The 72,089-nt window shown below is 38.6% G+C and overlaps 1 pseudogene; it reads right to left on the minus strand.

Annotated features, from left to right (window-relative positions):
• Window positions 1–18,540: 18,540 nt before the first annotated feature.
• On the minus strand, window positions 18,541–43,246 carry LOC147998340 (small ribosomal subunit protein eS26 pseudogene; annotated as a pseudogene).
• Between the last annotated feature and the right edge of the window lie 28,843 nt (window positions 43,247–72,089).

The following is a 72,089-nucleotide window of genomic DNA, read 5'->3' on the forward strand; positions in this document are numbered from 1 at the left end:
AAGCCAGCGCCATCTTGTAATGGCAAATGCTATCCCGGCTTTCCACGTGGGGCGCAGTGGAAGCCAGCGCCATCTTGTGGTGGCGAATGTTATTGCGGCTCTCCACATCTCCCCCTTATTGTTTTCCTAGTATGAGGCTGGTCTAGGTCCCTGCAGTTAAGTCCATCTGCTGTGGCTCCTGTCTTAGGTCGTTCCTCTATGTCACAGCCTTATCCGTCGTAGGGTAACCCTATCGCCACTGGGCCCCGTGTCTTAGATTGGTCTGTGCATGAGGAAAGTTGCCCGTCTCTGGATACTGCAGTGCTGTGTGACAGTAACTGCTAAACGACCTAGGGCGAACTCTAAAAAAGAGGCCAGCCAGAAAATGGGTTAGTGGGGAAATCATGATCACCCTATCGCGTGCAATGAGGAAACCTCAGCGATGTAGAAGGGCTGATCAAAGAATCATTGAGTCTCTCTCATCCCAGTGTAATGGCTCCACAAATCCATGGGGTGCAAGAGCAGAGAACTCAGATGCTGACTAATTAACCAAATTCCAGGGGAGGCCCCTTGTTCAATGGCCACAAGTGCCTGAGTGACAACAACCTTGTCACGTTTCTGTTGAGATCTGAGTTTGCAAACCAACCATAGCATGAACACTAATCCACAGCATAGGGCTGCACCAAACAGAGCCACTCTCGATAAGTAGTGGGCACCTCATCTGGTTCTAGCAACTACTCCAGAAAGTTCACCCACTGTGCTTGTCTAACAATAGAATGGGGGGAGGGTAACTCCAGACACTGCAGACACAATGGCTACAGTGGGAATGGCTGCTACAATAGCAGCAAAAATAACGGGGTCTTTCCCAGGACAGTTCAGGATCAGCCATTCTTCTCTGGAACAACCAGGAGGCAAGTGAACCATGTCTGAGATCTGCACAACCAGGGCAGAGTTCCCCAATCCACAGCAGCTTCACGCAGGTGGCATTCCTGTGAAGCTATAGACTTCAAAATGACAACACCAGTTAAGGCAGCCAGAGTCACCAGGGGAATGAGGGGGGCAGCAACGGCTGGATTCCAGTCTTCTCTAGCAAGCAGCAGTGCACAGAGGGTCAGAGAGCAGGCCACAGTGGGACGCAACACACGCAGCAGTAACACTGACTGTAGCAACACCAAAATCTCTGTGATGACAAAAGGTGAGGGGGAATCTTCCATCTTCCTCTCAAGGCAGAGGAATGACTCCAGGGACCCGAACCACGAGAGCTGAATCTTTATGTAACCAGGATCAGCAAGTCTCACCAACCACCTCTGGCAGCTGGCATACTCTTGTAGCATCCTGTAGAAAAAACACAAAGATTCCCTCTTCCCCATATAAAATATCTGAACAGAATCATGCCAATACATGCATCTTTCTATTTCACCTAGGCAGAAGTATGCCTAGTTTAGGGTGCCATAAACACTCAGAGTGTTCCTTGGCACCCAAATTTTAAAATTGGAAATAAAAGGAGTATTATTAAATAATTGTATAGCATACAGGGATAACTCCCCCTTTTATTTATTAAGATATAAACTGTCTAGTATCATTGTCCTCCCTCGTTAAGGGGTCCAGGCAATCCAGTTTGAGTTCTTAATGTCCATAAAGTAACAGTATTTAGTGTTCTTAACCACTAATCCATCTGTCTAGCACCTCACAAACTTTATTTACCTAAACATAAGCATTAATTAGAAATGTCAAATCCTGTAAATATTGTCTAAATTTAGTCGTACTAGAAATCCCTGAGCTGGGAATTGAAAGTAAGCAAATGGAGTCTTCCTCTTTTCATATCAACTCCATTACCATTTTCAAAGAGCTGGGTCTATGGTTTTGTTTAGTTGTCTGAGTCAGAGCACTGAAAGGACAGTGAGTTGTCAGACAATTCACACTGAAATCATCACTCACTGATTTCATGTAGAAAACTTGTCTCTAGTAAAGCATTAAGTAATTGAAATCAATTGTAAACCACAAGCCACACATAGGCTATCAGTATGTGAATTGAAAGCTTGATTTAAAAACAGTGGCAAAAGCACGGAATTTAATAATCTGTGTTGAAGCAGCAGAAACTCAAGAGAATAAACAAGTGATCCAATCATACATGTAGACTTTTCATTATATGAACCACCTATAAATACAGTAAGCGCATTTCCTATGGGTTGTATGTACAAATATATAGTTTCCTTTTAAAATACTTCCATGCCGCTAGCCTACAATTCTGTATTAACACAACTGAAGCTTTATCTCCAATGTGGATAACAAAGACCTAAGTCCTCTGGTAAGGTGAGGTACTTAGCCAATTAACATATCCTTAGTGGCTTAAAATTAGTTTCAAATATTCTTTTCTGGAGTAGTGTAACAGCTACTCCCCAGATATTAAAGCTCATTTTGAAAGCAAAGGTTTGTAGTAAAAATTTCCATATACACTGAAAGATTTAAAGTTCTAACTTCTTATATTGAAGAAGCGACAAAATTACATAATATAAGGCTATTAGCCATTCTTTTGTAAAAATTTTAATGATATCACTTTATGGGCTCTCTAAAATTATAAGCAAGCTCACGAAATGAAAACTCACAATCGCCAGGACATAAATAAATTGCATAAAAACAATCCTCTAAATCTATCTTGAAATGGCAGTTGGAGCAAGCAAACTGGCTGTAGTGTTCTCACAAGTTCTAAAACCTCATCAATCCTTTGTAAATCCTGTAACAATCTCTACCTGTTTGATTTTTTCTCAATTACAAATAAGTTTGAGTTAGTCAATGTAACACTGGCAATCCTTAATCACAATCCTTAAGTTCTCCTTGTAACACCTGAGCACAGCCACAACTTTGGAAAGTCACCTGAGTTCTGAGTGTGTGACTAGGCAGCTGTCCTTGGGGCAGTGAAATTAGCATCAAAATACAGGTAACTTCAGGGCAAACCACAACTTTGGAAAGCAAAACTCAACCTCCAACAATCTAGTCTCCAAAATCCAGTCTCCAAAACACCAAGTCTATCTTTCATGCTACAAAGTTTGACTGCTAATTCCTACATATGAACGCACGATGGTGTAGTCTCCAGTACCTCAACAAAGAGACATTGTCCTAAATTCTTTTAGAAGCCTAGTTTCTAAGAGTTCCATAAAAATATTGGCTCAATTTAGACCTGTTTCCCTAGGTTGGCTCATGCCACATGTTGTCTAGAATGACTTTATCTAAATTACCAGTTTTATGTCAACTTTCTGTTACCAATGTTATACCTTTTTAACCATATCCAATAACTTAGAAGCCAATAGTCCATAACCAAGGCATGTAGAGCATATTTATACATTTAAAACCAGTGAGAAACAAAATTGAAGTGGCTACACATATCTTTAGTATTTAGACCAAGCACCATTTTTACCTTTTTAGCTATGATTTTAAGAGAAGCACCTTGTTACCTGTTGAGTCTAATAATCACAGTCAAAGATTTTCTAAGAGAAACAGCCATCAGTTTTATTACTATAGAAGCTGTGAAGCTGTTGGTGCCTTTAAGATCAGCTCGTGCAGACGCTCAGCCCCCCGGGCAGCTTCTCCAGCTGGCCTAGACTCCTGGCTATAGGTACAGGGCTCTAAAGGCCTGATTGAAACTGCTTTTTATTCATTTGTTCCTTTTTTGAAACGAGTTAAAACCAAATCAAGGTGTGAACGACCAGCAGATAAAGTTTTTACCATTTTCTCTTTTGAACATGAAACATAAAACATTTAAGCAACAAGAAACAAAAACCACAGACATAAACTGACAGACATGGACAGCTTGGTGCACCAAGGACAGACAATAGACAAAGGGGAAAAACTAGATGGTGTCCCAGCAAAGGAACCCAGGTTCCAATAGGAGTCAGCAGAGAGGTAGGATTTCCCCATTCCCACCACTTCCACGGTGACCATCCACTCGAGTGGAGTTGATATGGATGATGGATTGTCTCAATTCCTGGACTAGTCCATCAATGTGTTGAAACCAAATTCCTGCAAGATACTGAGATATATTACGGGATATCTGAGCAGCACAACTGACATTCACAAATGGTATGGAAGTGAATCTTTTTGTTTGATTCTCCTGAATAAGTTTTTCAGGCGGTCTACCTCTATCAAATCTGATCAGTATGACTCTGTGAAGTTTAAACAAAATTACCAGCCTTGCCCACAAAGGATCCATAACTTTTGGTTTCTTCACAGTGGCTCTCCACCTAGGCCCATATCTTTCTTCTTCATAGCGAGCTGCCTCATCTTCAGGATCCTCTTCCTCAGAGGAGCTAAGCTCATCTGTTTCTGAACCATCAAGCCCTAAAGCCAGAGGCTCCTTTACCGGATAAAGGCTTTCTCTTTTCAAAGCTTTCTTCTCCTTTCTCTGTTTCTCCCCCGGGGCGTTCTTTCCCCAATCTCTCGCTCCCTCAGATCTAAAGTCTTTGGGAGGGTCTGTTTTCTTACTTGTACCTTTTCTCTTTGAGCTCTTTAATCTTTTATCCCACTCTGTTTCTGACATGCTGTCTTGTAACTCCCCTAGCACTCCCTGTCCTGCTATCACAGTTGGGTGGCATTTCCCATCTTCTAGGCACGACCTCTGACGGTGCCTAGCAGGAGCCACAAAATCAAAAACCAAAAGAGAAAGAATGAAGGCTGCTAAAACGATAACAAAAGCTTCTGCCGCATCTTCTAGTGGGGGAGAGAAGTGAAAGAGGTCAAGACCAAACATATCTCTCAGAGCTTACCCGCGTCCTGCAGCTTTGGATTCTCTCCGCAGACAGAGGGCCCCCCCCTCAGCGCCTGGCGATGGTGTGGTGTTTCTCCTGGGTTTTGGCACCAGATGTCCCGTGCTATCGTCTCACCAACAAGAACGCACGCGGACACACGAATTCTTCTGCAGCAAAGCGTTTATTGTATCTTAAAAAGTGGACGTGGGGCACCAGCATGGCGCGGCTTATATACACCCTAGCGCAGCGCATCCACACCTGATTGGTCGCTTACCCATGATCTCATAGGCACGCCCCAGAGTGGGCAAAGACCTGGCATGAATACACTCTTGCACATGCGCACACAGCTAACTTCCTGAAAGGAAGTCGGGCTGGCACGGCAGAAGCCAGCGCCATCTTGTTATGGCAAATGCTATCCCGGCTTTCCACGTGGGGCGCAGTGGAAGCCAACGCCATCTTGTGGTGGCAAATGTTATTGCAGCTCTCCACAGAAAATCATTTATTTCATTTAGATTTTCCAATTTTGTGGACTAGAGGCTTTTGAAGTAAGACCAAATAAATCTTTGAATTTCCTCAGTGTCTATTCTTTCTTTTCATTTCTGGTTTTATTAATTTGGATACAATTGTCTCTGCCCCTTTTTGTTAGTTTGGTTGAGGGCTTGTCTATCTTGTTGATTTTCCTCAAGGAACAGTTCTGAGTTCATTGATTTTGTGTGTGTGTGTGTGTGTGTGTGTGTGTGTGTGTGTGTGTGTGTGTATTGTTCTCTTTGTTTCTAACTGATTGATTTCAACCTTGAGTTTATTTCTTGCCATTTACTCCTACTCCTCCTGGGTATCTTTACTTCTTTTTTTCCCAGAGCCTTCAAATGTACTTTTAATTCATTAGTATGAAAACTTTCAAATTTCTTTATGAGATCACTTAGTCCTATGAACTTTCCTCTTAGTACTACATTCGTTGTGTCACATAAGTTTGGATATGTTGTGCCTTCATTTTCAATGAATTGTAGGAAGTTTTTAATTTATTTCTTTCCTGATCCTGTCATCACTGAGTAGAGAGTTGTTCAGTTTCCATGAATATGTAGACTTTCTGTTGTTTCTGTTGTGGTTGAAGTCAAGCACCAATCCATGGTGATCTAATAAGATACAGGGGGTTACCTCAATCTTATTCTATCTGTTGAGGCTTGCATTATGACCAATTATATAGTCAATTTTAAAGATGGTTCCATGAGGTGCAAAGAAGGTATATTTTTTGTGCTGTGGTGAAATGTTCTGTAGATACCTTTGGTCCACTTGAATCATAACCTCTGTTAGTTTCATTATTTCTCTATTTATTTTCTGTCTCGATGACCTGTCCTTTGACGAGAGAAAGGTGTTGTAGTCTCCCATTATTAATGTGTGAGTTTTGATGTGTGACTTAAACTTTAATAATGTTTCTTTTACAAATGTAGGTGTCCTTTCATTTAGGGCATAGATGTTAAGAATTGAGATGTCCTCTTGGTAGAGTTTTACTTTGATGAGTATGGAGTATTCTCTGTCTCTTTCATTGCTTTCAAATCTTTCAAATTGCTTTTCAAAACTTTCAATCACATAGATGGAGAAACCTAGGTATTCCATGATGAAACAAAATGTAAATAATACTTTTCCACTGACCTAGCCCTACAGAGGATACTGGAATGAAAACTCCAAGCAAATAAGGATAACTATACTGAAGAAAACACAAGAAACAATTTCATACCATTAAAATCCATAGAAAACACACACACACACCTCCATAAACATCAACAGGCTGTGCTTCTCAAACTCCTGTGCATCCACATGCTGCTGGAAACCTAGAGGAGTTGGAAACTGGGACTTCCATCTTCCTGTGTACCCAGATGCCTCTGAGGATCATGAGGAGTTGGGAACATGCATGTGGGCTTGGGATGAGCCAAGGATTGTGCAATCCAGCTTTGCTCCATGTGAGTGCAGGAGTGTGGAGCGTCTTTTGATGAGAGACTTAGGTGTAGCTCTGTATGAGGAAGGTCTCCCCTGTGGCTATCCTTGATGAAGAACGGAGTCTTTGCTTGTACAACTGCTTTATTCATGGCAGATGAGGATACATATGACTTACTCAGGGTGAACCAGAAATTAAATATCTTTTGCAGGAAGGGATGCCCAGGAAGGGATGCTCATTGGCTAAACATTCAGGGCCCCTAGCTACCACTTTAACATGGACAACTCTAGGCTCTATGCTAAGTTACTGGCTGTCATGGTGCTCTTAGTGGGGGTATTGTGGTCATGTACTCCAGGACAAGAATCTGCTTGGGAAATAGTCTGAACTCCTACCATTCTCAATTATGACTTTTATCAGGGTTCTGAACTTTGCTACTACCTTACCAGTTCTTCTGTCTGATGACACTGTCAACTGCCTTACAGACAAGCATGGCCTGACACTAAGGGCAATAGTGGCACATATATCTTGTCAGGAACTAACAACTCCATAATTAAGACACAGTTAACAAGAAGGAAATCATATTTGGTACTAGAAAACATATATCTAACTACTCAAGTCTGGTTTTGTCATAGATCTTGGAGGGGAACCTACAACCATATTTGCAACTTTACTAAACTAGTAGAATTCCAAACTGCATTGTAAATATTTATCCTTATACCCACAGATAATTGTAGCTCTCACCCCTCATCAGCCACTTCTGATATAGACTGAGGCCAATACTGAAAATCACTATAAGTCAAATTGCAGCTAGTAATCGTGTGGTATCTATCTCTAACTTATACACCTACAACACAATTCTTTTGCCTAAGGCACAGGGAACACCATGGATAAGGGAGTAAGAAATATGGTAAGAGCTTGATGGACAGGATGTCTACAGTGAGGCTGTGCTTCCTAGAAAAGTCAGGGAAGCTTCTCTCATGATTACAGGACAATATGGTTGCCTAAACAAGATCTGCATAAATATAACAGTACATATTAATGTGGAAAGGGGAAATCTCATGCAGTGACATGCCTAGAAAAAGAACTACAGGCAATGAAGGAAAGATGGAGTGTGGGAGAAGCAGTCTTCCACAGGGAAAAAGCCCTAGCCAAATTGGTCATAACAAGTGGTCACCTCTAAAATGATATACATTCAAGTAACATTATATGGACTGATCAGGTTATGTTTATTATCTAGGAATATATTATATCAAATCATTGTTAAATTATTATATTAAATTATTATGTAGTATATATATTAAAGAAAAAGAGGTCTTGAGTTTGAGAGAGAGCAAGGGGATGCATGTGGGGTTGGAAGAAGAAAAGGAATTTGGAGAAATAATGCAATTATATTTTAACTTCAAAAACTTTTAAAAAATGTGTTTTTTAAAAGAAGGGAAACTGAGGAAGCATCTTTTAAAACATGAGACATAAAATGAGTTTCACTTCTGTTGCATGACGACAGCAACCTTTATTGTGCTTCAAATCCATTCCAACTTGAAGAAATCCAATCTTCAGAAAAAATATTTTTAGAGGTAGTTACTTTCTAATCCTTGAGCCTGATCAGAAAATAGTGCTGCACTGCTACAATTCAATCTGGTGCAAGGAGTGACTGTTAAGAAGTATCCACACTTACAGAATTAAAGCATAAGTGGAGCCACAGGATCCCACTTATACCTTCAAAAAACTACTTAAGTGCTGTTTTCCTCAATACACATTTGCCAACCAGAAAGTCTAGAAAAGCAGTCATCCACATTTTACCCTGAACTGTCACATTTAATCCTCCTAGAAATCCTATCACAAAAGCATTCCATTAAATCTATTTTAGAGGTCAGGAGACAGAAGCTTGCAAATGTTAAGTAACTTGAAAAGCTATGTATCTAATATAATGCAGGGTTAAGATAGGAGTGTATGTGGTCTGGTCAAAAAGCTTCATGTTATTTTCATTTTGTAAATGTTTCTATACAAATAAAAGATCTTCTGGGTCTGCAGGAAGTGATTGCTGTGTAAGCAAGAGGGTGTGATTTCCACCTCCAGAGCGTACATAGAAATGTGTGTGGCAGAGTGACATACACTGACAATTTAAAGACAGAGGAGGTAGAGACTCATGGATCCCTGGAGTTCACTGGCCAACCATAGACTAAGCAATAAACGCCAAGTCCTAGTCAGAGGTCCTTTCTCAGTACACTTGCACACAAAGATCTCCCAAGTTTTAGTCCCCATATACAGATTAGCCTAACATGTGGCATTTCTGTTAAAGTATCTATTAAAGTATTTAAATTACTTAAAGCTATAGTTGCTGGTTTTTTCTTGTTTCATTTGTTTCTGCAGCAGGAATTTAGTATTGTATTCCAGGATAGTGGCTGTAATAGCACAATCCATGCAAGTTCTCAGAACTCCAGACAGAATCACTGAATCAGAATCATTGGTGGGTAAAATAGGCCTATTGATTTGTATTTTAACAGAACTTAAGCTATTTGTTTTGTATTATTTTATATATCTTATTTTATGTATATGTGTGGTTCGCCTACATGTATGGATGTGCACCACATGAATACAGTCCCTCACAGGCTTGAAGATGGCATCAGAAACCCTGGAGCTGGAGTTACAGATAGTTGTAGAGCTGCCATGTGAGTGCTGGGAATTCTGGGAAAAGAAGTAAAGTAGAAGACTAAGGTCCCAGGGAAGAGAAGTAATCACTCTCAACTGCTGAGCCATCTCTCCAATGCCTTGTGGGATTTCTGATACATGTTCAGATTTAAGAACCACTGTTCTCTGGACAACCTCCAATTTAAGCTCAGCTGTAACGTAATCATCCTGTGAAGAACAATGGCTCAGATTGAGCTGATTCAATTGTTTCTCTTGATTAAAATCCAATAATGGAATACAATTAGAGATTTATTTTCTCAAAAATAAGATGAGGCTTTGGGAAAGGCTCAATTCAAGGACCAGCAATTTGTCTCATAAAATCTTAACAGAATTATCTGACACCAATCTACTCCTTTAAAAAAAGCCTGCAAAGGGTCTTGTATTGATTTCCTTTGCATTTAAGTGCATAGGAGAATTAATGCTTCAGTCATTTCTCTTTCTAAGTAAAGATTTCTTGTTTTTTTTCACAGAGCCCCAGCTCACTTCTCATACTAACCTATGTTCCACCATAGCATTAAATTTTTACAACAGATTTGTATTTTTCAAGTGCAGTTTACAGCATTTAATTTATTCCTATACCTAAACTTGATTTTCATCTCATCTCATGAATAACCAGGAAACTCATTTTCTTTAAAAAATATTTTAAAGTTTTATCCCTACATACAATATATCTTGATCATACTCACCCATTATTACTTTTTCTTTCCATAATTCTACTTTCACTGAACCCTTCTCTTTGAACCCAAAAGCCTGCCCCCCCTCTCAATTTGGACTTCTATACTTTGTGAGTATTAGTGTTTTACCTGCAGGTGTATATATGCGGTGTACTACATGTGTACTTGGTGCCTACAGAGGTCCAAATGCTCTATTAGCTGCTGAGTTTTATCTCCAAACCCTGCTGCCCACCCCCATCCCCAACCTGCTTTTAAAACAATTTGCTGTATTTCATTAGGGTTGCTTACATGAACATGGATGATGGGTCATTTACAGAGCCTAGGAAATTTCACGGTGTCTATATCATAAAAAAATGATATACCCTCTCTTCACCCAGCAACCATTACCTGCTAGGAGGTTTCCAGAGAAAGGTGAGGCCTCAAGAGCTACTCGTCACACTTCCATGATGGAATGTTAAGAGACCCAATCATCTATACATAACCATAGCTGCTTTGAGTTCCTAACGGCAAAGGGCACATTTTGTTCAGAAGACTGTGGTTATAAAGACTCCTCCTGGTCACCTGGCTTTTACAGTCTCTTTTGTGATGTCCTCAACCCAGGAAAGGATGATACTGATATCCCATTTAGGAATGAATATCCAGCCATCTCATTCTCACTTCAGTCAGTGATAAGTCTCTGCAGAGACTGCCACCCACCGAAAGTTATTTTTATTCTTGTCTCTGCACCCTTACTTACTTTGCTTTCTTTATTGAGAATTCCACCCCTACCTGCCCCCTTACTCCACTTCCTCTTGTGACTGAAGTCTTACTATGACTTTTTAATGTCCATCTCAAATACTACTTCTACTCTCAAGAAAAGTGCCCCCTGTAGTCAAAACTATGCTTTGGCTCTGAGGGTAAACTCTTTACTATGTTCATGATCACTGACAGTTTTGTTGTTGTGGATGGGCCTCAGCCTAGTCTCCTGTAACATGAGGATAATGCAATGCTGGTTGAGAAGTGTTCTTTCTTGTACCTAGGTATATGAGATGGGTCACTGAGTAAATCTCTTGCTCCAGATGCCTGACAACCTGAGGTCAATCCCTAGAATGCACAAAAAGGAGGAGAGAAACACTGCTTCAATAAATCTTTCCTTTGATCTTCACATGTGCTCCTCCCCTACACTAACAGGAAATAACAAGAAATTGTACCTGTCTCATTGACATACTTCTCAAACACTTCAAGCTAGATCGACTTCTCATTTTGCTTGACTACTATATCAGCAATTTGTATAATATAATCTGCTACTCTTCTGAAAATCTTAAATTATTCCAACTCCAAATGCAAAATGTCTGGCCATTCCCAGCATACTGTAATGGAAAGTTCTGCAACAGACTTAATGTGGTAATTTACAGTCAAAACTCAGAGACTCTAAAGATACAGTATAATATTTTCAGGCTATATAATGAAGGTGTATATAGAACATGAGCACATTATGTTGAGACAGGTGCCATCTATAACTCATCTACATACAGAATAATTAATTAACAATACAAATGGTCCCTTATTAACTACTGCTCTGTAGCATCACTCCTACTATGTGATATAGCTGGAAATATATCAGGATATCACAAAATTAGGATTGGGGTCATTGGACTTCAGTTGTAATCAACTGACAGGGCTACATATTCTCTAAGGGAATTTTTTTAAAATCATATACCAATATTTCATTTTCCAGACTCAAAGAAAATGTTTAATGTGTAACATTTCTAACAGCTGAAGTTAAGGTAGCTAAAAACCTTCAACTTTATCAGAGTGAAATTAAGCTAGCAATCCATTTCCATCCCAAAGAGAATGTGGAAGGTAATTTAATCTTTTCTCAAAGACTCAGGGCCACCATGACAAATGACAGTTACCATGCTATAAATTCAGCTCATACTCTCTGTATCAGCTTCTCCTTCTGCTTCTTATTATTGTCAATTCATATTACTGCTTCACAAGCTCACCTCTAACATTTTTCTTCCCCAACCTATTTTCCAGCATCTCAACCCATTAACCAAGCATATTAAGTATGTTCTAAAATGAAATGAAATAACTCAGAATATAGAACCCTCAAAAAGTCATAGTAATGACATGTATTTTATGCAGCAAGTTCCAAATCACGACCTTTAAAATTCTCTCCTACTAACTTTGGGATTCAATACTATAAGTAAAGAAGAAAGGCAGTTAGAGGAAAGTTCAACGTTGCAGGAGATTAACATATTTCATATTTTTGGGATTTATGTATATTTAAAGTGGTTTCCTTTATATTGAATCTTTCACAATGCTGTTTCAGTATATAGACAGAAAGAAACATCTTAAATTAAGTCTCACTACAGTGTATGAGAAGAAATATTTTTGTCTTCCTCGAAGAGTAAGACCATGGTTGAGGTCAGAGATGGTGCAGAGTGTAAAGTGCCTGCCCTGCAAGCATGAGGTATGTAGTTATGGTCTCCAGAACCCCCACAAAGAGACAGTAAACTATAGAGGAAACTTGCCTGTATTCCTAAAATATGTGAGATAGAGGTCAGGAATCACTGCATTTCACAGCAAGCTGGCTAGCTAGACTAGATGAAATGGTGAAAGTGTTAGGTCTGCTACAGCAAGAGACCTGCCCCAATATTTAAGGCAGAAAGCAATTTCAGAAGATGCTTAACATCAGTTTCAACCTCAGGCCTCCACAATCACAGGCAAATAAGTTTATATGTACACCACTCTGCACATGAATATGCATATATAGCACAAATATTACATGCCATACACACATATACACACACCACACATGCATATATATGTACATACATATATGAATAAATGACATTGTATATAGACACAAAAATTAAAATAAAAAGAAACATAGTTGGAGGCCTCAAATTACAATTATTATATACTAAATTTAAAAATTAACGATCTGAAATGAGATGTGGATAGGTATTTACCTCATAATGGGAAAAATATTTTTGAGTAGACACATTTCACAAGAACTTTTTTCTGTATTAGGTTTGAGATTTATGAATCAGTTATACAGAATTTTATTCAATTAAAGAAGGCCAGACCAAAGTATCTCTCACTTTGCTTTATGGTGTAGACAAATTACTATTTCTTTGGGAAGCAAAATCAGTGTGAAAGTTTTCTGTCATCATCTTCTAGGTATCAGCAACATGTTAGTAATGAGAATGATTTCATTTCTGAGTGTTCAGAAGACACTTAGGTGGCATGTGCCTGTTAGATTTTCCTGTCACATCTAGCTCAGTGACTAGATCAGAATAAGCACTCAATAAAAGCTTGGAATCAATGGATTTGTAAATGCATCAGATTTATAAATTATTTGCCTTGTTCGTCTAGTTATAGCCATTTGGAAATCAAAAAAACAGAAGTAGATTTAATAAGCCACAAACCTATCATTTACAAAGCTATTTGTATTAACTATGACTTCCATCACTAATTGCATTCTATGTAGGAAATATCCAACAATGACATGGAGAGAAGACAGCAGACCAAATGAGAGAAAGCAAGTGGGAAAAGCTTTAATTACTCTGAAGTAGAACTAATTGCCCCAAATCCATTGCCTTCGGCTTCAGTTCACATAATAACTGTTTCTGCTCTCTTTTTAACTATACTATGTACATCAGTCCCACTACCAGAAAGCAAAGAAAAGCAAATCCTTTTTGCTTCCTGCCATGTGTAGACTATGCACATAGCCAGTACGTGGCTTAGATGCCCTTGTGAAAAAACTTCCAGCTGTGAGTTTAATTTGCTATAATGTGAGGCTATACAGAAACAGTTCCTGGGCTGGAGAGAAGGCTCAGTCATTAAAGGTTAAGGTTTACAACCAGAAGGACAAAAAAGAGTTCCTAAGATTAAGATCCTTATCTCTTCCCAAGATTTTCTCTGACAGTGTTTATTAATTTATAACATGAAAACATGGAATGGTTTAGATTGTTCATACAACCCTTTTGAATATATATCAATCACAGAGGAATTTAATTGTAATAGGTAAGTACTTCTATCCTCTGGACAATATAAATTCAGGGACCCTAGGGTCAAAGTTCTTCAAGAACAGCCACCAAAACTAGATAAGATTGATGAAGCTAAAAATGCATGCTGAAAGGGACCAGATCTCTCCTGAGAGACACATCCAGAGCATGTCCAATACAGAGGTCAATGCTAGCAGCAAACCACTGAACTGAGAACAGGACCCTCTTGGGGAGAATTAGAGGAAGTACTGAAAGAGTTGAAGGGGCTTGCAACCCCATAAGAACAACAATGCCAACAAACCAGAGCTTCCAGGGACTAAACCACTACCAAAAGACTATACATGGACTGACCCAGGGCTCCAGCTGCATATGTAGCAGAGAATAGCCTTGTTGGGGCACCAGTGGAAGGGGAAGCCCTTGGTCCTGCCAAGGTTGGAGCCCTAGTGCAGGGGAATATGGGTGAGGGCAGTAAAGGGATGGATGCTTACAAATTTAATAAAAAAATTAAAAAATAAGTTTGGAAAGGATACAGAATAACAGGCAGTCTTGTTCACTATTCGGAAAAATATGAACTATAAGATTAGTGGTTCTCAACCTTCCTAATTCTGTGGCCTTTTAATATAGTTCCTTATATTGTGGTGAGCCCTTACAAGAACATTATTTCCATTGTTGCTACATAACAGTACTTTTGTTACTGTTATAAATCATAATGCAAATATCTGATGTGTACAGTATCTGATACATGACTTCAAAGGGGTCGTGACCCACAGGTTGAGAACCACCGTATTAGATCTGATCTAGAAATCTACATGGATGAAAAGCCTACTAGAAGCCACATGGAAGTTTCCTAAAATAGAACCATGTGATGAACTATGAATGCAGAGAATATATCCAAAGACTGAAATCATTTAGGGGAAAAGCATTCTGCTCCTCCAAGGTTATCACAGTGCTCTTTATGAAAGCCAAAGTACATACCCAAAATAAGTGTTCTATGTGAAGCAAGATAAGCACACAAAACTGATTGCTGAATGACCTCATAGCCATGGGTTATCTATCGTGTACTCTCTTTGAACAATTAGTATGACACCTGTGGACATCTTATTTTTGATAAAGAAAACATAAATATACACTGGAAGAAATACAGCATCTAAAATGAGTGGTGTAGGTCAAACTGGGTGGCTTACAGATCACCACGTATAATGCTTAACAATACTCAACTATGAATAGATAAAAGACCTCAATATAAGACCAGATATACTGATCATAGTGGGAAAGAAAGTGAGGAGTATACTTGAATATATTGACACAAGAGACAGCTTCCTAAAGAGAACATTGATAGTACTGGGACTAAGATTAACAATTAATAAATGGGATGTCATAAGCCTGAAAACCTTCTGGATGCAAATGACAAGATCACTTGGAAAAAGTGGCAGGCTCCAAAGTGAGAAAATATTCTTTTTTTTCTTTCTTTCTCCATCTTTATTAAATTCTGTATTTCTTATTTACATTTCAATTTTTATTACCTTTCCCATTTTCCAGGCAAATATCCCCCTAACCTCTCCCCCTCCCCTTCTATATGGGTGTTCCCCTCCCAATACTCCTCACATTACCGCCCTCCCCCCAAAAATCCCATTCAAGGGGGTTCAGTCTTGGCAGGACCAAGGGCTTCCCCTTCCACTGGTGCCATTACTAGGCTATTCATTGCTACTTATGCAGTTGGAGCCTAGGGTCAGTTCATGTATAATCCTTTGGTAGTGGCTTAGGCCCTGGAAACTCTGGTTGGTTGGCATTGTTGTTCATATGGGGGTCTCAAGCCCCTTCAAGCTCTTTTAGTCCTTTCTCTGATCCCTTCAGCAGGGGCCCCGTTATCAGTTCAGTGGCTTGCTGCTGGCATTCTCCTATGTATTTGCCATATTCTGGCTGTGTCTCTCAGGAGAGATCTACATGCGGTTCCTGTCAGCCTGCACTTCTTTGCTTCATCCATCTTATCTAGTTTAGTGACTGTATATGTATGGGCCACAGGTGGGGCAGGCTCTGAATGATCATTCCTTCAGCCTCAGTTCTAAACGTTGCCTCCCTATTCCATCCCAATAGTATTCTTGTTCCCCTTTTAAAGAAGGAGTGAAGAATTCACATTTTGCTCATTCTTCTTGAGATTCATGTGTTCTGTGCATCTAGGGTAATTCGAGGATTTGGGCTAATATCCACTTATCAATGAGTGCATACCCTGTGTTTTTCTGTGATTGGGTTACCTCACTCACGATGATATTTTCCAGTTCCATCCATTTGCCTATGATTTTCATAAAGTCATTGTTTTTGATAGTGGAGTAGTATTCCATTGTGTAGATGTACCACATTTTCTGTACCCATTCCTCTGTTGAAGGGCATCTGGGTTCTTTCCAGCTTCTGGGTATTATAAATAAGACTGCTATGAACATAGTGGAGCATGTGTCTTTGTTATTTGTTGGAGCATCTTTTGAGTATATGCCCAAAAGAGGTATACCTGGGTCCTCAGGTAGTGCAATGTCCAATTTTCTGAGGAACCTCCTGACTGATGTCCAGAATCGTTGTACCAGTCTGCAATCCCACCAACAATGGAGGAGTGTTCCTCTTTCTCCACATCCTTGCCAGCATCTGCTGTCGCCGGAGTTTTTGATTTTAGCCATTCTGACTGGTGTGAGGTGGAATCTCAGGGTTGTTTGGATTTGCATTTCCCTTAAGACTAAAGATGTTGAACATTTCTTTAGGTGTTTCTCAGCCATTCAGGATTCCTCAGCTGTGAATTCTTTGTTTAGCTCTGAACCCCATTTTTTATAGGATTATTGGTCTCCCTGCCATCTAACTTCATGAGTTCTTTGTATATTTTGAATATGAGCCCTCTATCAGTTGTAGGATTGGTAAAGATCTTTTCCCAATCTGTTGGTTGCCGTTTTGTCCTAACCACAGTGTCCTTTGCCTTACAGAAGCTTTGTAGTTTCATGAGATCCCATTTGTCGATTCTTGATCTTAGAGCATAATGCATTGGTGTTTTGTTCAGGAAATTTTCTCCAGTGCCCATGTGTTTGAGATTCTTCACGACTTTTTCTTCTATTAGTTTGAGTGTATCTGGTTTGATGTGGAGGTCCTTTATCCACTTGGACTTAAGCTTTGTACAGGGTGATAAGAATGGATTGATTTGCATTCTTCTACATGCTGACCTCCAGTTGAACCAGCACCATTTGCTGAAAATGCTATCTTTTTTCCATTGTTTGGTTTTGGCTCCTTTGTCAAAAATCAAGTGACCATAGGTGTGTGGGTTCATTTCTGGGTCTTCAATTCTATTCCACTGATCTATCTGTCTGTCCATGTACCAATACCATACAGTTTTTATCATTATTGTTCTGTAATACTGCTTGAGTTCAGGAATAGTGATTCCCCCTGAAGTCTTTTTATTGTTGAGGATAGTTTTAGCTATCCTGGTTTTTTTTTTTTTTTTTTTTTTTTGTTATTCCAGATGAATTTGCAAATTGTTCTGTCTAACTCTCTGAAGAATTGGATTGGGATTTTGATGGAGATTGCATTGAATCTGTAGATAGCTTTTGGTAAAATGGCCATTTTTATTACATTAATCCTCCCAGTCCATGAGCATGGGAGATCTTTCAATCATCTGAGATCTTCAATTTCTTTCTTCAGAGGCTTGAAGTTCTTATCATACAGATCTTTCACTTGCTTTGTTAAAGTCACTTCGAGGTATTTTATATTATTTGGGACTGTTATGAATGGTGTCATTTCCCTAATTTCTTTCTTGGCTTCTTTCTCTTTTGTGTAGAGGAAGGCTACTAATTTATTTGAGTTAATTTTATACCCAGCCACTTTGCTGAAGGTGTTTATCAGGTTTAGTAGTTCTCTGGTGGAACTTTTGGGAGCACTTAAATATACTATCATATAATTTGCAAATAGTGATACTTTGCCTTCTTCCTTTCCAATCTTTATCCCTTTGATCTCCTTTTGTTTTCTGATTGCTCTGGCTAGAACCTCGAGAACTATATTGAATAAGTAGGGAGAGAGTGGGCAGCCCTGTCTAGTCCCTGATTTTACTGGGATTGCTTCAAGTTTCTCTCCATTTAGTTTGATGTTAGCTACTGGTTTGCTGTATACTGCTTTTACTATGTTTAGTTATGGGCCTTGAATTCCTGTTATTTCCAGGAATTTTATCATGAAGGGGTGTTGAATTTAGTCCAATGCTTACTTAGCATCTAATGACATGATCATGTGTTTTTTTTCTTTGAATTTGTTAACATAGTGGATTATGTTGATGGTTTTCCATATATTAAACCATCCCTGCATCCCTGGGATTAAGCCTACTTGATCATGATGGATGATTGTTTTGATGTGCTGTTGGATTTGGTTTGCAAGAATTTTTTTTTTAAATTATCACTTTTATTTTTCCATGGTATTTTTCTTTCTGCCTTCATGAAATCACCTCTTTACATGGGCTTTGGTGGAGGTTGTGCTGCAGCGCCAAGAGGTCTGAATCGTGGTGAGGGTGTTCAGTCCTTCAGTGCCTCACAAGATCGATTCCTGATGACCTTGCTATGAATGGCACATCTCACGCAGTAGTGCAGCTTGACATAGAGCTTGGGAAACACATAAGCGTTGAAGAGACTTGCTTCAGATATGTCCCTGACTGCAGAAGCTTCTACAATGTTCCAAATGACAAACTTCTTAATGGCCTTATCCTTGCGCATGCACCGGACACAGATCGTGCATCGAATTGTCTGCACATGGCCATGGCCCTTTTAGGCACAACCATTGTTTCTTTTTTTATTTTGGTTATATTGGAACCAAGACTCCGGTTTGGAAGAATTTTATTGAGTATTTTTGCGTTGATATTCATAAGGGAAATTGGTCTGAAGTTCTCTTTCATTGTTGGGTCTTTGTGTAGTTTAGGTATAAGAGTAATTGTAGCTTCATAGAAGGAATTCAGTAGTGCTCCATCTGTTTCAATTTCGTGGAATTGTTTGGATAGTATTGGTATGAGGTCTTCTGTGAACGTGTTATAGAATTCTGCACCGAACCTATCTGGATCTGGGTTCTTTTTGGTTGGGAGACCTTTAATGACTGCTTCTATTTCTTTAGGATTTATGGGGTGGTTTAAATGGTATATCTGTTCCTGATTTAACTTTGGTACCTGGTATCTGTCTAGGAAATTGTCCATTTCCTGCAGGTTTTCAAGTTTTGTTGAATATAGGCTTTTGTGGTAGGATCTGATGATTTTTTGAATTTCCTCTGATTCTGTAGTTATGTCTCCCTTTTCATTTCCGATTTTTTTTAATTTGGACACACTCTCTGTGTCCTCTCGTTAGTCTGGCTAAGGGTTTATCTATCTTGTTGTTTTTCTCAAAGAAGCAGCGTTTGCTTCTGTTGATTCTTTCTATGGTCCTTTTTGTTTCTACTTGGTTGATTTCAGCTCTGAGTTTGATTATATCCTGCCTTCTACTCCTCCTGGGTGTGTCTGCTTCTTTTTGTTCTAGAGCGTTTACATGTGCTCTCTCCTGTTTCTTTCTGCAGGCACTCAGAGCTATGAGTTTTCCTCTTAGCACAGCTTTCATTGTGTCCCATAAGTTTGGGTATGTTGTACCTTCATTTTCATTAAATTCTAAAAAGTCTTTAATTTCTTCCTGTATTTCTTCCTTGACCTGGTTATTACTGAGTAGAGCATTGTTCAACTTCCATGTATATGTGGGTGTTCTTTCCTGATTGTTATTGAAGACCATCTTTATCCTGTGGTGGTCTGATAGGACGCATGGGATTATTTCTATCTTTCTGTACCTGTTGAGGCCTGTTTTATGACTGATTATATGGTCAATTTTGGAGAAAGTACCATGAGGTGGTGAGAAGAAGGTATATCCTTTTGCTTTAGGATAGAATGTTCTATAAATATCTGTTAAGTCCATTTGGCTCATGACTTCTCTTAGTCTGTCTCTGTCTCTGTTTAATTTCTGTTTCCATGATCTCTCCATTGATGAGAGTGGGGTGTTGAAATTTCCTACTATTATTGTGTGAGGTGCAATGTGTATTTTGAGCTTTAGTAAGGTTTCTTTTATGTATGTAGGTGCCCTTGTATTTGGAACATAGGTATTTAGGATTGAAAGTTCATCTTGGTGGATTTTTCCTTTGATGAATATAAAGTGCCCTTCTTTATCTTTTTTGATGACTTTTGGTTGAAAATTGATTTTATTTGATATTAGAATGGCTACTCCAGCTTGCTTCTTCAGACCATTGGCTTGGAAAGTTTTTTTCCAGCCTTTTACTCTGAGGTAGTGTCTGTCTTTGTCTCTGAGGTGTTTTTCCTGTAGGCAGCAGAATGCTGGGTCCTCTTTGCGTATGCACTTTTTAATCTGTGTCTTTTTATTGGGGAATTCATCTACAATATATGAAGAACTCAAGAAACTAGTTACCAAATAAATAATCCAATTAAAAATGGGGTATATATCTAAACATTATTTTCAACAGAGATCACAAATGTCTTGGAAACAATGTTCTATATTATTAGTCATCAAGGGAATGCAAATCAAAAGTACTTTGAGATTCCATCTTCCACTAATCAGAATGACCAAGTTCTATAACACAAATGACATCTCAGGCTGGCAAACATGCAGTATAAAGGGGACACCCTTGCATTGCTGGTGAGAGTAATATATAGACACTATGGAAATCAATGTGGTGGTTCCTCAGAAAATTGAGAAATTATTTTTTGAGGATTGATCTACCTCAAGATCTACTTACACCACTCTTTGGCATATACCCAAAGGATGCTTCAGCTTACCACAAGGACACTTGTTCATCTTTGTTCTTTGCTACTCTATTCATAATAGTCAAGAATTGCAAACACCATAGATACTTGCCAATGTATGAATGAAAAAAAATGTGGTATATTGACAGAGTGGCATTTTACTCACTATTTTAAAAAAAATAAAGTCATGAAATTTATATGTAAATGGAGAGAAGTAGAAAAGATTCATCCTGAGTGAGGTAACCCAGACCCAGAAAGACAAATATGGTACAGTTTTATTTATATGTCAATGTTAGCTGGCCTTTGATAAGCAAGCTATAGTTTGTATAACCACAGAGTTCATGTGCAAAGTAAGTGAATGGGGGTGGGTGAGAATTGATTTCCCTAGGAAGGGCAGATAGAATAGATAGTTATGGATGGATTAGGGGGGACATGGATGGGAGGATTGAACTGAAAGAGGAGGAAATACAGAGTAAGGGAAAATATGGAGAAATACAGCTAAAACTGAGGTCATCTGAAAGGCCATATGGAAAACCAATGCAATAGAATCTTCACCAAATATAAACATATATAAAGGTGACCAAAAGGAATAGGAGAGATAGATCCCCAAGTGGGCCTCTTTTATCATCAATTAAAGCTCCTAGTTCCAGGAATGGGTTACATCTAATAGAATTACTGGTCAGCCCAGATTCAAAGTCTTCGATCTACACTGGAGACTGCAAGCTGTGACACTGTAATAGTGATACAAAGCTTATGTATTATCTGTTTGGCTTTAAGTTCCATTTCATGAGATAGAACTCATATCCAACACTGCTCAGGGACCTAGGAGAAAATCAATACTGCCATTCTGGTTAAGTAGTAGTTTCAACCTATGGGTTACACTATGGTTCATAAGAGTTGCAGAATCATATTTATGAAGTAGTAGTGAAACAATATTGTGGTTAGAGCATCACCACAACATGAGAAACTGTATTAAACTGTATTAAAGGATCACAGCATTGTGATCTTTTGAAGAAACCTAGGCATAAATGACTCCTAATGATATTCTCCTATACTCTCAGATCAGGTTTTGCTCATACACATTATCATCAGAAAAGCTTCTTTTTTAAGTGGATAAGAATACAGAGAGCCGGGGTTGGGGATTTAGCTCAGTGGTAGAGCGCTTGCCTAGGAAGCGCAAGGCCCTGGGTTCGGTCCCCAGCTCCGAAAAAAAAAAAAAAAGAATACAGAGAGCCACAGATAAACAAGATGTAGAGGGAGAGTGGTACCTTGAATGCTCAGTCTTAAATGGGATGTCTCCAAACCATTCTTATTTTAGAAATTCTTGTGAGGAAAAACGTTTCTTGTCTACATGTACATCTTTTTGTTTTCTTTATTAACTTGAGTATTTCTTATTTACATTTGGATTGTTATTCCCTTTCCCGGTTTCTTGGCCAACATCCCCCTAACCCCTCCCCCTACACTTCTATATGGATGTTTCCCTCCCCATCATTCCCCCATTACCGCCCTCCCTCCCCCAAGAATCCCGTTCACTGGGGGTCCAGTCTTGACAGGACCAGGGGCTTCCCCTTCCACTGGTGCCCTTACTAGGCTATTCATTGCTACCTATGAGGTTGGAGCCCAGGGTCAGTCCATGTAAAGTCTTTGGGTAGTGGCTTAGTCCCTGGAAGCTCTGGTTGCTTGGCATTTTTGTTCATATGGGGTCTTGAGCCCCTTCAAGCTCTTCCAGTCCTTTCTCTGATTCCTTCAACGGGGGTCCCGTTCTCAGTTCAGTGGTTTAATGATGGCATTCACCTATGTATTTGCTGTATTCTGGCTGTGTCTCTCAGGAGGGATCTACATCCGGTTCCTGTCGGCCTGCATTTCTTTGCTTCATCCATCTTGTCCAATTGGGTGGCTGTATATGTATGGGCCACATGTGGGGCAGGCTCTGAATGGGTGTTCCTTCTGCCTCTGTTTTAATCTTTGCCTCCCTATTCCCTGCCAAGGGTATTCTTGTTCCCCTTTTAAAGGAGGAGTGAAGCATTCGCATTTTGATCATCTGTGTTGAGTTTCATGTGTTCTGTGCATCTAGGGTAATTCAAGCGTTTGGGCTAATAGCCACTTATCAATGAGTGCATGCCATGTGTGTTTTTCTGTGATTGGGTTACCTCACACAGGATGATATTTTCCAGTTCCCTCCATTTGCCTATGAATTTCATAAAGTCATTGTTTTTGATAGCTAAGTAATATTCCATTGTGTAGATGTACCACATTTTCTGTATCCATTCCTCTGTTGAAGGGCATCTGGGTTCTTTCCAGCTTCTGGCTATTATAAATAAGGCTGCGATGAACATAGTAGAGGACGTGTCTTTGTTATACGTTGGAGCATCTTTTGGGTATATGCCCAAAAGTGGTATATCTGGGTCCTCAGGTAGTTCAATGTCCAATTTCCTGAGGAACCTCCAGACTGAGTTCCAGAATGGTTGTACCAGTCTGCAATCCCACCAACAATGGAGGAGTGTTCCTCTTTCTCCACATCCTCGCTAGCATTGTTGTCACCTGAGTTTTTGATCTTAGCCATTCTCACCTACATGTACATCTTGTGCTTTTTTTAGGTTCTTTTCCTTCTGCTTGCTTCCAGTTTGTTTTTCTTTTGTATTATTTTGTTATTGTTCTTTAGATGTCAGTTTTCCACCAAGAGTCAGACAAGTTGTAGATTCCAATAGGAGGAAAGGTGAGGAGTTCTCAGAGTAGTTGGGGAGGGGAGACTATAATTAAAATATACTTACATAGTTGTGTACTTACATATTAATATATGGCATAAATTTATTTTAAATAAAATAAAGAAAAGTTCAATTGTAAATTCAAGAGATTTTTTGCATGATGTGGTAGTTAGCAAAATAGTTTTGTATATTTAAAATTGCTAAGTAGATATTTAAGGTTTTAGTGTAAATATAAATCATGTGAAACAATATAATTAGCTTATTTAGATATTGCTCAGTATACATATATTTGAAACATTGTATTTCAGTGTCTATAATATTCATCAAATAAAATATAATGATATTATAATCAGAGATGTCATCTAAATTGATTGTTGTGGTTTGAGTGAGAAAGGTCCCTATTGGTTCATCTATTAGAATTTTTGGTCCCTGGTTGGTGTAACTGGTTGAGAAGGATTAGGAGAAGTTGCTTGCTAGTGACGGTGTGTCACTGAGTTTTCAAAATCTGTTACACAGATGACACACATGTATGTAACACACATATACATAAAATAAACTGAAATAAATATTTTTGAAGTCTATTTTTTAAATTTATTTTTACACTCCAGTTTTTATTTCCCTCCCAGTCCACCCCCACCACCTGCCGACAGTTTGACATCCCATACCTCCTCCCTACCCCCATTCCACGTCTCCAAAATGATATCCCCACCCTACTCACCTCACAAGTCCTCTACACATCCTGGGGCCTCCAGTCCTTTGAGGGTAAAGTGTATATTCTCTGACTGAACCTAAGCTGTATATGTGTTAGAGGCCTCATCTCAGCTGGTGGATGCTGCCTGGTTGGTAATCTAGTGTCTGAGAGATCTCAAGAGTCCAGGTCAATTGAGACTGCTGGTCCTCCTACAGGGTTGCCCTCCTCCTCAGCTTCCTTCAGCTTGTCTCTAATTCAACCAGAGGGGTCAGCAGCTTCTGTGCATTGGTTGGGTACTCATATCTGCATCTGACTCTTTCAGCTGCTTGTTGGATATTTTGGAGGGCAGACAGGATAGGTCCCTTTTTGTGAATGTTCCATAACCTCAGTAATGGTTACAGATCTTGGGCCTTCCCTTGAGCTGGGTCCCACTTTGGGCCTGTCACTGGACCTTCTTTTCCTCAGGCTCTTCTCCCTTTCCATCCCTGCATTCCTTCCAGAGAGGAAGAATCATGGGTGAGAGCTTTGACTGTAGGATAGAAACCCCAACCCTCACTTGATGCCCCCCTGTCTTTCTGCTGAAGGTATGTTCAGTAAGTTCCCTCTCCCCCTTCTAAGGCATGCCATCTAGTGTCCTCCCCTTGGAATCCTGAGAGTCTTTCACTTCCCTGGTCTCTGGTACATTCTAAAGGTCGTCCCAACCTTTTTCCTCCCTAGGTTTCTGGAGGTAAATATTTTAATTTTATTTTTTCTTCAGAGTAAAGGTGTTGTAAATTGCACAGGTTTAAACATTTCTTATCCCAACAAGGACCCACCATCTTGTGTACTAGTGTGGCATACTCTTAAACTTAACAAGTATAAAAGTATTAACAAAAGTACCATCCGAATTTAACAGTGTTTCCTTCTCCATATGCCTTTCATCAGTCAGAGTAGTCTCTTTTCTAGTCTTTGAATTTTTCAGTCATTCTTATTTCTATATTTTTCCAATTAATTATTTCCCTGAATCATTATTCTGCCAATACTTCCCCCAAATCTATCCCTCTGTCTAGGCAGAGTAAATGTTTGCTGAACTGGGTTTTATTGATTTCTTACAACCAGTGATCTTTACCTCCCTTAAACTTCAATAACGCTGTGTGAAAAATCCAATAATTCTTTTGTTTAGTTGCTGGTTAAAAATATGTTCTAAGTTTTAGTTGTATCGTGTTTAAAAGGTCTTTATCGTTGTAACATAATGCATCTCTGAAGTAAAACAAGAGTCATAATTAATTATCAATTCACTTCATAAATTTTTAAGGAACAAAAATGATTGTATTATTCAATTCCTTGGATGGAAATGTGAAAAATAAATTTAAGTCCACAGAAATCTTAACACTGACTGTGAAAGCATCAATACATGGCTGAGAAGTGCTCTGAAGGAAAGGGATGCTGATTTACTCTGGCATTTTCGTCAACATTATTAATAGCAGCGATGCTAGTATTAGTGCTGTTAAAGACAGATTTTGTTGGCTGAAAAGGCAACAGAGAGTGCAATTTCTGCCGCAGGAAGGTAAAAGCCTTCAGGGATGACAAACCAATCTCCAGACAGGGAATGCTAGAGATACAAGTTAGTGTTTCTGGTCAACTCAGAAATCAAAGAATAAAGACTGTTCTCTTGCAAAAAAGATAAAATAAAGCCACAAGCTCAATGAAATCCATTGTGAAGACAGATATTTTCAAAATGATAGCTTAGAATATCACATTGATTTTCTTATCTATATTAACTAATCTTAAAGGTGCAATCAAGTAGTTCAGATCAAAATTCAACCAATTTCTATTGAATAGGGCCATGCTCAAGGATTGTGCTGGATGTAGAGGGGACACAGGAGAAATCACGTAACTATAATGAGTTTAACACAGTGACATTTTTGTTGTTATGAAGTGGTGGTGGGTGGCTACAGTACAGCATGTCCGTAAAATGCACCTGAGCCTCAGTTCTAGCCCCAACACCGCAAAATAAGATTTTTTGTTTGAGATGAAGAAAATAAGGAGGATAGGGAAGGACAAAACAAAGGAAGGAGTAGTATGTAGACAAAAACTTTAACAATCCTTGATTTTCATCATGTTTAATATTTTTGGCCTTTTCTCTAATATTTCCTTCACTATATTTTTCTGTTCTACCAAGTCATCAGGTATATAACCATTACACCCACCCCATGACTCAGCCTCATCAAATTATTTATGCCAGAATCACATGTTCTTGAATTTTCTCAGGTTGTCCCTTGGGCCCCAATTATTCTTACAGACTAAGCTGAAAATCAACTTCTAAGAAATTTTTCTGACACTTTAAATCAAAATAATCCCCCCTCCAGGATGCTATATCACCTAATAGATAAGTGAGTCACAGTTTGAAAGTGAGTGGGCAATATTTAGTTTATGTTTTATCCCCCATATCAAATGGGTATGAAGTTAGGAGAATTTGCATGAAACAGAGTGCATACAACTTAATGCAGTGTCTTCATTACATTCCTATGATGTGAAGAGACATCATGAAAATGTTTGTGGACTTGCTGAGAGTTTCATAGAATGTGTTCATGGTCACCATGGCAAGGAGCATGGTGGCATGCAGGCAGGCAAGTATGGCACTGGAACAGTAGCTGAGTGCTTATTGCTGATCCACAGGCAAGGAGAGAGAGAGAGAGAGAGAGAGAGAGAGAGAGAGAGAGAGAGAGAGAGAGAGCAAGAGCAATTGAGATTTGTGTGGACTTTCAAAACTCCAAGATAAACCTTCTAACCATTCCTAAATAGTTCACCAACAGGAATCAAACCTCAGATATATGAGCTTACTGGAACCATTCTCAATCAAACCACTACATGCTGAAGATATCACAACACAGAGATGATATATTTATGATTACTGGGATGAGGGAGTGAACTGTAGGGTTGGGCCAATATTCATGCTTCATGAACAGCACATCTGCCCAGCCTCCTAAAAGAGCCTTTGCCACAATTATAACAGTGAGAAATACAGATGTCAGTACTGGAAAACCTGATCTGTAGGACTCAATGCTATCCATGCCATACATATATATAAGTAAAATTTTTTTAAAATATCTTTAAAAATTTGGACTTTTACATTAATCTTACAAGAGGTAAAAGTCTAAATTCAAACAATCAAAAAGGAAAAAAAATAAGCATCAAATCTGATCATTAAAAAGTGAGTTTGCATAATGAAATAATAAAATTAATGTAAATTACACACACCAAGAATGAATTGATACTGAAATAAGATCCAGAAAGTATCTCTATAAATTAAAAAGTGGGCTGTGGATAGAGTTTAGTGCTACAGTGCTTGTATAGTGTCCATGAGGCCCTGTGTTCAATTACTAATCCTGTGAAAAGAAAGAAAAAAGGAAGAAATAAGGACAAAAGAAAATCAAAACAAAGGAAGGAAGGAAAGAAAGGAGGGTAGGAGAGAGGAAGAAAAGGAAAAGAAATGAGGGGGAGGGAGAGATAAAGCTTCAGAGAGGCAGACATGCCTGGGAAACCAGAAGAGACTGCACTCTGCACACATCTCTGACGCCAGAGAGAAAAACACCAAACGCCATCTGGAACCCTGGTGCACGGAAGCTCCTGGAAAGGGCGGCGCACATCTTCCTGGTTGCTGCCTCCCTAGAGAGCTCGTAGGCAGCACCCTACGAGAAAACTTGAGTCTCGGGACCACAGGTTAAGACCAACTTTTCTGCTGCAAGTGACCTGCCTGGTGAACACCAGACACAGGCCCACAGGAACAGCTGAAGGCATGTAGATGGGAAAAACTACACGCACAAGAGCAGAACACTCTGTCCCCATAACTGGCTGAAAGAAAATAGGAAAACAGGTCTACAGCACCCCTGACACACAGGCTTATAGGACAGTCTAGCCACTGTCAGAAATAGCAGAAAAAAGTAACACTAGAGATAATCTGATGTCGAGAGGCAAGTGCAGGAACCCAAGCCACAAAAACCAAGACTACATGGCATCATTGGAGCCTAATTCTCCCACCAAAGCAAACACGGAATATCCAAACACACCAGAAAAGCAAGATCTACTTTCAAAATCATATTTGATCAGGATGCAGGAGGACTTCAAGAAAAATGTGAAGAATTCCCTTAGAGAACAAGTAGAAGCCTACAGAGAGGAATCACAAAAATCCCTGAAAGAATTCCAGGAAATCATAAATAAACAAGTAGAAGCCCATAGAGAGGAGTCACAAAAATCCCTGAAAGAATTCCAGGAAATCATAAATAAACAAGTAGAAGCTAATAGACAGGAGTCACAAAAATCCCTCAAAGAATTCCAGGAAAACACAATCAAACAGTTGAAGGAATTAAAAATGGAAATAGAAGCAATCAAGAAAGAACACATGGAAACAACCCTGGATATAGAAAACCAAAAGAAGAGACAAGGAGCTGTAGATATGAGCTTCACCAACAGAATACAAGAGATGGAAGAGAGAATCTCAGAAGCAGAAGATTCCATAGAAATCATTGACTCAACTGTCAAAGATAATGTAAAGCAGAAAATGCTACTGGTTCAAAACATACAGGAAATCCAGGACTCAATGAGAAGATCAAACCTAAGGATAATAGGTATAGAAGAGAGTGAAGACTCCCAGCTCAAAGGACCAGTAAATATCTTCAACAAAATCATAGAAGAAAACTTCCCTAATCTAAAAAAAGAGATACCCATAGGCATACAAGAAGCCTACAAAACTCCAAATAGTTTGGACCAGAAAAGAAACACCTCCCATCACATAATAGTCAAAACACCAAACGCACAAAATAAAGAAAGAATATTAAAAGCAGTAAGGGAAAAAGGTCAAGTAACATATAAAGGCAGACCTATCAGAATTACACCAGACTTTTCGCCAGAAACTATGAAAGCCAGAAGATCCTGGACAGATGTCATACAGACCCTAAGAAAACACAAATGCCAGCCCAGGTTACTGTATCCTGCAAAACTCTAAATTAATATACATGGAGAAACCAAGATATTCCATGACAAAACCAAGTTTACACAATATCTTTCTACAAAGCCAGCACTACAAAGACAATAAATGGTAAAGCCCAACATAAGGAGGCAAGCTATACCCTAGAAGAAGCAAGAAACTAATCGTCTTGGCAACAAAACAAAGAGAAGAAAAGCACACAAACATAACCTCACATCCAAATATGAATATAATAGGAAGCAATAATCACTATTCCTTAATATCTCTGAACATCAATGGCCTCAACTCCCCAATAAAAAGACATAGATTACCAAACTGGATACGCAACGAGGACCCTGCATTCTGCTGCCTACAGGAAACACACCTCAGAGACAAAGACAGACTACCTCAGAGTGAAAGGCTGGAAAACAACTTTCCAAGCAAATGGTCAGAAGAAGCAAGCTGGAGTAGCCATTCTAATATCAAATAAAATCAATTTCCAACTAAAAGTCATCAAAAAAGATAAAGAAGGACACTTCATATTCATCAAAGGAAAAATCCACCAAGATGAACTCTCAATCCTAAATATATATGCCCCAAATACAAGGGCGCCGACATACGTAAAAGAAACCTTACTAAAGCTCAAAACACACATTGCACCTCACACAATAATAGTAAGAGACTTCAACACCCCACTCTCATCAATGGACAGATCATGGAAACAGATATTAAACAGAGACGTAGACAGACTAAGAGAAGTCATGAGCCAAATGGACTTAACGGATATTTATAGAATATTCTATCCTAAAGCAAAAGGATATACCTTCTTCTCAGCTCCTCATGGTACTTTCTCCAAAATTGACCATATAATTGGTCAAAAAACGGGCCTCAACAGGTACAGAAAGATAGAAATAATCCCATGCGTGCTATCGGACCACCACGGCCTAAAACTGGTCTTCAATAACAATAAGGGAAGAATGCCCAAATATACGTGGAAATTGAACAATGATCTACTCAATGATAACCTGGTCAAGGAAGAAATAAAGAAAGAAATTAAAGACTTTTTAGAATTTAATGAAAATGAAGGTACCACATACCCAAACTTATGGGACACAATGAAAGCTGTGCTAAGAGGAAAACTCATAGCCCTGAGTGCCTGCAGAAAGAAACAGGAAAGAGCATATGTCAGCAGCTTGACAGCACACCTAAAAGCTCTAGAACAAAAAGAAGCAAACACACCCAGGAGGAGTAGAAGGCAGGAAATAAACAAACTCAGAGCTGAAATCAACCAAGTAGAAACAAAAAGGACCATAGAAAGAATCAACAGAACCAAGAGTTGGTTCTTTGAGAAAATCAACAAGATAGATAAACCCTTAGCCAGACTAACGAGAGGACACAGAGAGTGTGTCCAAATTAACAAAATCAGAAATGAAAAGGGAGACATAACTACAGATTCAGAGGAAATTCAAAAAATCATCAGATCTTACTATAAAAGCCTATATTCAACAAAACTTGAAAATCTACAGGAAATGGACAATATCCTAGACAGATACCAGGTACCGAAGTTAAATCAGGAACAGGTAAACCAGTTAAACAACCCCATAACTCCTAAGGAAATAGAAGCAGTCATTAAAGGTCTCTCAACCAAAAAGAGCCCAGGTCGAGACGAGTTTAGTGCAGAATTTTATCAAACCTTCATAGAAGACCTCATACCAATATTATCCAAACTATTCCACAAAATTGAAACAGATGGATCACTACCGAATTCCTTCTATGAAGCCACAATTACTCTTATACCTAAACCACACAAAGACCCAACAATGAAAGAGAACTTCAGACCAATTCCCCTTATGAATATCGACGCAAAAATACTCAATAAAATTCTGGCAAACCGAATCCAAGAGCACATCAAAACAATCATCCACCATGATCAAGTAGGCTTCATCCCAGGCATGCAGGGATGGTTTAATATATGGAAAACCATCAACGTGATCCATTATATAAACAAACTTAAAGAACAAAACCACATGATCATTTCTTTAGATGCTGAGAAAGCATTTGACAAAATTCAACACCCCTTCATGATAAAAGTCCTGGAAAGAATAGGAATTCAAGGCCCATACCTAAACATAGTAAAAGCCATATATAGCAAACCAGTTGCTAACATTAAACTAAATGGAGAGAAACTTGAAGCAATCCCACTAAAATCAGGGACTAGACAAGGCTGCCCACTCTCTCCCTACTTATTCAATATAGTTCTTGAAGTTCTAGCCAGAGCAATCAGACAACAAAAGGAGGTCAAGGGGATACAGATCGGAAAAGAAGAAGTCAAAATATCACTATTTGCAGATGATATGATAGTTTATTTAAGTGATCCCAAAAGTTCCACCAGAGAACTACTAAAGCTGATAAACAACTTCAGCAAAGTGGCTGGGTATAAAATTAACTCAAAGAAATCAGTAGCCTTCCTCTACACAAAAGAGAAAGAAGCTGAGAAAGAAATTAGGGAAACGACACCCTTCATAATAGACCCAAATAATATAAAGTACCCCGGTGTGACTTTAACCAAGCAAGTAAATGAACTGTACAATAAGAACTTCAAGACTCTGAAGAAAGAAATTGAAGAAGATCTCAGAAGATGGAAGGATCTCCCATGCTCATGGATTGGCAGGATTAATATAGTAAAAATGGCCATTTTACCAAAAGTGATCTACAGACTCAGTGCAATCCCCATCAAAATACCAATCCAATTCTTCAAAGAGTTAGACAGAACAATTTGCAAATTCATCTCGAATAACAAAAAACCCAGGATAGCTAAAACTATCCTCAACAATAAAAGGACTTCAGGGGGAATCACTATCCCTGAACTCAAGCAGTATTACAGAGCAATAGTGATAAAAACTGCATGGTATTGGTACAGAGACAGACAGATAGACCAATGGAACAGAATTGAAGACCCAGAAATGAACCCACACACCTATGGGCACTTGATTTTTGACAAAGGAGCCAAAACCATCAAATGAAAAAATGATAGCATTTTCAGCAAATGGTGCTGGTTCAACTGGAGGTCAACATGTAGAAGAATGCAGATTGATCCATGCCTATCACCCTGTACAAAGCTTAGGTCCAAGTGGATCAAGGACCTCCACATCAAACCAGATACACTCAAACTAATAGAAGAAAAACTAGGGAAGCATCTGGAACACATGTGCACTGGAAAAAAATTTCCTGAACAAAACACCAATGGCTTATGCTCTAAGATCAAGAATCGACAAATGGGATCTCATAAAACTGCAAAGCTTCTGTAAGGCAAAGGACACTGTGGTTAGGACAAAACGGCAACCAACAGATTGGGAGAAGATCTTTACCAATCCTACAACAGATAGAGGCCTTATATCCAAAATATACAAAGAGCTCAAGAAGTTAGACCGCAGGGAGACAAATAACCCTATTAAAAAATGGGGTTCAGAGCTAAACAAAGAATTCACAGCTGAGGAATGCTGAATGGCTGAGACACACCTAAAGAAATGTTCAACATCTTTAGTCATAAGGGAAATGCAAATCAAAACAACCCTGAGATTTCACCTCACACCAGTGAGAATGGCTAAGATCAAAAACTCAGGTGACAGCAGATGCTGGAGAGGATGTGGAGAAAGAGGAACACTCCTCCATTGTTGGTGGGATTGCAGACTGGTACAACGATTCTGGAAATCAGTCAGGAGGTTCCTCAGAAAATTGGACATTGAACTGCCTGAAGATCCAGCTATACCTCTCTTGGGCATATACCCAAAAGATGCCCCAACATATAAAAAAGACACGTGCTCCACTATGTTCATCGCAGCCTTATTTATAATAGCCAGAAGCTGGAAAGAACCCAGATGCCCTAGTCCTGCAGTGACTTGAATTGCCAGGGTAGGCTGGTACCCGGAGGCATGTCCCCCTTGTCATGGCAAAGGGGAGGAAGAGATAAGGGCAGGGGCTTTGTGGGGGGTACTGTGAGCAGGATGTGTGTGTGATCATATTGTGAAGTAAACAAACAAACAAATAGATAAATAAACATACAAACAAATAAATAGGGAAGGGGCTTATTCATGTATATCCATTTACTGCTGAACTTATATCATTATTTTTTAGTAACTCTATAGCATCCTTTCAATTTTAGAGACTTTTCAGCCTAATTTGAAGGGTAGATCTAGTGATACTAAACTTCTTGTGAATGTTTTTCTTTGGGAATATCTTAATTTCCTTCTCAGTTTGGAAGGACAGTTTTAGTATAGAGTCAGTTTTCCGCTGCTAGTTTCTTTTTTAAATCTATCACCTATCAATTGATCGACCCAACTCTGATTTAAAAAAATTTGCACTAAGTTGTTTGCTATTTTTAATTATTATTTTATTGTTTTGTATGTATTTGTGTTTTGTCCTTATGCAAGTCTAGGTACCACATGTGTACAATGCCCTCCAGATGAGGGCATCATTTCTTCCTGAGACTAGTCTTACAAACTGAGCTTTCATGTGGATGCTAGATATAGAACTTCGGCTCTCTGGTAGAATAATCATTTCTCTTAACTACTGAGTCCCCAACCAGTCCCTACTTACTAATATTTATGAAGATTGTTGATATCCTATCTGATGTAACCTGGGGAGGAAAGCAACTATTTGGCTTATAATCCAATAGAGAAGGAAGCCAGAACAGGAACTCAAGCAGGAATCTGAAGGCAAAAGCTAATGAAGATGACATGGAGGGAAGCTGCTCACTGGCTTGCTCACATGTCTTGCTCAGCCTGCTTTCTTATAGAACCCAGGACCACCATCTCTAAGTGGGGCCCCTCACACAATATGACCCTTCCACACAAATCACTATTTAATAAAATTCCCCCACAGGCTTGGCTCTATCATATTTAAGGATGGCATTCTTTCAAATTGAGTTTCCCTGCCATCTGATGACACTGGCTTCTGTCAAGCTGGCATTAATTCAATCAAGACAGTTGTTTTCATTCTAATTTCATCAAGAGTTCCCTTGTCTTTCTCTTTCAATATTTCAGTAATGTTATGTCTTAGTGTGGGGTTTTTTAGCTTGGAGTTTTATATACTTATATTTGTATAACCATGTATTTTCCATAAATTTAGAAATGTGGGAGCAGTTATTTTTCCCTTATGAACTTTCTTCCTCTTCATTTTTCCTTTGCTCTACTTTATGGTTTTTCATATATCCCTTAAGTCCTGTTTCTTTGTTATTCCCCACTGTTTTAATTTTTTGTTTCCTGATACATGCTCATTTCAAAGGTTGTTTACAAGTTAACTGATACATGATTTCTTCTATCTGTTCAAGTCTTTATGAAAGTTTCCACCTTTCTATTTTCATCTCCCTGATTTCTATGTTTCTTTTCTAAAATGTCTTTTTTGTCTCTGTTGATACTGTCATGCTTTTTTTTTTTATAAATATTTTCTTTATTTCCTTTGGTATTTTCCGTTAAATCTTTTATGTACAAAGACATTGTTTTAAAGTGTTTTGTTTATTTAAGATGGTTTCTAGAGATTAATTTTGTTCCTTTGAATGGAATGCTTTCCCTTTTGTTCATATGCCTTATGATCTTTTGTTGGATATTAGATTTGTAAAGACAGTGATTCCTTCCATTCTTTGCAGACTGGCTGTGCAAGAGAAGAACTTTACTAATTAACAGGATATATTTGAGCTTGGGATCATCCTGCTGTGAAGGCTTAAAGTCTCTCATTTTTCTGGGCATGTGTCTTCTCTGGGTCAATGTGTGTGCTTTTGTTGATTTTACATTGGGCACAGCTGGGTTTTAACATCTTAATTTCCCTAAGAGTCTTCCCACTGGTTTTTCTCAGGGTTTTAAACAATTCTATTGTATCCTCCTGTCTGTAATCTCTTGCCCTGAGCATCTGTGGATTTGCTGCCCCCCCTGCAGCACATTTATGAAAAGCTAGAGATCTGAGTTGTTGCACTTTGGGCCATCTGAGCTTTGACTTAAGGGACATAGAGACCAATCCTTCAGGCATCAGCCAGATAGGTTAGAAAATTACCAATTATTGACACTCTGCTGTCTCTTGTTCAAGAGAAGGAATCATGTACTGATCTGATATTTTCCATAAACAGTGCCAGGATATGCTAGGGAGGAGTTAGGGTAAGCAGGGGAGAAGTCCCATTATATTTCCGCCCATTTACATTTGCTTACAAGCATCCAATTTGCTTTGCTGCTGTACTGGTTGAATATTTTGACCTAACACAGAGGAATTTTAGACAATATTTTGTTTATGCAATATTTCTGTGAAAGACTGAATACCTGAAACTTCTTAGTCTTTATGTGTTCGTGGTGGTGATGGCAGTGGCAGTGGTATACCATGCAGATGAGATGACTGAGCAACAAATTGGGGGAAATAGAAAGTTCTTCACTGATAGTTCCTGTTGAAATCATGATAAGGAGACTAAGGCAGAGATTTGGTCATATTGACACACATAATCAGACTTGGAAATAAGAGACATGAAATTGGTGGAGGAGGTAGAGAGAGAAAGACAGAGACTGAGAAACACAGAGAAAGGGGGAAGAGAGGGAGGGAGTGAAATATATGTCATGAAATGGTCTGCCATATAAACTGTATGTTGCTGTCATTGTTAGGAGAATCTGTTTTTCCAGCTTCCAAACATCATTGTTGAATGTGTTAAGCTATAAAGTTTAACTGTTCTGACCCTTAGTGACTTCTATAATCGTGCCACCTCAGTGTGCAACAACTGTTACCTGAGGGGAGAGGATCTGGAAGGAACTAGTTTATTGATAACCTGCTCTAAAAGGTCTTTGAGCTCTTGGCTCTGAGTCAAATCATTACTTCTGCATGTATAGCTTCTGTCTGGTTGATCCAATCACCTGGGTAGTAAAGGAAGAAAAAACACAAAGCTAATACTCTTGGTATTTATGACACCCAGTAAGGCTGTGGTATTCATAGCAGAGTCTCCCTGTTGAGTTTGAATACTTACAGAACAGCCTCAAATTGCATCCTTTGCCATCTTCTCCTAATCTTGCTATCACTTGTCAACCTATATGAGGTAGGTTTTCTGGTATGAAATGGTGGTCATTTATTCTTTTAGTTTTTATTTACAGGACATGTATTGATGTACAGGTGAATGTGTCCTCATGCGATGGGATAGACTAACAGTTCTCAACTTTTCTATAATGTTCTGACACATTAATACAGTTCTTCATGTTGTGGTAACTGCAATTATGAAGTGATTTTTGTTATTATTTCAGAACTGTAATTTTGCTACCATTATGAATTGTAATGTAAATATCTGTGTTTTCTAATGATCTTAAGTGACCCCTGTGAATGGATTGATCACCCACAAAGGGTTGTGATCCACAGGTTAAGAATTTCTGGGTAAGGTATTTAGTATTATTTTTATTGAACTTGGGGACCACAGCTTGTGCCCCAAATCAGGGCCAATTATGAACAAAATTCATATTGGAAAGAGAAATCAACAATATCAGGAGTCTTACCCAACATGACCACATAATTTAAACAAAACTTTCTACAAAAACTTTTGGGAACTTGGGTATTGACCAAATCCCCATACCTGTTCCAATACTGGGAATTTTTAGTGTAATAAAAGAAATTAAAATTTTAGAAGAAAAAAATAAAATTATAAAGAAGATACATCTTATTATGAGGTAAGCAGCTTTCCTTAGCTACAGTTACAAAGCTGTGCCAGGTTTGCCCTTTGCTTAATCTATTAGTTAAGGTGCAATAGTCAATCTTGCCAGGCCTGAAAGTTCCAAAACAGCAAGATGAACTCTCTACCCTTCAAGGAATAAACTTCCACCGTGAATAAAGAACTTATCTAAGCATGGGAACTTTTCATCTATTGCCCCATAAATCCCCCGAGACCACCCTCTACTTCAAAATGGGGACAGTTGTTCTCTGAGGCATATAATACTCCATTTTCCCAAGCCCACACTTGAATAAAACTACCTTCTCTCTAATTGCTATATTCATACCAGCAGCAGGTCCAGGCCCTGGAAAGGTGCCTATTGTATTCTGTTTTTCAGATCAAGTGATCCTCAAACTTCCTTCTGAGCCCTGCTTTCAAATTTTACATCAGTGTTTCTGTTGAGAGGGAAACAAGAACCATGGCATCATATTAACACATCAAAGACATGATTTACATTAATATCTATTATTATTACAATTGTTATTACTTATCTCTTAGCAGCTACCCAAAAGCCAAAATTAACCCATCTCAACATGTTTAAAATATGTATATTTTAAATAAAACAAGGCAAAAGTATCTATATACAGGTCTACTCTGAAACTAGTCTTTTAATTTTTATATTTTAAATTTATCTAGTAAAAGTAGTTCATATTTTGAGTTCTTAATAAAAAGATGATCTTAGGCATAATGACATTATATCTCCTAAATTCTGTGATTAGATTATTCCATCCTTACCATTAGAAAACACCAGACCAAAATCATTTTAAGGCAATGAACTTGAAATTAACATTTCAATTAGTATGTTAGAAAAAACCCGCCAGATATATATTCCAGAAATTTTCTTCTTTTAAAAATAATTTTAAAATTTCTGAATCCCTGAATACAGAATCAGAAGCATTCTTATGCAAGGATGGAAGGGAGACAGACACATACTCTGAGACAGAAAGATAGTCACAGAGACACAGAGACAGACACAGAGACAAAAACAGATGGACAGAGACAGAGAGAGACAGCGAGAGAGGTAAAATTGAAGTGGGTAGAGTTTCTTTTCTGGAGTTCCAGGAGAAGAGATTTCAATAGGTGTCATTTTTCATAGGGAGTTTCAAAGTATATGTAAATCACTGAAACTTGTCAAATAGATGAACAGAACCCCAATTGTTCAAGAGAGCCCCAAACCAGGTGTTCTAAATAATTCAATAAATCCAAAGGCAACATTTTGATTATCTAAAACAATATCCAAACTCATTTTTCCTGTGCCATCAAGTAGAGGTAAAAAGCAGCTATTGCCAGTTAAAGTGAAAGGATTTTTAGCCTCTCTTAAAAAGACAGTAATCTACTATTTACAATAGAACCAGCTTGGATTTATTGTAGAAGGAGATACCTAGGCCCCGAGGTGGATGGGTCAATATGTAAGAAGAATATGGAGGAGGAAAACAATGATAAAGCAACAATGGTATATTTAATATTGTTCTGGGCACTTACATGTATTTGTAGTTCTATTGGTCTACTCTCTTATCAACCACTGCACTGTATTAATTTCTTTTTGTAGACACCATTTATCAGGTCAAAGAAGTTCCCTTTAATTTCTGGTTTGATGAGAGTTTTTATCCTAAGTGGCTTTTTAATTTTCATCAATTTTCTTATCTGTTGATACTGTAAATTATACTGATTGAATTGAAATTTATTGGTTATGCATAATGAAAATTTATAGAAATTAATAATAATGATTATTATAATTAGTTTAATTATTTTGTGTTTTTCCCTATGCTAAGAACTTCATGGTAGAGAAATGTTGGTTTCTTATCATGCCTGATTTGCTCCTGCTTCCACAAAACCAAACTTCCTAAGCTTCAAGGACATCAAAAGAAGGAAAGCTTCTGGGGAGAAAGTAAAGAATTTGTGTGTGTGTGTGTGTGTGTGTGTGTGTGTGTGTGTGTGTGTGTGTGTGTGAGAGAGAGAGAGAGAGAGAGAGAGAGAGAGAGAGAGAGAGAGAGAGAGAAAACAATGGATGGTGAAAGATATAATTCAACAATATAAATGAGATGTACGGAAAATCATATTTTATTTTACTGTACCTGTTTTTGTCTTTGATAATCATGAATATTTCTGCAACTTTCTCTATAACAAGCACTATGCTAGGTATTGAGTGTAAAACAGTGAACAAAAGAGGTGAGGCTCTTGCCTCTACAATTCTAATAGTCAGGGGGAAAGAGACTACATGATTAAGTCATTATACAAATGTAAAAAATATAACTGAGTGAGCAGTGCAAAAGTCCCATGAATGATTCAATAACCCTTTAAGGATAGTTACAAATACTCAGCAAAAGAGAGAAAAACAGAAACCAGGGCATCTACGGGTGGTATAAAGTAGCATGGGGGAGGAGGCTGTTATCATAGATTATAAGATGGATAACAATCTTAAGAGTTGTTCCATGTGATGGTGGTGGGGAAACTGATCATGAAAATAAACTCAGCCAAGGGAGCAGGAGTGCTTTCAGGTATGTCAGTGGTATTGCATCCTAGGTGAAGCATGCTCAAGGTTGTGTTAGAAAGGAAGAAATCACAACTCCTGGGACTATTTGTAAAAGGACTGGTGAAATCTGAGTCAAAAGATGAGAGCAGAACTTTTAAATGGAAATGAACAAGTGAGCAAGGTTGATGCATAGTACTTAAAGTTTGAGAAGTTTTCTTGAGGAATTGTATTTGTATACTATACAATTCCTACTACCATAGGAAGTCAATGAAGTCTGTAATAATAGGGCAGAAGGGTATGATTTTCAAATGTCTCTGATGCATGTCAAAATAACTTAGAGTTGATATGTGCAGATTAATTAAAACCTCTAAGAGTGTTCATTTACGGAGTATAATGGTGATAGTGGTAGATCTGGATGGACTGGCAGTATAGTGAAGAAAATTTTGATTTTTCTTGTAATTGGAAGGAAAGGAGAGATACACTCAAATAACCAACAACTCAGGCAACGCTTGTTGATGCTTCTATTCACTAAGCAAGGGAACACTGAAAATGGAACAGGTAGGGTGGGATTATGAACTATTAACACCAATTTATTTTTAGAGATGTTAAATTTGAAAGAGCCGATTCCTAGTTGGTGAAAGTGGTTTCTCTCTGTGTCTCTGTGTCTCTGTCTCTGTGTCTGTGTCTGTCTCTGTGTCTCTATCTCTGTGACCATGTCTGTCTCTATGTCTGTGTCTGTCTGTGTCTGTGTCTGTGTCTGTTTCTGTGTCTCTATCTCTGTGACTGTGTCTGTCTCTATGTCTGTGTCTGTCTGTGTCTGTGTCTGTGTCTGTGTCTGTGTCTGTGTCTGTGTCTCTCTCTCCCTCTCCCTCTCTCTCTCTCTCTCTCTCTCTCTCTCTCTCTCTCTCTCTCTCTCCCTCTCTCTGCACCTCTCTGTGTCTGTTTTTCCCTCTGCCTTCTCTGCTTCATGCTTATAGACAAGACATAAGCTCTCATCTATTGTTCCAGCACCATACTTGATGCCATGCTCCTTGTCATGATGGTCATATAACTACCCTCTTAAACTATAAGAAAAACCCCAATTAAATGCTTTGTCTTATAAGGTGTCTTTGTCGGGGTGTTTTGTCTCAGAAATAGGACAGTATCTAAGACAGAAATGTCATGTTGGTAATATAGGTTTGCATAACTAATTAATAGCTCTGACTAGGACATTGTAGTAGAAAATAAATAAAGTATCCCAAGTACTTTTAGAAGATAATATCAAAACATCTTAGAAATAAGTTTAATATCTGGAATGAGGAAAAGGAAAGATGAAGGATGAAACTTATGTAACTGCATAGAAACCTATGTTGTTTCTTTTGGGATGTGGCTATGAGGAAGCTAAATAGAAGAAGTTGTGCATGGGGTGAGAACAGCTCCAAAAATCCCCATGAAATAAGAAAAAAATGTGTAGTTTCCATGTTTTTCAGCATTAATTTGCCCAAAGAGTTTCAATTGCTCATTACATGTTTCTCACTACTTTGGCTGAATAAGTAATCATTTCTGAGGCTAGTCCTTAAAAATGGAATATCATCATTTTGCTAGGAGGGGTTTATATACATTCCTTTCAGCACAGCTACATAAACTTCAGGGGCAATTATGCTATCTGAATTCCCTTTGGTGAGTAAGATTTTTCTTTGCATGTTTAGGCTGTAGTTTTGGTTTATCAAAAGAAAAATGAAAATCATTTCTGAATTTTGGAAATTGCTTTGACAAAACACCTGTTACAGCTATTGATTCCTACGCTCGTCTATCCTAAGACTTGAGTTATCCTCATTAATTTTGCATCACTGGCAATTATACAAAGATTCTTTCTTCATAATGAAAATCCACTTGGCTTTGCCATGTAGACCATGGAGATAATTAAACTGGTTTAATCAAAGGTTTATGTGATTAACACTTTTTGACATACCCATGAATCTATTGTAGGCATCAGGTGATGACTGCTGGCAGAGTTTCTGTCTCTAGGGCCAATGTCCTTTGAATGTCATTGGAATGTTTAAAATAACGTTTGAAGGTGAATCCTCAGGAAATACTCAATTTAAGTGATCTACATTTTATGGAATGGAATTAACCTTTAACTCCATTATATCTTTAATAATGTGTGAGAAAATGTTTCCATTAATATCCTTTTCTTTAATTTAGACCAAAATCTTTGTTAAGATTGTTCAATACCCTTTGGTAAGTCATTTATGAATCATATGTGTGTATGCATATGTGTGCATGTACACAGATCATAAGACGACTTAACTGAGTAGAAGAAAATAGCATCCGACATAAGTGATACTGCTTTTATTACAGTGCAGACCTTCTTTAAACTTAGCAGCATTTCCTAGCTGCTACAAACTTATCCTCAGACTGGTGAACCTATTTTTCTTAAAGTAGAAATCATTCTGAAACAGAAGCATGGGGAATGAATGCTGCCTTGGGATATTTGTATTCATCAAAGAGTTATAGTAATGGATCGGATATCATTGATTTTTTTTTGTAATTTCAAAATTACACATTACCTTGGATTCAGATTTGTTCGCTCTCTGAGAATGTGATAGTAGAATTAGCAAAAGCTATACAAAATACAAGTTTAAGTAAAGAATTATGTCTCTTTGATTAGGAACATTTCATTGGACTCAAAAACAAGTTGTTACGTGTTAATGTTTGCATGCCTTTGGGAGCTCATTAGGCAATAATTCCAAAAGAAACAACCCATTCGACAAACAAAACAATGCAGAAGCTCCATGTCTGAACTTGCTTCTTTCCTGTCCCATCTTTGAAGTTTACCCCATTTCCTTCCTTCCCATTTTGTGCATCACTTAATTTTTTACCTTGACTCTAATTTCTAAATCAACATTTTTTTTCTTGTTAGCATGTTCTATATTGCCAGGCATAATGGTACATGCCGTTGATCCAATCATTTAGGAGGCAGAGGTAAAAGGATCTTTGGGGGTTTCAGGCAATTCTGATCTAAATAGTGACTTCCAGGCTAGCCAGAGTTTCAAGGTGAGATGCTGCCTCAAAAAATGTTCTGGATTATTTGTCCTGATAAGCGTTCAGGGAAGAATGGCCTCAGGCTTTATGGGTATCTCTTCTCTGTAATCTGGTTTCTCCAGGTCTGTGATGATGGGCCTTTTTCAAAACCAACAGTGAGGAAAGCAGTTAAAGTATCACTACTGATTAGGTAAAAATATAAACTCACACCTTTAGCCAACTAATGTAGAAATATAGAAAGAGTAAAATAATAAGCATTGCTAGGTCCATCATTCTGGAACAAAATTTTCATTAGTACTGGGGACGCTTCAATCTAATAATTGCAAAAAGGAATGAGATGGAATATATGTGATGTTACACAAATATGCCATTTTATTAGCTGTTTTCCCCTTAAAATGTAGACTTTACAAATTTTCATGTAGAGTTTACAGTGATGTTAATGGTTGTGCCATGATGCATTGTGTATTGATTTGTATTTAATTAGGCTGGCCATTTGAACATGAAAAAAACTGGATGTTTGCAAAGCATGTCTTTAACATTTTCCTAACCTCTTACATTTCTTGATATAGCTCCTACTTGAATTTCTCATTCTTGCCATTTCCAGGACCTTCTATAATGTGAGTTTAAGAACTTAGTCTGTGTTCTTACAGATATCTTACAGACTGAGAAATAGGGAAGACTCATATGTAGAGATTTCTCATGTCCTTCAGATGGGGAAGAGGATATATTATTCAGCACTCACTTTTTTTGTCCTTTCCATATGAACCCCTTTTCCCTTGAGGGGAAAAATTCTTCCTAACTTTTCCAGTCCCCTAATCTGAAACTGCAGTCTCAAAGGTTACCAGTGATTTTCTGATCTCTAGAGCCAAAGCTTCTTTTATTCCTTACCTCTGTGCCATGTCGCAGATTATCCTTAGAACTCTTTCCTTGTAGATTTGCCCTCCTACCTGTCTGATTACTCATCTCCTGTTACCTTTGATGGCTTTTGCTTTCTGCTGTCTTCCCATAGGCAGCCTAGAGACTCAGTCTTTGGGCTTTCTTTTATCTTTCCTCTCTCTTTCTTTTTCTTTGAAAGCATGATCCCTTAAGCCTAACTGTGATTGTAAAAGGTGACACCATTCTTTAAATCAATGAGAACTAAGAGTTTGAAGTTATCTTGGACCGTGCTTTCCGTGCCTGATCTAACCAGTCTTCACATCCTGTCAGTTATTTATTTCTTCAAAATAATCCCTTAGGCACTTTGATGCACCATGAGTTGGTGCTCATTCTTTAGGTGACACTTCTATATTATTCACTAAAACAAAGTCCCCCTCTATGAAACTGGTTAATGATAACTTTCAAATGTGCCCACATCTGTTAAGAAGAATGGTCATAAAGGAGCCAAAACCATCCAATGGAAAAAAGATAGCATTTTCAGCAAATGGTGCTGGTTCAACTGGAGGGCAACATGTAGAAGAATGCAGATTGATCCATGCCTATCACCCTGTACAAAGCTTAGGTCCAAGTGGATCAAGGACCTCCACATCAAACCAGACACACTCAAACTAATAGAAGAAAAACTAGGGAATCATCTGGAACACATGGGCACTGGAAAAAATTTCCTGAACAAAACACCAATGGCTTATGCTCTAAGATCAAGAATCGACAAATGGGATCTCATAAAACTGCAAAGCTTCTGTAAGGCAAAGGACACTGTGGTTAGGACAAAACGGCAACCAACAGATTGGGAAAAGATCTTTACCAATCCTACGACAGATAGAGGCCTTATATCCAAAATATACAAAGAACTCAAGAAGTTAGACCGCAGGGAAACAAATAACCCTATTAAAAAATGGGGTTCAGAGCTAAACAAAGAATTCACAGCTGAGGAATGCCGAATGGCTGAGAAACACCTAAAGAAATGTTCAACATCTTTAGTCATAAGGGAAATGCAAATCAAAACAACCCTGAGATTTCACCTCACACCAGTGAGAATGGCTAAGATCAAAAACTCAGGTGACAGCAGATGCTGGCGAGGATGTGGAGAAAGAGGAACACTCCTCCATTGTTGGTGGGATTGCAGACTGGTACAACCATTCTGGAAATCAGTCTGGAGGTTCCTCAGAAAATTGGACATTGAACTGCCTGAGGATCCAGCTATACCTCTCCTGGGCATATACCCAAAAGATGTCTCAACATATAAAAGAGACACGTGCTCCACTATGTTCATCGCAGCCTTATTTATAATAGCCAGAAGCTGGAAAGAACCCAGATCCCCTTCAACAGAGGAATGGATACAGAAAATGTGGTACATCTACACAATGGAATATTACTCAGTTATCAAAAACAACGAGTTTATGAAATTCGTAGGCAAATGGTTGGAACTGGAAAATATCATCCTGAGTGAGCTAACCCAATCACAGAAAGACATACATGGTATGCACTCATTGATAAGTGGCTATTAGCCCAAATGCTTGAATTACCCTAGATCCCTAGAACAAACGAAACTCAAGACGGATGATCAAAATGTGAATGCTTCACTCCTTCTTTAAATGAGGAAAAAGAATACCCTTGGCAGGGAAGGGAGAGGCAAAGATTAAAACAGAGACTGAAGGAACACCCATTCAGAGCCTGCCCCACATGTGGCCCATACATATACAGTCATCCAATTAGACAAGATGGATGAAGCAAAGAAGTGCAGGCCAATAGGTGCCGGATGTAGATTGCTCCTGAGAGACACAGCCAGAATACAGCAAATACAGAGGTGAATGCCAGCAGCAAACCACTGAACTGAGAATAGGACCCCCGTTGAAGGAATCAGAGAAAGAACTGGAAGAGCTTGAAGGGGCTCGAGACCCCAAAAGTACAACAATGCCAAGCAACCAGAGCTTCCAGGGACTAAGCCACTACCTAAAGACTATACATGGACTGACCCTGGATTCTGACCCCATAGGTAGCAATGAATATCCTAGTAAGAGCACCAGTGGAAGGGGAAGCCCTGGGTCCTGCTAAGACTGAACCCCCAGTGAACTAGACTATGGGGGGAGGGCGGCAATGGGGGGAGGGTTGGGAGGGGAACACCCATAAGGAAGGGGAGGGGGGAGGGGTATGTTTGTCCGGAAACCGGGAAAGGGAATAACACTTGAAATGTATATAAGAAATACTCAAGTTAATAAAAAAAAAAAGAAGAAGAATGGTCATTGTAACATTAATTAGAACAGCAAACCTATGAAGTGTCCTCAGAGACAATCATGCATCCATAAGGTCTGTTAGCTAGTAAGGATGAAACAGCTTTAGACTAAGTAACATGAAAAGATAGTCAAGGTGTGTTTATAAAATCCTAAGCAGAGCAACATGCATAGCATGTGATTCCACTTTACATGTATATGGATAAACACAGGCATATTTGTAGAAAGAAAATGACTAAACAAATATTCAGTGAGCTGCTCAAAAAGATTATCCGTAAGAAGGTTTTGAAGATATAGAATCTACTTGTACTTTTTAATGTACACATTTCTAAATTATTTGAATATTTTAACAGTATGTGCATTGTTTTCACAATTATGAAAATTCTTTCATACTTTTTTTTCAACCTGGCTGCAATTTACATTTGGTTACTGGTGTCGCTTCCTGTCATAATCTCCTAAAGGCCTCTTAACTGATTCTAATTACTTTACTAACCCTCTAACACTGAACATTGAGAATGTCTTTGATATGAAAATAATTCTGTTCTGTCATCTGGAATCTTAAGATTCAAAGGACATGTGCATATCGATGAGCTGTGAAAAACTATTCGGCACTTCCACACTGCCCAGTGACTGCCAGAACGCACAGGATTTGTAGTCTATACAAGGTCTGGGAGAGCACACAATACCACTAAAATAACAAAACAAAATTCCTAACGGTAAAATATTGGATCAGCCTGATTGTCCTAAGGATTGCTTCGGCTTTAGTGTACAAAGCTCACTAGCATTCACATCACCTTTGATTTAAATCAGATTGACTGGGAATTAAGCCTTGGAAAGCAATTCATGTTGGCAGTGATAAAAATGCAAGCAGTTAGTTAGAGCGCTGCCATTAGACTCATATTGTTTGTGAATATAATTGGTACAATTAACATTCCAAGGACAAAAGATGCTGTATAATATGGTCACAGCTGAAAATGTATTTTAGATACTCAGAAATGAATTATTTTCCCTTCAAATGAGCTATTTTATTTTAAGTTGTTAATTCAATTTTTGATGGTGTAGGTGATGGTGTGTGTGTGTGTGTGTGTGTGTGTGTGTGTGTGTGTGTGTACAACTTTCAGGAGCTAATTTTTTCCTTCCATTGTTGGACATCAGAATCAAGTTCAAGTAGTCAGGATTACATGGCAAATACTTTTATTCAAGCCATCTTGCAAACCTAATTTCAATTTAAATATAGCATATACACATGTAAATATGAATGCATGTGTACATATGAAGGCACAAAGTCAACACCAGGTTTCTTCCCGAGTCATTATCCATCTTATTTTTAAATGTCAAGGTTCCTTGCTGAAGTTGGAACTCAGTGATTATTTAGATACTCCAGACATGCAAACAGCCAGGACTGCCCCTGCCTTCCAGTACTAGGATTACTTGTCCGCACTGTCATGCCGATGGTTTTATATGGACACTGGGATTTGAGCTCAGGTTCTCATACTTGAGGAACACATACTTTTACCCTCTGAGTTATCTTCCCTAAACCTCAAAATTAGCTATTTTAATAAAGATTTTATTCTGCTTAATGAAAAATCCCATTAGCTCTTCTGAGGACATAAGTTGACCTCAGGCTCCTGGATGCAGTAGCCACACACATTTCAAATCTCAGAGAAAGAAAAAAGAATTGCTTCCAGGATATAGATGTTCATTATGTTTACTATTTCCCTTCCCATTTACTGTACCTGTGAAGATGTCAAAACTTTTTTTTTATTAACTTGAGTATTTCTTATTTACATTTCGAGTGTTATTCCCTTTCCCGGTTTCTGGGCAAACATCCCCCTAATCCCTCCCCCTTCCCTTCTATATGGGTGTTCCCCTCCCCATCCTCCCCCGATTGCCGCCCAGTCTTAGCAGGACCCAGGGCTTCCCCTTCCACTGGTGCTCTTACTAGGATATTCATTGCTTCCTATGAGGTCAGAGTACAGGGTCAGTCCATGTATAGTCTTTGGGTAGTGGCTTAGTCCCTGGAAGCTCTGGTTGCTTGGCATTGATGTTCATATGGGGTCTTAAGCCCCTTCAAGCTCTTCCAGTTCTTTCTCTGATTCCTTCAACGGGGGTCCTATTCTCAGTTCAGTGGTTTGCTGCTGGCATTCACCTCTGTGTTTGCTGTATTCTGGCTGTGTCTCTCAGGAGCAATCTACATCCGGCTCCTATCGGCCTGCACTTCTTTGCTTCATCCATCTTGTCTAATTGGATGACTGTATATGTATGGGCCACATGTGGGGCAGGCTCTGAATGGGTGTTCCTTCTGTCTATGTTTTAATCTTTGCCTCTCTATTCCCTGCCAAGGGTATTCTTGTTCCCCTTTTAAAGAAGGAGTGAAGAATTCACATTTTGATCATCCGTCTTGAGTTTCATTTGTTCTAGGCGTCTAGGGTAATTCAAGCATTTGGGCTAATAGACACTTATCAGTGACTGCATACCATGTATGTTTTTCTGTGATTGGGTTACCTCACTCAGGAAGATATTTTCCAGTTCCAACCATTTGCCTACAAATTTCATAAAGTCATTGATTTTCATAGCTGAGTAATATTCCATTGTGTAGATGTACCACATTTTCTGTATCCATTCCTCAGTTGAAGGGCATCTGGGTTCGTTCTAGCTTCTGGCTATTATAAATAAGGCTGCTATGAACATACTGGAGCAAGTGTCTTTTTTATATGTTGGGGCATCTTTTGGGTATATGCCCAAGAGAGGTATAGCTGGATCTTCAGGCAGTTCAATGTCCAATTTTCTGAGGAAACTCCAGACTGATTGCCAGAATGGTTGTACCAGTCTGCAATCCCACCAACAATGGAGGAGTGTTCCTCTTTCTCCGCGTCCTCGCATGCATCTGCTGTCACCTGAGTTTTTGATCTTAGCAATTCTCACTGGTGTGAGGTGAAATCTCAGGGTTGTTTTGATTGGCATTTCCCTTATGACTAAAGATGTTGAACATTTCTTTAGGTGTTTCTCAGCTCTTCGGCATTCCTCAGCTGTGAATTCTTTGTTTAGCTCTGAACCCCATTTTTTAATAGGGTTATTTGTCTCCCTGCGGTCTAATTTTTTGAGTTCTTTGTATATTTTGGATATAAGGTCTCTATCTATTGTAGGATTGGTAAAGATCTTTTCCCAATCTGTTGGTTGCCGTTTTGTCCTAACCACAGTGTCCTTTGCCTTACAGAAGCTTTGCAGTTTTATGAGATCCCATTTGTCGATTCTTGATCTTAGAGCATAAGCCATTGGTGTTTTGTTCAGGAAATTTTTTCCAGTTCCCATGTGTTCCAGATGATTCCCTAGTTTTTCATCTATTAGTTTGAGTATATCTGGTTTGATGTGGAGGTCCTTGATCCACTTGGACTTAAGCTTTGTACAGGGTGATAAGCATGGATCGATCTGCATTCTTCACATGTTGCCCTCCAGGTGAACCAGCACCATTTGCTGAAAATGCTATCTTTTTTCCATTTGATGGTTTTGGCTCCTTTGTCAAAAATCAAGTGCCCATAGGTGTGTGGGTTCATTGCTGGGACTTCAATTCTGTTCCACTGGTCTATCTGTCTGTCACTGTACCAATACCATGCAGTTTTTATCACTATTGCTCTGTAATACTGCTTGAGTTCAGGGATAGTGATTCCCCCTGAAGTCCTTTTATTGTTGAGGATAGTTTTAGCTATCCTGGGTTTTTTGTTATTCCAGATGAATTTGTAAATTGTTCTGTCTAACTCTTTAAAGAATTGGATTGGTATTTTGATGGGGATTGCATTGAATCTGTAGATCGCTTTTGGTAAAATGGCCATTTTTACTATATTAATCCTGCCAATCCATGAGCATGGGAGATCTTTCCATCTTCTGAGGTCTTCTTCAATTTCTTTCTTCAGAGTCTTGAAGTTCTTATTGTACAGTTCTTTTACTTTTTTGGTTAAAGTCACACCGAGGTACTTTATTTTATTTGGGTCTATTATGAAGGGTGTCGTTTCCCTAATTTCTTTCTCGGCTTGTTTCTCTTTTGTGTAGAGGAAGGCTACTGATTTCTTTGAGTTAATTTTATACCCAGCCACTTTGCTGAAGTTGTTTATCAGCTTTAGTAGTTCTCTGGTGGAACTTTTGGGATCACTTAAATATACTATCATATCATCTGCAAATAGTGATATTTTGAATTCTTCTTTTCCGATCTGTATCCCCTTGACCTCCTTTTGTTGTCTGATTGCTCTGGCTAGAACTTCAAGAACTATATTGAATAAGTAGGGAGAGTGTGCAGCCTTGTCTAGTCCCGGATTTTAGTGGGATTGCTTCAAGTTTCACTCCATTTAGTTTAGTGTTAGCAACTGGTTTGCTGTATATGGCTTTTACTATGTTTAGGTATGGGCCTTGAATTCCTATTCTTTCCAGGACTTTTATCATGAAGGGGTGTTGAATTTTGTCAAATGCTTTCTCAGCATCTAATGAAATGATCATGTGGTTTTGTTCTTTCAGTTTGTTTATATAATGGATCATGTTGATGGTTTTCCGTATATTAAACCATCCCTGCATGCCTGGGATGAAGCCTACTTGATCATGGTGGATGATTGTTTTGATGTGCTCTTTGATTCGGTTTGCCAGAATTTTATTGAGTATTTTTGCGTCGATATTCATAAGGGAAATTGGTCTGAAGTTCTCTTTCTTTGTTGGGTCTTTGTGTGGTTTAGGTATAAGAGTAATTGTGGCTTCGTAGAAGGAATTCGGTGGTGCTGCATCTGTTTCAATTTTGTGGAATAGTTTGGATAATATTGGTACGAGGTCTTCTATGAAGGTCTGATAGAATTCTGCACTAAACCCGTCTGGACCTGGGCTCTTTTTGGATTGGAGACCTTTAATGACTGCTTCTATTTCCTTAGGAGTTATGGGGTTGTTTAACTGGTTTATCTGTTCCTGATTTAACTTCGATACCTGGTACCTGTCTAGGAAATTGTCCTTTTCCTGCAGATTTTCAAGTTTTGTTGAATATATCCTTTATAGTAAAATTTGATGATTTTTTGAATTTCCTCTGAATCTGTAGTTATGTCTCCCTTTTCATTTCTGATTTTGTTAATTTGGATACACTCTCTGTGTCCTCTCATTAGTCTGGCTAAGGGTTTATCTATCTTGTGGATTTTCTCAAAGAACCAACTTTTGGTTCTGTTGATTCTTTCTATGGTCCTTTTTGTTTCTACTTGGTTTATTCCAGCTCTGAGTTTGATTATTTCCTGCCTTCTACTCCTCCTGGGTGTATTTGCTTCTTTTTGTTCTAGAGCTTTTAGGTGTGCTGTCAAGCTGCTGAAATATGTGCTTTCCTGTTTCTTTCTGCAGGCACTCAGCGCTATGAGTTTTCGTCTTAGCACAGCTTTCATTGTGTCCCATAAATTTGGGTAAGTTGTATTTTCATTTTCATTAAATTCTAAAAAGTCTTTAATTTCTTTCTTTATTTCTTCCTTGACCAGGTTATCATTGAGTAGAGCATTGTTCAATTTCCATGTATGTGGGCATTATTCCCTTATTGTTATTGAAGACCAGTTTTAGACCGTGGTGGTCTGATAGCACACATGGGATTATTTCTATTTTTCTGTACATTTTGAGGCCCGATTTTTGATCAGTTATATGGTCAATTTTGGAGAAAGTACCATGAAAAGCTGCGAAGAAGGTATATCCTTTTGCTTTAGGATAGAACGTTCTATAAATATCTGTTAAGTCCATTTGGCTCATGACTTCTCTTAGTCTGTCTATATCTCTGTTTAATTTCTGTTTCCATGATCTGTCCATTGATGAGAGTGGGGTGTTGAAATCTCCTACTATTTTTGTGTGAGGTGCAATGTGTGTTTCGAGCTTTAGTAAGGTTTCTTTTACGTATGTAGGTGCCCTTGTATTTGGGGCATAGATATTTAGGATTGAGAGTTCATCGTGGTGGATTTTTCCTTTGATGAATATGAAGTGCCCTTCTTCATATTTTTTGACGACTTTTAGTTGAAAATTGATTTTATTTGATATTAGAATGGCTACTCCAGCTTGCTTCTTCCGACCATTTGCTTGGAAAGTTGTTTTCCAGCCTTTCACTCTGAGGTAGTGTCTGTCTTTTTCTCTGAGGTGTTTTCCCTGTAGGCAGCAGAATGCAGGGTCCTCTTTGCGTATCCAGTTTGTTAATCTATGTCTTTTTATTGGGGAGCTGAGGCCATTGATGCTGAGAGATATTAAGGAATAGTGATTATTGCTTCCTGTTGTATTCATATTTGGATATGAGGTTATGTTTGTGTGCTTTTCTTCTCTTTGTTTTGTTGCCACGACCATTAGTTTCTTGCTTCTTCTAAGGTATACCTTGCTTCCTTATGTTGGGCTTTACCATTTATTATCCTTTGTAGTGCTGGATTTGTAGAAAAATATTGTATAAATTTGGTTTTGTCATGGAATATCTTGGTTTCTCCATCTATGTTAATTGAGAGTTTTGCAGTATACAGTAACCTGGGCTGGCATTTGTGTTCTCTTAGGGTCTGTATGACATCTGTCCAGGATCTTCGGGCTTTCATAGTTTCTGGTGAAAAGTCTGGTGTAATCCTGATAGGTCTGCCTTTATATGTTACTTGACCTTTTTCCCTTACTGCTTTTAATATTCTTTCTTTATTTTGTGCGTTTGGTGTTTTGACTATCATGTGACGGGAGGAGTTTCTTTTCTGGTCCAATCTATTTGGAGTTCTGTAGGCTGCTTGTCTGCTTATGGGTATCTCTTTCTTTAGGTTAGGGAAGTTTTCTTCTATGATTTTGTTGAAGATATTTACTGGTCCTTTGAGCTGTGAGTCTTCACTCTCTTCTATACCTATTATCCTTAGGTTTGATCTTCTCATTGAGTCCTGGATTTCCTGTATGTTTTGGACCAGTAGGTTTTTCCGCTTTACATTATCTTTGACAGTTGAGTCAATGATTTCTATGGAATCTTCTGCTCCTGAGATTCTCTCTTCCATCTCTTGTATTCTGTGGGTGAAGCTCGTATCTACAGCTCCTTGTCTCTTCTTTTGGTTTTCTATATCCAGGGTTGTTTCCATGTGTTCTTTCTTGATTGCTTCTATTTCCATTTTTAATTCCTTCAACTGTTTGATTGTGTTTTCCTGGAATTCTTTCAGGGATTTTTGTGACTCCTCTCTATGAGCTTCTACTTGTTTATTTATGATTTCCTGGAATTCTTTTAGGGATTTTTGCAATTCCTCTCTGTAGGCTTCTACTTGTTCTCTAAGGGAGTTCTTCATGTCTTTCTTGAAGTCTTCCAGCATCCTGATCAAATATGATTTTGAAACTAGATCTTGGTTTTCTGGTGTGTTTGGATATTCCGTGTTTGCTTTGGTGGGAGAATTGGGCTCCGATGATGCCATATAGTCTTGGTGTCTGTTGCTTGGTTTCCTGTGCTTGCCTCTCGCCATCAGATTATCTCTAGTGTTACTTTGTTCTGCTATTTCTGACAGTGGCTAGACTGTCCTATAAGCCTGTGTGTCAGGGGTGCTGTAGTCCTGTTTTCCTGTTTTCTTTCAGCCAGTTATGGGGACAGAGTGTTCTGCTTTCGGGCGTGTAGTTTTTCCTATCTACAGGTCTTCAGCTGTTCCTGTGGGCCTGTGTCTTGAGTTCACCAGTCAGGTCTCTTGCAGCAGAAAAGTTGGTCTTACCTGTGGTCCTGAGGCTCAAGTTTGCTCGTGGGGTGTTGCTTATGAGCTCTCAGTCGGGGCAGCCACCAGGAAGATCTGCGCCGCCCTTTCCGGCAGCTTCCGTGCACCAGGGTTCCAGATCGAGTTTGGTGTTTTCCTCTGGAATCAGTAATGTGTGCAGAGTGCAGTCTCTTCTGGTTTCCCAGGCGTGTTTGCCTCTCTGAAGGTTTAGCTCTCCCTCCCACGGGATTTGGGTGCAGAGAACTGTTTATCTGGTCGGTCCCTTCAGGTTCTGGCAGTGTCTCAGATGCAGAGGACCTGCTGCCCCTGGGCCCACCTGTACGGGAACCCAGAGGCCTTATACAGTTTCCTCTTGGGCCAGGGATGTGGGCAGGGGTGGGCAGTGTTGGTGGTCTCTTCTGGTCTGCAGCCTCAGGAGTGCCCACCTGTCCAGGCAGTGAGGGCCCCCCCCCGGGGGGTTTGGGAGCAGAGAGCTGCTGCGGGCAGGGATCCGCAGGTTTGGGACTCCCACTAAATACCGGAAGTCTGTCAAAACATTTTTATTGGTATTAGTTTTCTCTCAATATCCCGACATATTAAAGAATTCACTAAATAACTATTTATACCTTTATAACTTAGCTCTTCTACTGTTTCTTCTACTATAAGTTATATGGCCTTCTTATATGACCTTGTAGCCATTGAACAGCTTGTGAGGTTTATAATATGTGTGGTTACTACCAACATGAACCTGAGGTCAACTTATGTCCTCAGAAGAACTAAGTTCTAGCTACAAACAATCCATTCTCATTTCTTGGACCAGGAATCAGATGAGTTTAAAAAACATCCACTATATAGGTTTCCTCTTATTAAGCAACAGAGAATAATCTATAAGGATGGAGACCTGGGCAAAGTCCTCAAATTCTTAGTCTACTAGAGGCTTTGGGAATTTCTCGTCAAAAAAATTATTTTTTTAGTATTGGTCACAGTTGGCAAGTAGATAAGTGTCAGAGATGTCTATGGTAATTTCTGTGCTACAAAGATACATTTCACATAATGATATTTATAGAAGCTTTGCAATTTTATGAAGTCCCATTTGTCGTTTCTTGATCTTAGAGCATAAGCCACTGGTGTTCTCTTCAGGAAAATTTCCCCTGTGCCCATGTGTTCTAGACTCCTCCCCACTTTTTTCTATTAGTTTGAGTGTATCTGGCTTGATATGGAGGTCCTTGATCCACTGGGACTTGAGCTTTGTACAGGGCAATAAGAATGGATCAATTTACATCCTTCTATATTCTGACCTCCAGTTGAACTAGCACCAGTTGCTGAAAATGCTATCTTTTTTTCATTGGGTGGTTTTAACTTCTTTGGCAAAGATAAAGTAACCATAGGTGTGTAGGTTCATTTCTGGGTCTTCAATTTTATTCCATTTATCTACCTGCCTGTCTCTGTACCAATACCATGCAGTTTTTATCACTATTGCTCTATAATACAGCTTACAGGATGGGGATCATGATTCCCCTAGCAGTTCTTTTATTGCATAGAAGATTTTTCGCTATCCTTGGATTTTTGTTATTCCAAATGAATTTGTAAATTGCTCTTTCTAATTCTATGAAGAATTGCATTGGAATTTTGATGGGGATTGCATTGAATCTCTAGATTGTTTTTGTCAGGATGGCCATTTTTACTATACTACTCCTGCCAATCCATGATCATGGGAGGTCTTTCCATCTTCTGACATCTTCAATTTTTTTCTTTAGATACTTGAAGTTCTTGTTATATGGCTCTTTCACTTGCTTGGTTAGAGTCACACCGAGATATTTTATATTATTTGTGACTATTGTGAATGGTGTCATTTCCCTAATTTCTTTCTCAGACTGTTTATCCTTTGAGTAGTGTAAGTCTACTGATTTGTTTGGGTTAATTTTATATCCAGTTACTTTGCTGAAGTTGTTTATCATCTTTAGGTGTGCTCTGGTGGAATTTTTCGTGTCATTTAAGTATGCTATCATATCATCTGCAAATAGGGATATTTTTACTTCTTCCTTTCCTATTTGTATCATTTTGTCCTCTTTTTGTTGTCTAATTGCTCTAGCTAGGACTAAGTACTATATTAAATAGGTAAGGAAGGAATGGGCAGCCTTGTCTAGTCCCTGATTTTAATGGGATTGCTTCAAGTTTCTCTCCAAGTTTGAATAAAGATACTTCTTTCAGGGAATTTGTTATTCAAATTAATAAAGTTTTCTTGCTTCCATTATGTGACATAGGCACATAGTTCTACAAACTGTTTAGATAGCATGAATAAATAAGGCATAGTCTGTTCTCTCGTGGAGGTTACATATTCACCAACTAATTTGGTAGATTGAATATCTAGAATGATCTAGGATGTATACTAATATCTTTTTCTAACCATTGAGGTTTTACGTTTAGTGGGAATGGGGGAGGTCCAAAGCAGTTTGAAGATACTGGGGATAGTGGAGAGGTTATTTCAACAAAAGGCAAATGATGCCCCATGGTTTTCTTATCAATCCACTGGAAATAAAATCTTCCATTTTTTTCTAGTACTTTCAACTCCATCCTTTAAGAAGGTAAGTGGAATGGAGCTGGCAAGCTGGTTTACTAAAGGTACTTTCCACCAAGCCTAATGACCTCAGATTAAGTTCTGAAACCCACATGGTGTGAGGGGAAAACTGACCCCCCAATAGTTGTCCTTTGACCTCCACTGAACTGTCATACACATCTATACACACTTCAAAAATAAATATAACAAAATATTTTAAGAAACATAAAGCTTGTTCATACCTTACTTGAAAAAAAAAAAACAAAAAACAACAACAACAAAAAAAAAAAAAACCCCAAAAAACAAAGTGACTTACATGGACCCAAGGATAATGAAAAAACAATAGATAGTGAATTAATGAATTTGCACTAAAAGCATCATATTTACATTTACCACCATATTATTTCACAGGAAAACATCAATAACCTTTTACAGGAACACCTAAGAATGACGAAGCTACCGAATTTGAATCCAACAGATGACATGTTTTCAGGTAGTAGAATGATGAGTTCTACTGTAATAAAATGTCAAGGTGCCCGTGGGCATTGATGAGTTTCTGGGTGATTATATAATAAACCCATATTTCAAACTGTCACTTACCTTTTCATGTGCTTGAAAGGGTTGCAAAGCATGTTCTGCATCCAAAATGAGGGCCACCCGCTTTTGATATGTACCAGGTCCACACGATGACAATACTACTTTATCCTACTGAAGCAAAGGTACGACACCCCTTTCTCAGAGAACCCAAAGAAATTTTGCTAGTATATTAATAATGCATTTATAAACTTCACAGTTGACTCAGTTTAAAAGGGAGGCAGTTTAATAAGTTCATTTTTGTTCAGCTTATTTGAGTTGGGAAATGCTGGCAATAATTGGCCTGAATCAGAGAGAGAGAGAGAGAGAGAGAGAGAGAGAGAGAGAGAGAGAGAGAGGGGGAGGGAGGGAGGGAGGGAAGGAGGGAGGGAGAGAGAGAGAGAGAGAGAGAGAGAGAGAGAGAACAGAATTGAAAGATAAACCATTGATCATCACTCAAAATATGAATCTGGCAGGAAAATATGGTCTAACATATCAAGAAAAGATAAGTAAAGTGAAAGATTTAAAATTATGAAATAGTACATAAATACATGAATGATAGCATAGTTACATATCTAAAATAAATAAATAAAAAGTTTATATTCGTAGTGGACATTCAATATATTTTCAAGTATAAGAAAATAAGATACAAATAAGGGGCTTTAGAGATGGCTCAGAGGTTAAGTGCATTGGCTGTTTTTCCAGAAGATCCTGGTTCAATTCCCAGCACTTACATGGCAGCTCACAGCTGTCTGTAACTTTAGTTCCAAGAGACCTGTCACTCTCACACAGGTGTACGTAAAGCACCAAAGCACACAAAACAAATGAATAAATCATAAGAAAATTAAAAAGAGGCAAATATAATTGAAGAAGCTATGTTTAAAATAGTGTTGTATCTTTAAAAAAGTCACGGGTTTATAGGTGTTTTCTTCTTTTTCTATTTTTCTATGTTTACTGCAATGAAAACATTGTTTTAGAATAATGCAAATAAATATTATCTGTAATGAATTAGAAATCATAAGCAAACACAAGAAAATAAAAATCATGAATGATCTCACCAGGATTAAAATGCTATTTTCAGAATTTTGACGTAAAATTCTCCTCAGCCTTATGAAAATACAGTATCCATTTGTGTTTGATTTTGTTTGTTTTGACAATTCAAATTGGTTAATGCAGTCAGAGATTCAAAGGAATCTCTGGGTCTGGTTTTCCATCATCATTTACTTTCGTTTTTTCCTGTTCTTACTAGTATCCTAAGTAAAAGCATTTCAAATCCTGGGATATAATCTTTTGAATGACAAACTGTCTGTACTCATATATTCATTCCTATTTTATTTATTTTTTTATTAACTTGAGTATTTCTTATATACATTTCGAGTGTTATTCCCTTTCCCGGTTACCAGGCAAACATCCCCCTCCCTCCTGCCCTTATTTATGGGTGTTCCCCTCGCCATCCTCCCGCTCTTGCCGCCCTCCCCCCAACAATCTAGTTCACTGGGGGTTCAGTCTTAGCAGGACCCAGGGCTTCCCCTTCCACTGGTGCTCTTACTAGGATATTCATTGCTTCCTATGAGGTCAGAGTCCACGGTCAGTCCATGTATAGTCTTTAGGTAGTGGCTTAGTCCCTGGAAGCTCTGGTTGCTTGGCATTGTTGTACATATGGGGTCTCGAGCCCCTTCAAGCTCTTCCAGGTCTTTCTCTGATTCCTTCAACGGGGGTCCTATTCTCAATTCAGGGGTTTGCTCCTGGCATACGCCTCTATGTTTGCTGTATTCTGGCTGTGTCTCTCAGGAGAGATCTACATTCGGCTCCTGTCGGCCTGCACTTCTTTGCTTCATCCATCTTGTCTAATTGGATGGCTGTATATGTATGGGCCACATGTGGGGCAGGCTCTGAATGGGTGTTCCTTCTGTCTCTGTTTTAATCTTTGCCTCTCTATTCCCTGCCAAGGGTATTCTTGTTCCCCTTTTAAAGAAGGAGTGAAGAATTCACATTTTGATCATCCGTCTTGAGTTTCATTTGTTCTAGGTATCTAGGGTAATTCAAGAATTTGGGCTAATAGCGACTTATCAATGAGTACATACCATGTGTGTTTTTCTATGATTGGGTTACCTCACAAAGATGATATTTTCCAGTTCCGACCATTTGCCTACGAATTTCATAAAGTCATTGTTTTTGATAGCTGAGTAATATTCCATTGTGTAGATGTACCACATTTTCTGTATCCATTCCTCAGTTGAAGGGCATCTGGGTTCGTTCTAGCTTCTGGCTATTATAAATGAGGCTGCGATGAACATAGTGGAGCACGTGTCTTTTTTATATGTTGGGGCATCTTTTGGGTATATGCCCAAGAGAGGTATAGCTGGATCTTCAGGCAGTTCAATGTCCAATTTTCTGAGGAAACTCCAGACTGATTGCCAGAATGGTTGTACCAGTCTGCAATCCCACCAACAATGGAGGAGTGTTCCTCTTTCTCTGCGTCCTCGCATGCATCTGCTGTCACCTGAGTTTTTGATCTTAGCCATTCTCACTGGTGTGAGGTGAAATCTCAGGGTTGTTTTGATTTGCATTTCCCTTATGACTAAAGATGTTGAACATTTCTTTAGGTGTTTCTCAGCTATTCGGCATTCCTCAGCTGTGAATTCTTTGTTTAGCTCTGAACCCCATTTTTTAATAGGGTTATTTGTCTCCCTGCGGTCTAATTTTTTGAGTTCTTTGTATATTTTGGATATAAGGTCTCTATCTGTTGTAGGATTGGTAAAGATCTTTTCCCAATCTGTTGGTTGCCGTTTTGTCCTAACCACAGTGTCCTTTGCCTTACAGAAGCTTTGCAGTTTTATGAGATCCCATTTGTCGATTCTTGATCTCAGAGCATAAGCCATTGGTGTTTTGTTCAGGAAATTTTTTCCAGTGCCCATGTGTTCCAGATGATTCCCTAGTTTTTCTTCTATTAGTTTGAGTGTATCTGGTTTGATGTGGAGGTCCTTGATCCACTTGGACTTAAGATTTGTACAGGGTGAAAAGAATGGTTCAATCTGCATTCTTTTACATGTTGCCCTCCAGTTGAACCAGCACCATTTGCTGAAAATGCTATCTTTTTTCCATTTGATGGTTTTGGCTCCTTTGTCAAAAATCAAGTGCCCATAGGTCCATTTCTGGGTCTTCAATTCTGTTCCATTGTTCTATCTGTCTGTCTCTGTACCAATACCATGCAGTTTTTACCACTATTGCTCTGTAATACTGCTTGAGTTCAGGGATAGTGATTCCCCCTGACGTCCTTTTATTGTTGAGGATAGTTTTAGCTATCCTGGGTTTTTTGTTATTCCAGATGAAATTGCAAATTGTTCTGTCTAATTCTTTGAAGAATTAGATTGGTATTTTGATGGGGAGTGCATTGAGTGTGTAGATCGCTTTTGGTAAAATGGCCATTTTTATTATATTAACCCTGTCAATCCATGAGCATGGGAGATCTTTCCATCTTCTGAGGTCTTCTACAATTTCTTTCTTCAGAGTCCTGAAGTTCTTATTGTACAGATCTTTTACTTGCTTGGTTAAAGTCACACCGAGGTACTTTATATTGTTTGGGTCTATTATGAAGGGTGTCGTTTCCCTAATTTCTTTCTCGGCTTGTTTCTCTTTCGTGTAGAGGAAGGCTACTGATTTCGTTGAGTTAATTTTATACCCAGCCACTTTGCTGAAGTTGTTTATCAGCTTTAGTAGTTCTCTGGTGGAACTTTTGGGATCACTTAAATATACTATCATGTCATCTGCAAAAAGTGATGTTTTGACTTCTTCTTTTCGGATCTGTATCCCCTTGATCTCCTTTTGTTGTCTGATTGCTCTGGCTAGAACTTCAAGAACTATATTGAATAAGTAGGGAGAGAGTGGGCAGCCTTGTCTAGTCCCTGATTTTAGTGGGATTGCTTCAAGTTTCTCTCCATTTAGTTTAATGTTAGCAACTGGTTTGCTGTATATGGCTTTTACTATGTTTAGATATGGGCCTTGAATTCCTATTCTTTCCAGGACTTTTATCATGAAGGGGTGTTGAATTTTGTCAAATGCTTTCTCAGCATCTAATGAAATGATCATGTGGTTTTGTTCTTTCAGGTTGTTTATATAATGGATCACATTGATGGTTTTCCGTATATTAAACCAGCCCTGCATGACTGGGATGAAGCCTACTTGATCATGGTGGATGATTGTTTTGATGTGCTCTTGGATTCGGGTTTCCAGAATTTTATTGAGTATTTTTGCATCGATATTCATAACGGAAATTGGTCTGAAGTTCTCTATCTTTGTTGGGTCTTTGTGTGGTTTAGGTATAAGAGTAATTGTGGCTTCATAGAAGGAATTTGGTAGTGCTGCATCTGTTTCAATTTTGTGGAATAGTTTGGATAATATTGGTACGAGGTCTTCTATGAAGGTCTGATAGAATTCTGCACTAAATCCGTCTGGATCTGGGCTCTTTTTGGTTGGGAGACCTTTAATGACTGCTTCTATTTCCTTAGGAGTTATGGGGTTGTTTAACTGGTTTATCTGTTCTTGATTTAACTTCAGTACCTGGTACCTGTCTAGGAAATTGTCCATTTCCTGCAGATTTTCAAGTTTTGTTGAGTATAGGCTTTTATAGTAAGATTTGAAGATTTTTTGAATTTCCTCTGAATCTGTAGTTATGTCTCCCTTTTCATTTCTGCTTTTGTTAATTTGGATACACTCTCTGTGTCCTCTCGTTAGTCTGGCTAAGGGTTTATCTATCTTGTTTATTTTCTCAAAGAACCAACTTTTGGTTCTGTTGATTCTTTTTATGGACCTTTTTGTTTCTACTTGGTTGATTTCAGCTGTGAGTTTGATTATTTCCTGCCTTCTACTCCTCCTGGGTGTGTTTGCTTCTTTTTGTTCTAGAGCTTTTAGGTGTGCTGTCAAGCTGCTGAAATATGCTCTTTCCTGTTTCTTTCTGCAGGCACTCAGCGCTATGAGTTTTCGTCTTATCACAGCTTTCATTGTGTCCCATAAGTTTGGGTATGTGGTACCTTCATTTTCATTAAATTCTAAAAAGTCTTTAATTTCTTTCTTTATTTCTTCCTTGACCAGGTTTTCATTGAGTAGAGCATTGTTCGATTTCCATGTATGTGGGCATTCTTCCCTCATTGTTTTTGAAGACCAGTTTTAGGCCGTGGTGGTCCGATAACACACATGGAAGTATTTCTATCTTTCTGTACCTGTTGAGGCCCGTTTTTTGACCAATTATATGGTCAATTTTGGAGAAAGTACCATGAGGAGCTGAGAAGAAGGTATATCCTTTTGCTTTAGGGTAGAATGTTCTATAAATATCTGTTAAGTCCTTTTGGCTCATGACTTCTCTTAGTCTGTCTACGTCTCTGTTTAATTTCTGTTTCCATGATCTGTCCATTGATGAGAGTGAGGTGTTGAAGTTTCCTACTATTATTGTGTGAGTTGCAATGTGTGTTTTGAGCTTTAGTAAGGTTTCTTTTACGTATGTAGGTGCCCTCGTATTTGGGGCATAGATATTTAGGATTGAGAGTTCATCTTGGTGGATTTTTCCTTTGATGAATATGAAGTGTCCTTCCTTATATTTTTTGATGAATTTTAGTTGAAAATTGATTTTATTTGATATTAGAATGGCTACTCCAGCTTGCTTCTTCTGACCATTTGCTTGGAAATTTGTTTTACAGCCTTTCACTCTGAGGTAGTGTCTGTCTTTGTCTCTGAGGTGTGTTTCCTGTAGGCAGCAGAATGCAGGGTCCTCGTTGCCTATCCAGTTTGGTAATCTATGTCTTTTTATTGGGGAGTTGAGGCCATTGATGTTGAGAGATATTAAGGAATAGTGATTATTGCTTCCTGTTATATTCACATTTGGATGTGAGGTTTTGTTTGTTTGCTTTTCTTCTCTTTGTTTTGTTGCCAGGACGATTAATTTCTTGCTTCTTCTAGGGTATAGCTTGCCTCCTTATGTTGGGCTTTACCATTTATTATCCTTTGTAGTGCTGGATTTGTAGAAAGATATTGTATAAATTTGGTTTTGTCATGGAATATCTTGGTTTCTCCATCTATGTTAATTGAGAGTTTTGCAGGATACAGTAACCTGGGCTGGCATTTGTGTTCTCTTAGGGTCTGTATGACATCTGTCCAAGATCTTCTGGCTTTCATAGTTTCTGGCGAAAAGTCTGGTGTAATTCTGATAGGTCTGCCTTCATATGTTACTTGACCTTTTTTCCTTACTGCTTTTAATATTCTTTCTTTATTTTGTTCGTTTGGTGTTTTGACTATTATGTGAGGGGAGGTGTTTCTTTTCTGGTCCAATCTATTTGGAGTCCTGTAGGCTTCTTGTATGCCTATGGGTATCTCTTTTTTTAGGTTAGGGAAGTTTTCTTCTATGATTTTGTTGAAGATATTTACTGGTCCTTTGAGCTGGGAGTCTTCACTCTCTTCTATACCTATTATCCTTAGGTTTGATCTTCTCATTGAGTCCTGGATTTCCTGTATGTTTTGGACCAGTAGTTTTTTCTGCTTTACATTCTCTTTGACAGTTGAGTCAATGATTTCTATTGAATCTTCTGCTCCTGAGATTCTCTCTTCCATCTCTTGTATTCTGTTGGTGAAGCTCGTATCTACAGCTCCTTGTCTCTTCTTTTGGTTTTCTATATCCAGGGTTGTTTCCATGTGTTCTTTCTTGATTGCTTCTATTTCCATTTTTAATTCCTTCAACTGTTTCATTGTGTTTTCCTGGAATTCTTTCAGGGATTTTTGTGACTCCTCTCTATGAGCTTCTACTTGTTTATTTATGATTTCCTGGAATTCTTTCAGGGATTTTTGCGATTCCTCTCTGTAGGCTTCTACTTGTTCTCTAAGGGAGTTCTTCACGTCTTTCTTGAAGTCCTCCAGCATCATGATCAAATATGATTTTGAAACTAGATCTTGCTTTTCTGGTGTGTTTGGATATTCCGTGTTTGCTTTGGTGGGAGAATTGAGCTCCGATGGTGCCATGTAATCTAGGTTTCTTTTGCTTGCGTTCCTGTGCTTGCCTCTTGCCATCAGATTATCTCTAGTGTTACTTTGTTCTTCTATTTCTGACAGTAGCTAGACTGTCCTATAAGCCTGTGTGTCAGGATTGCTGTAGACCTGTTTTCCTGTTTTCTTTCAGCCAGTTATGGGGACAGAGTGTTCTGCTTTCGGGCGTGTAGTTTTTCCTATCTACAGGCCTTCAGCTGTTCCTGTTGGCCTGTGACTGGTGTTCACCAGGCAGGTCACTTGCAGCAGAAAAGTTGGTCTTACCTGTGGTCCCGAGGCTCATGTTTGCTCGTAGGGTGCTGCCTATGAGCTCTCCTCGGCGGCAGCAACCAGGAAGATCTGCCTCAATCCTATTTCATAAAGATCATTCAGGTCTTACAGAAAGGAAAATCTCTGCCCAGAATGCTGCCACACAAAGTGTGATAACTAGTTTCATATTCATTTGATACAAGTTAGAGTCATCAGGGTGGAGGGAACAATGATTGAGGAAATACCTCCATAAATTCAGGCTGTAGGCAAGTCTGTCAGTCATATTCCTAATTAGTGGTTGATGGGAGAATGCTCAGCCCATTGTACCATGCTTGGGCTGGTGGTCCTGAGTTCTATAAGATAGCAGACAGAGTGAGCCATGGGGATCAAGCCAGTAAGGAGCACCTTCCATGGCCTTTGTATCTCCTGCCTCCAGGTTCCTGTCCTGTTTGAGTTCCCACCCTTAATATTTTAATGATGAACTGTTATGCTGAGCTGTTGAGTGAAATAAACCCTTTCCCTTCCCAAGTTGCTTTGCTCATTGTGTTTTATCATAGCAATAGTAACCCTAACTAAGAAAACACTGTGAAACATTGTCAGTCCTGGTAGTCATTATTCATTATGACTGATTTTCCATTTCTCCATGGCTCAATCTTAGTAAGGTACATGTGTCCAGAACAACATCCATTTTGCCTATGTTTTCCAATTTGGAACACATACATTTCTCATATTACCTCTAATAGTCTTTTTTTTTTTTTGGTATTTTTATTTTCAAAATTTTATGCATATGTATGTTTTGACTGTGTGTATAACTGGTTGCACATGGAAGCCACAACATGGCATTGATGCCAGGAAAGCGGAATTACAACTGGCTGTCAGCTACCATGTGGGTGCTGGAAGGTGAACCCAGGTCCTCTGGAAGAGCCGCCAGGGCTCAAGTGCCGAACCGTCTCCCCAGACACTTTAATGATCTTATTTTATTTCTGTCTTCAGTTGTAGTGTGACCTTTTCCATCTTTATTACAATAATCTGATTAAAATGCCAAATGAGCCAATCAGACACATATTGCCAATTAATATAAAAATATTCAACCTTACTAATCATCATGAAACTCCATTTCAAAGCCGTGATAAGATGTCATCTCACTCCAGGTGCAATGACTCTTATCAAAAATATGACCCCTCCCTAAAGGAACTTCTAGTGAAGCTATGAAATGTGAACTCCTATAAACAACTTGTGAGATTGTAACTCAGTATAGCAGTTCTGGAAACTCTCCAAAAATTTAAAACTAAAACCACAATGTAACCTTATATTCTGGTACTCTGTATGCATCCAAAGATAATGAAAATAGTATGTTAGACACCTATCCTTGATTGCACACTGTTCCCATTAGCCAAGCCATGGAAATGACCTAGCTTTCTGTCGGTTTAAAATGGAGAAAGAAAGCATGAGGCAGACAAACAGTTCTTTCACAAGGAAGGTGTTTTATCTGACAGTGCTGGATAGAATTTCTGATCATTACGTTCAGTGAAAGAAATAAAGGAGAGAAAGATACATGCTGCATGATTTCACCCAAATGTGGAAATTAGAGTTTGATCTCACAGAAGCAGAGTCAAATAATGATCAATTACTTTAAGTTTGGAAAGGGATGGGGCAGAAGAGTTAGAGAAAGGTATTAAGAAGAGATACTAAGGCACAGTCAGTAAGATAATGATTTTGAAGATTCTGTAGTTTAGCGGTTGCATATAACCTGCAACTGTTTATTGTATATTGCAAAATATCTGAAAGAGAAGTATCTGGAGGTTCTTCAATGAGACAAATGCTAATTCCTTTGGTTTGTTCATTATACATTTCATACATATTGGATTATATACTATATTATGTAAATATGCAGAGTAATTCCATGCCAATTAATAACATAAAATTTCAAAATATCTGTATGACTGAAAAAATATTTTAAAACATTGTATATCTGTTTCTATAATCTAGTCTTTTAAAAATTAATATTTTAGTTAGTGTACTAACTATATAGCATTTCGTTCTGTATTTTCTGGTGAATGATATATGATAGCCACATTTTTTCGTTTTCAGTGAGCTAGTTTCTAATTTAGAAAGGCAAAATTAGAATAATGAATAGCAGCCAGATGTAGTGACATCCTTTCAACTCCAGCACTTGAGAGGCAAAGCAGGCAAATCTCTGCACGTTTGAGGCCAGTCTTGTCCATATACTGAGATCCAGGTCAGGCAAAACTATATAGTTACACCCTGTCTCAAAAGAACAACAAAATAATCATAAATAACAAGAGATAAGTAGGTAGATAGGCATGTAGATAGATGATAGGTAGGTAGATAGGTAGACGGACAGATATACAGATAGATAGCAGAGCATCGTCAGATGGGAAGCTCAAAGCATCCTGTAGAAATCAACTAGAAAAACCCCATTGAGGGAGCCAGTTCAAGTTCCCAACTAAGAGAGTCCCAGGTGGAAAAGATACCACCATCCACCATCCACCATCCACCAAAAGTCAAGTGAAAAGTATCACTGATTCAAGTCAGTTGGCTGGAGTTTTCAATTGAGCTTTCCTTCCATGGATGAGATTAGCAGGACTGAACTGCTTTCTCTTTCCCACTGTATGCCTTTTATATCATGGGATAAACAATGATAACCACCTTTAGCTCTTTTCAAGGATGTGGTATTTTCATTCTCATGCTGTTTTTCTACTTTCTTCCCTCCCTGTTGTAGAATTGGGGAGAAGAACACCATGGGCGTGGACCTTGGAGATACTTTGAGATAAGCATGCTTGGGGCCTTAAATGAAAGTTGAAGTACAAGCCCGTTTCCAGTGCCAGGTTCTCTGTCAGCTAAAATACCACATGGAAATTTATTATTATAATGTACCGTATATTTCACAGATATATGTCACAATTTTTATCCATATCCTTTCCGCTATCACCATACTCACTTGTTGATCACCTTCCCTCCTTCAAGAAATCCTCCATCTTCTTTCATGTACCATATAGTTTGTTACCCTTTCTTTCTTCCCTTCCTTATTTCCTAAGACTCCCTTCTCCCCTTGCCTAGCTCACTTTGTACTTTCATGATCTGGAAAAATGTGCACATGAATATAGAAACACTCTTAAATCTAGATCTGCATGAACGACAAACCCATAAAATCATTAGTATGTGTCTTTATTCATCTGGATTATTTCATAACATAACAACCTCTAGTTCCATCCCTTTCCCTACTGATGTGATCAATTCCTTTTGCATTTTAAATAGAACTTCACTCTGTATATATTTCCTTAGCTGTTTATCTGATAATGGACACTTAGATTGGTTTTGCTTCTTATCTAATATGAATAGTGCAGCAGTAAACATGGGTATATAAATATTGTAAGTATGGTGACTTGAAGTGTTTAGTATTTGTGTGTAAAAGTGGTATGACTGGATTGCATATTAGGTATATTTTTAGTTTTTGATTAATGTCTATACTGACTTCCATACTAAAACAGATTACATTTCTAACAGAAGTATATAGGGTTCCCTTTCTACATTCTCACCAGAAGGTTTTTTTTTCTATTCTTGATATTATACATTCAGATTAGGTTGAGATGAAATCTCATAGTAGTATGAATTTACAGTTCCTTGATGGATAGGAATATTGAACACTTGTTCAAATGTTTATTGGACATTTGTAGTTTCTTTGAGATCTACCTATTCAGTTAATTAGCCCATTTTCTGACTAAATGTCTGGAAATCTTGGGTACATAATTTTGCACGTCCTTATAAACTGTAGTTATTAATTTCTTGTAAAATATATAGTTAAAATTATTTCTTCTCTTTTTATAGAATGTTTCTTTTCTCAAATGTTTCCTTTATTCTGTGGGAACTTCTTAATTTCATTCAGTTCCAATTATTGGTACTATTTCTTAAGCTGTTGGAACGCCTTTCCTATGTCTCCACTTTCTATCAGTTTCAGTTTCAGATCTTATATTAAGATCTTGCTCTATTTTGAATGGATATTTATGCAGGGTAAGAGATGTTAATCTAGTTACATTCTTCTACATGTAATTTTGATTTCCCAACATCACTTGTTAGAGAGGCCATTTTTCTCAGTGCAGTTTTTTTCACACTTTCCTTGAAATCTAGGCAGGTGTAACTGTGTCAGTTTGTAGTGCCATATTGGATTTGGGCCTGGCTGCTTTGTAACTGCATGGCCACAGTTAAGAAGTCATGGGATTGTTGGACAGAGGCCTCTCCCATGTATTTACGGCACAGGAAGAAAAGACCAAGTAGTAAACACCCTGTGTCTCCACTGCATGACCTCTGCTGAGCCCGGCTGATGCATGTGGAACCGACACACCGGGGCCACACCTGGGTGGTGGTCAATTTACTTCTGCCTTTTACTTCCTCGGCCTTTATCCTTGAGATTTAGGCTGGTCTTCTGGGATTTCTCCCTAATTAATTCAGATCTCGAAGTCGATGTTTTCTTACCAAGTCACGAGCCAGGTAGTCAGGAGCCAGGGTTTCCCACTGTGCTTCCCAGTTATTTTCTACCTGGAGAACTTGGGTATATAAGTGGTGAATAAAGCTACAGGAGACTCTCACTCTTGTTCCTCACTCTCACTCTTCCTTCCGCTCTTCCACTCTCTCTCTCTCTCTCTCTCTCTCTCTCTCTCTCTCTCTCTCTCTCTTCCTCTCTTCCTCTCCTGGCTTGACATGATAACCTGTGTGTGTGTGTGTGTGTGTGTGTGTGTGTGTGTGTGTGTGTGTGTGTGTGTTTCTTTCATCCTGTAGGCTTTCGCCTGATTCTCGGTACCGTGTCGGTGCTGGCGCAGACATCAGTTTATTTCTGAATTCTTCTGTTTTGTTGGCTTATATGTGTGTTCTTCTGTCAGTATCACACAGGCTTGTTATCATAGCTCTGTAGTATAATTTAAGAATCTTTATTGATACCACTAATATATTTTTATTCACAGTACTTTTATTGTATTTATTTATTATTTTAGTTGTTATTTCTTGATTTGTGTGTGTGTGTGTCTGTCTGTGTGTGTGTGTGTGTGTGTGTGTGTGTAGCAGAGAGTGTTATATGTGTGTTCCTTCACAACATGCATATAGAAGTCCAGAAATCCTTCCATTAATGTGGATCCCAGGTATCAATCTCAAGTCATTAATCATAACAGCAAATGTCTTTAATTGCTGTGCCATCTTACTGGTTAAGTAGATGTTTAATATTTTACATAATATCCCTTATGTTTTTCATAACATAGTGTTTTATGGATGATTTTAAGTATTCAGTAAAGTACAAAATGAATAACCTGTCTAAGATTCAGCTTTGTCAAATAGTTTAGATTTTCTGTATTTATTTCATATATTTAAACAATGCAGTCAAATACTAAAGATGAAATTTTTAAATATTTATTTATTTATTTTATATGAGTACACTGTAGCTGTCTTCCACACACACACCAGAAGAGGGCATCGGATCCCATCACAGATGGTTGTGAGCCACCATGTGGTTGCTGGGAATTGAACTCCGGACCTCTGGAAGAGCAGTCAGTGCTCTTAACTATTGAGCCATTTCTCCAGCCCAAAGATGAAATTAAGATAAGGTGTATACTTGTATATGCTCCATTTATTCTATGTGTACTTATGAATATGAATGTGTCGTTTTTGTTGTTGAAGACCAGCCTTACTCTGTGTTTATTTGATAGGATGCATGGAATTATTTCAATCTTCTTGTATCTGTTGAGACGTGTTTTGTGACTGATTATATGGTCATTTTTGGAGGAGGTGCCATGAGGTACTAAGAAGAAGGTATATTCTTTTGTTTTAGGATGAAATGTCTTATCAATGTCCGTTAAATCCATTTGGTTTATAATATCTGTTAGTTTCACTGTGTCTCTGTTTAGTTTCTGTTTCTATGACCTATACATTGATGAGAGTGGGGTGTTGAAATCTCCTACTATTATTGTGTAACGTGCAATGTGTGCTTTGAACTTTTGTAAGGTTTCTTTATGCATGTAGGTGCCCTTGAATTTGGAGCATAGATATTCAGTAATGAGTGTTCATCTTGATGGGTTTTTCCTTTGATGGAAATGAAGTGTCCTTCTTTATTATTTTTGAAAACATTTGGTTGGAAGTCAATTTTATTCTATATTAAAATGGCTACTTCAGTTTTTTTCTTGGGACCATTTGCTTGGAAAATTTTTTCCAGTCTTTTTCTCTGAGGTACGGTCTGTCCTTGTCACGGAGGTGTGTTTCCTGTATACAGCAAAATGCTGGGTCCTCTTTCCATATCCAGTCTGCTGGTCTATCCACTGATGTTAAGAGATGTTAAGAAACAGTGATTCTTGCTTCCTCTTATATTTGTTGTTAGAGGTGGAATTATGTTTGTGTGGCTCTCTTCTTTTGGGTTTGTGGCAAGGAGATTACTTTCTTGCTTTTTCTAGGGTGCAGTTTCCCCTGTTGTGTTAGAGGTTTTCCTTCTATTATCCTTTGCAGGGTTAGATTTGTGGAAATATATTGTGTAAATTTGGTTTTGTCATGGAATATCTCGGTTTCTCCATCTATGTTAATTGAGAGTTTTGCAGGATATAGTAGCCTGGGCTGGCATTTGTGTTCTCTTGGGGTCTGTATGACATCTGGCCAGGATTTTCTGGTTTTCATAGTCTCTGGTGAGAAGTCTGGTGTAATTCTGATAAGTCTGCCTTTGTATGTTACTTGACTTTTTCCCTTCCTGCTTTTAATAGTTGTCTTTCTTTCATGCATTTGGTGTTTTGACTATTATGTGACAGGAGGAATTTCTTTTCTGATCTAATCTATCAGAGTTTAGTAGGTTGCTTGTATGTTTATGTGCATCCCTTTCTTTTAGGTTAGGGAAGTTTTCTTCTATAATTTTCGTGAAGATAATTACTGGCCCTTTAAGTTGGGAGTCTTGGGTCTTTTCTATTATCCTTCGGTTTGATCTTCTCTTTGTGTCCTGGATTTCCTGGATATTTTGGGTTAGTACCTTTTTTGGTTTTACATTATCTTTGGCTGTTGTGTCGATGTTTTCTATGGTATCTTCTGCCCCTGAGATTCTCTCTTCTATCTCCTGAATTCTGTTGGTGATGCTGGCATCTATGAATCCTGAGCTCTTGGCTAGATATTCTATCTCCAGTGTTGTCTTCCTTTGTGCTTTCTTTATTGTTTCTATTTCCATTTTTAAATTCTGGGTGGTTTTGTTCAATTCCTTCACTTGTTTGGCTATATTTTCCTATAATTTCTTAGGGAATTTTTGGATTTTCTCTTCAAGACTTCTACTTGTTTACCTGTGTTGTCCTGTATTTCTTTTTTTTTTTTTTTTTTTAGGAAAATAAAACTTTATTTATAAAAGCAGATGATGGACAGGGACTTGGTTCAAAGCCCTCAGTTTACTACTCCTTGCTCCTGGTTACTTTCTTTTTTTTTTTTTTTTTTTTTTTATTAACTTGAGTATTTCTTATATACATTTCGAGTGTTATTCCCTTTCCCGGTTTCCGGGCAAACATCCCCCTCCCCCCTCCCCTTCCTTATGGGTGTTCCCCTCCCAACCCTCCCCCCATTGCCGACCTCCCCCCATAGACTAGTTCACTGGGGGTTCAGTCTTAGCAGGACCCAGGGCTTCCCCTTCCACTGGTGCTCTTACTAGGATATTCATTGCTACCTATGGGGTCAGAGTCCAGGGTCAGTCCATGTATAGTCTTTAGGTAGTGGCTTAGTCCCTGGAAGCTCTGGTTGCTTGGCATTGTTGTACTTTTGGGGTCTCGAGCCCCTTCAAGCTCTTCCAGTTCTTTCTCTGATTCCTTCAATAGGGGACCTATTCTCAGTTCAGTGGTTTGCTGCTGGCATTCGCCTCTATATTTGCTGTATTCTGGCTGTGTCTCTCAGGAGCGATCTACATCCGGCTCCTGTCGGTCTGCACTTTTTGCTTCATCCATCTTGTCTAATTGGGTGGCTGTATATGTATGGGCCACATGTGGGGCAGGCTCTGAATGGGTGTTCCTTCAGTCTCTGTTTTAATCTTTGCCTCTCCCTTCCCTGCCAAGGGTATTCTTTTTCCTCATTTAAAGAAGGAGTGAAGCATTCACATTTTGATCATCCGTCTTGAGTTTCGTTTGTTCTAGGGATCTAGGGTAATTCAAGCATTTGGGCTAATAGCCACTTATCAATGAGTGCATACCATGTATGTCTTTCTGTGATTGGGTTAGCTCACTCAGGATGATATTTTCCAGTTCCAACCATTTGCCTACGAATTTCATAAACTCGTTGTTTTTGATAGCTGAGTAATATTCCATTGTGTAGATGTACCACATTTTCTGTATCCATTCCTCTGTTGAAGGGCATCTGGGTTCTTTCCATTTTCTGGCTATTATAAATAAGGCTGCGATGAACATAGTGGAGCACGTGTCTCTTTTATATGTTGAGGCATCTTTTGGGTATATGCCCAAGAGAGGTATAGCTGGATCCTCAGGCA

This window comes from Rattus norvegicus, chromosome X (assembly GCF_021556685.1).
Source record: "Rattus norvegicus strain SHRSP/BbbUtx chromosome X, alternate assembly SHRSP_T2T, whole genome shotgun sequence".
Taxonomy (NCBI): domain Eukaryota; kingdom Metazoa; phylum Chordata; class Mammalia; order Rodentia; family Muridae; genus Rattus; species Rattus norvegicus.